At 41.2% G+C, this 72,089-nt stretch overlaps 1 long non-coding RNA gene across 2 annotated transcripts; it reads right to left on the reverse strand.

Annotated features, from left to right (window-relative positions):
- Nucleotides 1-34,710: 34,710 nt before the first annotated feature.
- On the reverse strand, nt 34,711-51,238 carry LOC128929100 (uncharacterized). Of its 2 annotated transcripts, none has more exons than XR_008475044.2 (2): nt 51,026-51,238; nt 34,711-39,038 (listed from the first exon to the last, which is right to left on the reverse strand). It is a non-coding gene; the product is annotated as an uncharacterized LOC128929100 (long non-coding RNA). The 2 variants fall into 2 exon arrangements; XR_008475045.2 differs by having other exon boundaries at nt 50,734-51,238.
- Nucleotides 51,239-72,089: the final 20,851 nt, after the last annotated feature.

Below are 72,089 nucleotides of genomic sequence, written 5' to 3' on the forward strand. Positions count from 1 at the left end.
GATCTTTGTTGCAGGGAAAGTGGTACATGTTTCATGTGCACAGCTCATTTAATCTTCACAGCAACCTTATGAAGTAGTTATTACACCTATTAGCATCACAGAAAAGAACACTGAGCCTCAGAGAGGTCAAGCAATTGGCCCAAGATCACACAGCCTGCAAGGCAGAGATGGGACTCAGACTCTGGTCTGTTTGGCTCCTGTGTGCCTTACTACTATGTTATACCCACCCCTTCAGGTAAGATTGGGAACCAGCTGTGGAAAGACTTTAATAATGGGATGGAGGGACTGCCAAGCTCTCCCTCTGGCAGGATTGATTTTGCAGTGAGACTGTGAGCTTAATGAGAGCAAAACTCAGGCCTTACACTCCTTCATGTGCCCTGCAGACTCCAGAAGTGCTAGGATGTAAGAGGCAGACAAAAGAGTGATGTTACTGCTGTGAACTTTCATTAGGATGTATAGAGTTCTGTTATATGTTTGGAAAAAATCCATCCTCTCAAGAGGCTATATAATGCTCAGAACAGCTTTAGAAATTCTCTTTGGAAATTGCTTTCTGAGCCCCAGGCACATAAATAATGTTTATATATATATCCTCAATCATGGCAAGCCTTAGTCCTTTGAGGGTAGCTTGGAATTCTGTAGGAATCTGAAGGTAATTCAGAGCCAAACTTGGTGAAGGGGGTGAAGTGTCAATTTCAGATTTGTAGTTTTATTCAAAAACATCTTGATAAAGCAGCAAGGCTGATGGTTGTGAGCAGCTCATGAGCCGATTCAGAAGACGTTTTTCTGCTGCAGCCAGCCATGCTTCTGTGACTTCACTCACACTTTCCATCTGAGTGGAATAGCTTACCTTTGCCTCTTTCACACTCAGTCCCCTCCATCCCACACTCTACCCTTTCTCCGAATTCCTGTTCGCTGTTCAGCATCCTCCCTGAGGGTTAGTAAATAGCCTCACAGCTGAAAGTGCTTTGCTTGAAGCATACCTCCCAATGCCAACGCCATGCTGTCACCCTGTGTTTTCACCTGTGCTGCTCCTTGGGGTCTTCAGAGGCGCTTTCTTCTGCCTTGCTGTTTGTCTGTGTTCTCCACTGGACCATGAGCTTACTGAAAACAGCGTCTGAGATGCTATAGGCCCAGGATTTGCAGCCTTTGATGAATTGACCTGGGTAAATGTACTATTTTGCGTACATTTGCAGGAAATGGTGAGGTTTGTCCTGGAGAGGGAATTAGGTCCAGAGACACACAGTGTCCCACCATCCAGGAATTCGATGCCTACAGCAGGTGTCCTCTGGCTCCCTATCCTGCACTTGGCTCACCCGGAGTTTGGTAGCTTGATTTTGAAGGCATATCCAGAATGGCTAGAATTCTCAATTCTCAGAAGGTAGGATTTGGAAAAAACAGAGGGTGGAGCATCAGAAAGGCGAGAAGAGAAAAGACTCAGGGACCACACCCATGCACCTCAGCTGGTAAAACCAACACACTGTCACTAACCTCCATCCCAAACCTTCAAGAAAAAAAAGAAGTAAAGATCTGCAGCTTTCTTGGCTGCTGGGCTGATCAACATGGTGCTGGTGTGGATGCAGCAAAGCATTTGAGCAATGAGGCCATTCACTCACACTTAACCTTTGTTTCACTCTGCTTGTTATGGTCTGAACTGTGTCCCCTCAAAATGTGTATGTTGAACCCCTAACTGCCAATGCGACCCTTAGAGAGGTAATGAAGGTTCAATTAGGGCCCATGGGCGTGGCCCTAATGCAATATGACTGCTATCCTTATTAGAAAAATAGACCCCAGTAATGCAATTGCACAAGGAGTCCAGGCAGAGGGCAGCCTTCTGCAAGCCAGAGAGGGAGGCCCCCAAGAAGCTAACCCTGCTGGCACTGTGATCTTAGACTTCCAGCCTCCACACTGTGAGAGAAGAAATTTCTGGTGTTTTAACTACTTGGCCTGTGGCTTTTTTTTTTGGCAACCCCAGCAGACATTGCTGTTTTCATTTTCTTCTCCATCCTTTTCTTTTTCCCACTGATTTATTCCCACCTGCTCAATCTCTATCTTTTATTATTTATTCCTTTGTAAAAACAACAACAACAAGAGTATAAACTGATTTGGAGACCATGGTTTAGAATTCTACTACATAAATAAAAATCAGCAAACTGGAAATGTGGATTTCTGTAGTTACAAATCTTCTATCTGAAATCTTGTTTCCCAGGCATGAGTTCCATCAGAACTCTTTTTCTATGCCTATAAACATACATATATACTTACAACTGCATGCTGTTTCAGTCTAATGGGTCCGCTCTTCCTGATATAATTCTGGGCTTTTACTCAGTTCTAATGTGACTGGAAACTAAGATGATTAAAAAATGTGAATGAATTCAGCCCTCCTTAACTCAAGTTGAGGGTTTATTTTCCTCTCTGTCTCTTGTGGAGTCCACCCAGGAACTTCAAGCCCCAATGGTCTCCAGAAGGAAATTCTTTGCCATTCTGTAACTTGAGTATTCAGTGATTTCTGGAATAGAACTCACCTGTTACAGAAATGGGAAAAATATGAGGACACATGCAATAAAAATAAGAAAAAAATTAGAATGAAGAGGAGACACAACCTAAGTAAAATTTAATTTTCATTTTGGCTCATAGGTAATTTTATCCTGGAGTGTGCTAGGGATAGTGATGGCATGCTGGTTCACTAGAGTAACTGAGTGAAAACATAATGATGATGAAAATATGATTATAATTTTTAAGAAATTCACCTTGTAGCTTTGTTATCTATAGATAATGTCATGAAAAGTTGTGAGGAATAAATATTACTAATTCAAGTTCATAGATGAGAAAAAGGAAGATCAGAGGAGATAAGGGATTTGACCAATGCTAATCAATGGGTAGGTGAAATGACCAGCATTGAACATCTGACTCCGAGTGTAATACATCTTTCTCTGGTATCTACAGGGACTTTGACTTCTTCTTTTTCATTCTCTATTCCTTGCCTTCTGGGATACCAATTGCATGTTTGTTAGACCTTCTCTATGTGTTTTGCATTTCTCTTATAATCTGTCCATTTCTTTCTTCCATATGCCTTTCAATATATTTATTTTTTCTATTGGCATGTCTTCATGTTCAGGAACCTGATTTCTGCTATGTTCAATCCACTGTTAAACTCATCTAGGGAATTCTTACTTTCAGGTATTGAAGTTCTAGAATGTTCATTTGCTTCTTTTTTATAAATTCCAATCCACTGTCAAAATTATTTATCTTTCCATCTGTTTTTTCAGCCTTTTCTCTATTTTTAAAAAGTATTTATAATAGTTGCCTTCAAATCCTTCTCTGCTAGCTCTAACTGTTGATTATTTTGTGCATCTGCTTTATCATGTGTCTTCCCATTTATTGTGGGTCACATTTTCCTACTTCTTGCATCTCATGACTCAGGGTTGTTTTTCAGATGTTGTTGTTGTTGTGTATAAAAGGCCCATGGCACTAAAGTTGATGTTCTTTTCCCCTAGAAAGATTTTGCCTTTTCCTTAGCTAGGCAGACAGTACAGGGAGCATCACTTGATGCTATGAGGAACTGAACTAGGTCACAACTTGGACTGCAGCTTGGTGTAGTTCACTCTGGTTTTGACCATCTCCCAAGGAACATATGGGGCATGGGTGGCATGGGCCCCTTTTACTAGTGCAAGCTTGTCCAACCTGTGGCCCAAAGGCTGCATGAGGGCCAGGATGGCTTTGAATGCAGCCCAATGCAAATTCATAAACTTTCTTAAAACATTATGAGTTTTTTTGCAAATTTCTTTTTTAGCTCATCAGCTATTATTAGTGTTAGTATATTTTACATGTGGCCCCAAAACAATTCTTCTTCCCTAAAAGCTCACGTCTTTAACCTCCACATCATAGGGATTCAAAATCTGCCAAGTGTTCTGATGGGGGTACCTGTTGGCTGTGATTTCCAGCCTCTCCCTCTAGTGTGACTTTGACTCCTAGGCATTCTGAGACTATGGGATACTTCACTCTTTCTGGCTGGCTCAGCCCCTCAGTGTCCTGTCCCACTCCAGATGCAATAACTGCCCCACAGGGAAGGTCAGCCATGCTTAAGGACTCCTGGATGTTCCATTCTTATGCCATCCTGCAGGGCACTGGGTCTCCTCTCTCGTCTCTTCTGCTCACAGTAAGCCCAGTCCTCAGACAGCCTCAGCAAATGCCCCTTGGAAAGAAAACTGCCAGCACTCTCATTTCACTCTGTGGGAGCTAGTCCCCTCTGGAATTTTCCTTCTTTCAGTCTCCTTTGCCTCTATGATTCTCCATACTGTTATAAAAACATAATTTTTGTGATACATCATTTTCCCCTGTAGCTGCTGCAGTCAGAGGAATGCCTTGCTAAATCTTACTCAGAGGCAAAAGTTGAAAAACTGACTGTTAATTTATTTTTTCATCAGTGAGAGCACACTGAGTCATATTTTTTGCCAATATTTTATTATAAAACTTTGCAAACATACAGCAAAGTTGAAAGAAGTTTACAATCAACAACCCACATACACAGCAGTGTGTCTGTAAACTGGCTCTCTGAAGGGAAAACAAAAAAATCTCATTTGTGTTGTTTGCTGATTTCTGTGGTATAAATGTTTTCATCACTGCTCATTTCTAGTTACCAATGTGACTGGGGAGCCTATGTGAGCCGGCTTAGGCCCACCACTGCACGGAGCCATCACTTAGAGTTTACCACGAACATCTTAGGGTGCATGTTGAATCTTGTGTGTATCGTGCCCTCTATCCGCTGTCAATCATCTTAGTTTTTGATACATTGACAGTGGATAGAAGGCAAGATACACACAAAAAATTGTAACAGAAGCATGATATAAATATAAATTGTGGATAGAAGCATAATTCTTTCTACTTCAACATTAACTAGAGTTCACTATTTGCTTTTTACTACCTTGTTTTTTAATAACTCTTTACTATTTGTTTTGATGTAAAATGAAATCTTAGTCTTAATTGTGCATTCACCACATTTTGACAAATCCATATGCCTGTGTAATCTAGCCCTTTTCAAGATATAGAATACTGTTACTCCAGAAATTTCCTTTAAGCTTGGCCATCTAAAACCTTCAGCTTTTTGGGACATGAATTGTTACTAAACCAGGCCTCCTTCATTATACTTGACCAATCATTCTACCCTAAATGCATGTCTTTATAGTTGTTCAATTTTATACTCACCAGGATGAATGATCAGAAATTTGCTAATACATACCAGAAAGTAGATGCACCATAATAGGCTAAAAGCTTCAGTACCCAAAGTGTACACCCATGTTGAGTCATGCCAAGAAAACATCACACATTAAACACAGACCAAACCCACAGTCCCCAGGAAACAAGGGGACGTACAATCAGCCTCACAACCATCCCTTCTTATTCCTTGCAGCTCCTGCTCCCACACAAAATACATGTGAATCATTCTGATAAAAATCCCATGACATAGTTGTCATCCCAAAGAACAAGCCTTTCCAACCTCCTGCCGTGGCTGATTCTGACCACACCTCACTTGGCAATATATGCGTTTGGCTTCCACCTGCCATAAGTCAAGGAAAAATATCAGGCAATGGTAGAAAACAAAATCTAGAAAAATAAATACTAACCAAGAAAAAGGAGAAAGAAATCATTTGCCTTCAGTTATGGGGAAGGACAGTTTAGGCTCAAGTAGTGAAAAATATTGGACAGTGTTTCAGTCTCAAACACAAAACCATGTTCCAAATGAGGAAGGCAGGTTTGGAGAAGAGCAAATAGAAATCTCTCGCCTGATGGGCCAAACTAGAAAACATTTCAAAAACAATTTCATGTATTTGAGATATTAATCCTGACAGTAATTGGGACATAGGTCTGTCTTTTATTATCTGAGAGCTGCTAAGATTATGATACCTTGCCCATATGTCATAGCTGATGAAGCTTTTGTGCTTCACAACTTAGATTCTACCACTAACATCTCACTCGCCAGACCTGTAAGAATGGGTGATGGCAGATTTCTTTAGTCATTAGAGCTGTGTGATAATTAACTGGTTTATTGCTAGAAGGTTCCATATTTCATGACTTCAATGACCACATGACTCTCTAGTGACCAGAATTTCCAAGATGAGTTTGGGTCATTTTCTTTTGGCAAATAAAAATATGATACCTGGAGATAAAGAATATTCAAGAATTTATTATTATTTAGTTCATTCAACAAATGTACATATTTATATATTTACTTCTGGTTTATTTTTCACACATCGACAGAGTTATGCTTTGTAGAATAATAATTTGTGAATAATACCATTTCCCTGCTGTTGCACATTTATGGCGTTTCCAATTTCTTCAGATGACAGGTATTGCCACAATAAATAACAAGGCATAGAAAGCCTTCTCTGTATGTTGGGTTATTACTTAAGCATAGATTGAGGAGTATAAACTTTTTTAATACCCTTGAGCAACATAATAAAATCCCCTTCCTAAAAGACTGTATCAATTTACAAACCTACTTTTAAAAGTCTCTGAGTGTCCATTTCATTGCACCCTTACCAGCACTGAGTGATGGTAATATATTGAATATGTCAAGGTTTATGCCAACTTTGGAGAATGTTCCAAAACAGGCCCTGATCCATAGGCTTAGCTGGGTGAACTTTAAGGTCCCAGCTAACCTTTTAGGACTATATTTGCAATCAAATTTTAATTTTGACACAGCTAGTTATACCGTGGTTAGTTTAATAACAGAGCAATTATTTTCCATTAAAAATATGCAGAAAATGCCTTAATTAGTTCATATGGCAGATATTGGTAAAATCTTTTGGTTTTCAGGATTTTTTGAAGACTAAAGTGAAAGTGCTTACAATGAATTGATTTAAGATGGAAGTTATTTTTACCATTTAGATATATATGTGTGTGTATGTATATATTGAATATATATATATATATATATATATATATATATATATATAATGTGTGTGTGTGTGTGTGTGTGTGTGTGTGTGTGTGATTAGATAGACTTGCTTGGGCTGCAGTAACAAAATACCATAAACTGGGTGACTTAACCAATAGAAATTGATTTCTCACAATGCTCGAGGCTAGAAGTCCAAGATCAGAATGTCAGCATGGCAGGCTGTTCCTGGCTTACAGATGGCTTCCTTCCCACTGTGTCTGTCAATGAGGTGTTAAATGAGAACATAATAAAAGGAGAGGAAAAGTTGGAGAGACAGAGTGGGGAGGGTTGGAGAGAGAGAGAGAGACATATCTTTTTTTTGAGACAGAGTCTTGCTCTGTCACCAGGCACCATGTTGGAGTGCAGTGATGCAATCTCAGCTCACTGCAACCTCCGCCTTCTGGGTTCAAGCAATTCTCCTGCCTCAGCCTCCCAAGTAGTTGGAACCACAGGCGTGCACCACCACACCCAGCTAATTTTTGTTATTTTAGTAGAGACAGGGTTTCACCATGTTGGCCAGGATGGTCTCAATCTCCTGACCTCATGATCCACCCCCTTCAGCCTCCCAAAGTGCTGGGATTATAGGCATGAGACACCGCACCCAGCAGAGAGAGATGTATCTTATAAAGCCATAGTACTATTGGATTAGGGTTCTACTTTTAGGACTTCATTTAGCCTAAATTACCTCCTAAACACTCTATCTCCAATTAATAGTCACATTGGGAGTTAAGCCTTCATTGTATAATTTTGGGGAAACATTTTAATCCACAGCAATATGTATCTCCAATAAAAATGTGTTGTTGGGATAACAGTTGAACAATACTAAAGCATATCTTTTTGAGTATAAACCATCAAATTGATTGTTTTCAGTCTCAAGTGTTTTTCTATGACTTCTCATCAAGTTTTCCTGTAGGTCATCAGGTAGGATGGGAGGCCAACTTTCTAAGTCAGATGAGGTAAGCAGTTAGTACTGAGGAGTTGAATTTTTTCCCATTTTGATCCCTTCAAATTCAGGATTCAAGCTAAGAGCTTGTTATGGTTATCTAGTGCTGCATAGCAAATCATTCCAAAATTTAGTGGCTGAAAACAACAGCAATCATTTTATTATTTGTCATGGTTTTTGTGGGTCGGGGATTTGAGCAGAACTTGCCTATATGATTTTGGCTTGAGGACTTTAACATGGTGGTAATAGATGAAAGCTGAAACTGGAGCAGAGGAGCAGAAGTGGCTGGAGCAGCAGGAACTGGCTGGGCATCTCTTCCTCTCTAGATATACAGTCTCAGGGCCTCTTCATGGGGTCTTTCTACAGGGCTGATTGTGCTTCCTCACCACATGGTGGCTCAGGGCCATCAGACCACCTTCATGGTGTCTCAACACTCCAGCACAGTGTCCCAGCATTCAAGGTAGAAGCTGCATCATTCTCTAGGGCTTAGCCTCTAAAGTCATGTAGTGTCACTTTCTCAGCATTCTGTTGGTTATAAGTGAGGCACAAGTCCCTCCAGATTCAAAGGAAGAAGAATTATTTAGACTCCATTATTTAATAGCAACACGGCAAGATTCTAGAAGAGCAAATGGGATATGAGTTACTGTCCCATTCATCTTTGAAAAACACAATCTGCTACAAAGCCCCCTCATGGAACATCCAGATCTGAGAAAGGAGTGCTTTCCACTGAAGTCTCTGTGGCTAGTCCCAGTCGAAATGTAAATGGTTCTGGGTACCTCTTTCAATCAAGATGTGTAAAAAAATGTGGAAGCTCATCTTTGGAATAATAATCATAGAAACTAGCTTTATTTGTAAGAGCTGTAATAAGATATGGAATCACTATCCCAGCACATGTGAAGGAAGGAAACAGGCTTGTCCTGGGCTGCTCCAGAGGGTGAGTGGTGCAGGGTTTTTCATGGACTTGGAGAAACTCAGAGGCTTCCTTGGCTGATCACTTTTTTTTTCTCTTTTTCAGCTTGATTGAAAAACAAATGACAAATAAAAGTTGTATATATTCAAAGTATACAATGTGATGCTTTGATACATTGTGAAATTATGACCTCAATCAAGCTAATTAAGATATTCGTCACTTCCTGGAAGTATCTTTGTGTGTGGTGAGAATACTTAACAACCTACTCTCTGAAAATTTCAAGCATACAATCCATTGTTACTAACTACGGTCACCCTGATGGATAAGAGATCTCTTGGCTAGTATAAATAGAGCAAGCATTTTCCATAAAAAATATGGAAAATAAGCAAGTGTTTTCCATAAATAGAGCAAGTATTTTCCATAAAATATTACTAAAAATATGCACGAAAGTGGGCATGCTTACAATGAACTGATTTAAAAGTGGTATCAGTTTTATATGTTCTGCATACAATTTTTACGAGTATCCTGTGGGTTAAAATGTATCTACAGAGCAACCTCTCCTAACAAAAGGAAATTTCAAACCATTAGACTTGGTCAGAAAAATGAATACTAGAGGGGCCACTTACTCCTGTTCATGCGTTAGTTTCCTCATCTGTGAAATGGTGATACTAATAATACTAATAATATTCAACTCATGGGTGACTGTACGAACAAAAGGAGTTAATTTTAGTGTTTAGAGGAATGCCTCACATGTGGCAAGTACCATGTAGATGCTCATTAAATAAAAGTTTGAAAACCATGAAGGAGCCTCTCCAAGAACGTCATGAATGGGCTCATGGTCTGGGTCATCATAATCAGAGGCTGGAAGTGATACATTCTGTTGAAGAGATTTCTCATGGGGTGGCCACTCCTTCAAAAGAAATTCTAAAATTCTAAGACTTGAAGCTGTGGTCCCCCACCTGCTGGGTGCTATCTGATCGTCTAGACTGGAATTTCACAAACTCTTCTGCAAAGGGCTGGGTAGTAAATATTTTTAAATTGTGGGTCATCCAGTCTTTGTCACATCTATTCGAGTCTGCCATTGTAGTGTGAAAGTAGCCATGAATGATCCATACATGAATTAAATGGACTGTTGTGCTGGGCTGGGCCCACAGTCCATAGTTTGTTGCTGCTTCTCTAGATCCTGCGGGGCCTGAGCAAGTGAGCTGGAAATAAGGTGGCTGTTGAGGGGGCTGAAGAGCAACGGAAGTGAGAAGGGAAGGGAGATTGGAGTAGCACCCCTACAATGCCACCTCCTTCCTGGGGTGAACTCACTCAGACATTGAACAGGTTCTCTGCAGAGATGACTGAGACACTTGGAGCCGTGCGCCTGCAGAGACATAGTGGGGACCATGTTAGAAATGGGAGTAACAGGTCATTCATTCTTACTCTGTTTCGTTATTATATCGCAAGGGCTTTGAAAAGAAAGCTGAGGCTTTCATTTTCCTGTGAATCAGCTCCAAGCCCCTGGAACAATGCTGTTGGTTCTGTGGATGCCCAGCAAGCCCTTGCTGACTGTCTTTATTTCTTCACCTGCAATAAGATCCCCCCAGGCCCATTTGGAAACGTAAATGTTCATGAGGGACTAATTCAGTGAGACTCTTCCAGGGGAAGTTTAGTCCCCGTGGGAAGTGATTACACACTGATGGAATTTTTGCACACTGGATGGAAAGATGATCTTTGCCTCTTGGCTGTGTCACAGTAATAAGTGGGAGACTGATTATTTCTAAGAGTGCAGTTCTTCCCAGCACTGATAAGAATGGAATGCAGCGCTACCATGGAGATTCGGGTCACTAATTAGTCCCAGAAGCCTCTATGCCTTGAATCACTGTTATATTAATCATGCATCAAATTAGAATGTTTGCAAAGGCTCAGAGCCAACTGTACTGCAGAACCCGGTGACGGCATGGAGAGATCAAGGACTGTCCCGCCCAGCACACGGCAGGGACCAGCAGACAAAACCATGCAGCCTCCCTGAGCATGCAGTGACCCTGCCTGATCTCTGATACAGCTGTTCGCAGCTCTTGCCAGACAGCTTGTTATCAGCACAGGGTGAACAAAAGAAGGAAAGGAAGAGAATGATGGTTTCTCCTCAGTTCCACAATCTAAGCTCTACTGCATTAATACCCAGCTGAGAAAAGGCACAGAACAATCATTTGGACACTTTATTTCCATGGTAACAAATAGAAGATCCTTCCAGATGTTTGCCAACATCATGGAGATAACATGTCTGGACCATTGTCTGATGTTCAGTTTTTATAGCTGGGGAGACATGGCTTTAGCTTTGGGTAAACTATTCTATCTCTTCCTCCTCTTCCTCTGACTCCTTCTCCTTCTTGTGTTCTCCATGAGTATAAAACCAAAATATACTCGATGCTGGGTTGTAAAATAAACAGATGATAAATAGCAGTCTCTGTGACTGTTGGGTTATAATTCCATCGAGGGCCGGGGTTGAAGTCATAAACCACAAGAAATGAAGCATGACCCACAAATAGCCTTCAGGATGGAATTACAGCCCCATAATTCAGAGTGGACCTTTGAAAAAATAATTCCTAAACTTATTTTAATTTGGGGAAAGAGCCACGACAGTGTTGATGTCTTCTCTAATCAGTTCATCGGTAGACAAATTACTCCTCTTTGTTAATCTGACGGTATTTATTAACATTGGGGTGAGCACCCGATCTGTTTTCTAAGAAATTACTGTTGAAACCAGGTAGCAGTTGCCCAAACAGAACCAAAGAAAAGGAAACTGGGGTCTCGAAGTAAGAAAGTTCTCACCATAGATGAAGGTCCATGAGCATGAGGTGAGGAGAGACATTCATTACTTCGGGGACTGATGAGAAATATTGATTCCTGACCACAGGAGTAGTGGCCGAGTTTGAGTTTTGCGCGGAGTGTGACATAAACTCCATTCTGCATCTTACTACTTCTCTAAATGTTTTGGCTGTTTTCAAAACTGATTCTGCTTGATCTCATAATTCATTAAAGCAAGTTGATCTCATACAACCCAAGAGTTATGGGCTATTTCTTGATGGTTCTTGCATGATGAAAATAAATTCTCACTTATTACAGAGAAAATAAACCAAATCTGCCAATTCTGTAGAAGGTGGCTGTTTAAATGGTAGTTTCTTGTGATCATAAATTAAACCATCAAAATCCCATAAGATTTCTCTGCAGCCTAGACATTAAAGAAAACAACAAATGTGTGAGGGCTGGCAAATGGTTCAAATGGTAATGGCTTAATACATGGTCATTCGGTGCCATAATATGTGCCATAAATATCAGAAATTCGTTATGTACTTGTGTGTTATTAGCTACTTCCTCAACGAGGCTGAAGACATGAGGAGAATAAGGGTCGCATTTGATGTGTTGTGCCTTTCCCCATGGAGAATGCAGAATATTGTTTAAAACAGAACCTACAGCATGAAGAAAATAGAAGCAACAGAAAACAACAGTTTAATATAAACGATTAGGCCAAAATGGACAAATCATATGATCATTTAACAGTCAAGCTTATTGAGGTATAATCTACAGATAGGCTTTGTGTTTAATTTGCTCCTTCTTTCCTACTTTAAGGCGGAAACTTAGATCTTTGACCTGAGATAGTTCTTCTCTTTCAAATACAAATATTTAAAATTGTGAATTTTACTCTAAGTACTGTTTTAGCAGCAACACACACATTTTGATAGGTTAGGTTTTTATTTTTGCTTTGGTTCAAACTATTTTCTAATTTTTCTTGTGGTTGAGTTTGAGGATTTAACAATAGAAGACAGAAAACAAATATTTCTATTATTGATTTCTATTTTAATTTGGATATGATCAATGTACTTTATATGATTTAAAGTCCGTTAAATTTACTGAGCCTTATTTTTTAACCCAGATATGATCTTTCTTTGTGAATGTCGTGTGTGCATTTGAAAAGAATTTGTGCTCTGCTGTTGCTGCATGAGGTATTCTATGACTGTAGTAAAGACAGTGATTGGTGGTTCCATTTATCTTCTATGTTTTTCTGTATGCTTATATATCTGAGAAAAGGATGGTGAAATCCCTAACTATCACTGTGAATTTGTCTCTTTCTCCTTTTGGTTCTGTCATTTTTTGTTTTATTTGTTTTGATGTTGTTAGGTGTTAGGTGCCTGTGCATTTGGAATCGTTGTGCATTCATGATAAACGGAGTCCTTTCTTGTTATAAAATGAATGCCTTTAGCCTACATAATATGTGTTCTGAGGCCTACTTTGTAAGATATTAGTTACAGCCATTCCAGATTTCTTTTGATTAGATTTGCATGGTATTTTTTTCATCATCTGTATATTTATATATAATGTATATTTCTTGTAGACAAATATAGGTATGTCTTGCTTTTTAAAATCCAACATGACAGTCTGCTTTTTAAATTAGAATGTGAAGAATTTTCTCTAATATTTCTTATAATGCAGGTCTGTAGTTTACAGATCCTGTCAGCTTTTATATGTCTAAAAATATTTCCTCTATTTCTAATTCACTCTCTATTTTGCCTTCATTTTTAAAAGATAATTTTCCTGGTAATTCTATGATGGCAGTTCTTTCTCTCAGTGCTTTAAGATATTCATCCATTTTCTTTTGGTTTGCATATTTTCTCATAAGAAGTCTGCTGTCATGCTTGTTTTTATTGCTTTAAGTAATATGTCTTTTATTTCTGGCTGCTTTCAAGATTTTCTTTTTATCTCTGATTTTTAACAATGTGATCATGAAGCAATTTAGCATATATTTATTTGTATTCTGCTTGGATTTAATTGAGCTCGGTTGACATATAATAGTTTTCACTAAATATCAATAAACTTCTAGCTATTATTATTTTTTCATCTATCTTCCCTGTTCCTTTCTGGGACTCTAATTACACATGGTAGACAGCCTTGATATTGTTCCACAGATACTAGATACTGTTTTAGTTTTTGTCCATTGTTTTTATTTCTCTGTACTTAACTTTTTGTATTTTCTATTGCCATGTCTTTGAGTTCACTGATCCATTCTTCTGCATTTTCAAATGGGTAATAAAATTGTCCAGTATTTTTTTGTTTTAGATAATATAATTTTCATCTCTATAAATTCCATTGTGGTATCTCTCTCTCTTCTTTAAAATATATTACTTTCTGCTTCATATAGTGCTCGTGTTCTCCCTCCTTCTTGAGCATATTAAGCATGTTTATGATAGTTATAACAGCTGTTTTGAAATTCTTGTTTTCTAATATCTAAATTTCTGTATCATTTGAATATATCTGCCTTTTCTAGGTATGAGCCATATATTTCTGCATTTTTGCATACCTGGTAAGTTTTTATTTGATGCCACACATTGCGAGGTTTTACATTGTTGTGTGTGGGTTGTGTTATATTCCTTTTGATAGTGTTGAACTTTGTCCTGACACCCAGTCAGAACAGTGATTGCCTCTGGGAAGTGGTGAGATTGATGTTCAACGTAATTGAATGGCTCTATATCTAAATCTGGGAATTGGTTACATGGCTGTGTGCTTGCTACAAAACTCATCCATATATATACACTTACAACATGTGCATTTTACTCTAAGTAAATTACTAAACAAATTATAAAATGTTATATGTGACCATTTAAATTTTGAAATAGTACAATTACGTCAAGAATAACAACTAAAGTCCTATCTCCCTCCTCCTCAACTGCACTACCTCTTCATTCCAGAATCTTATCATTCATAAACCAGTCAAATCATTTTCTATATCACCTTCAAAATCTGTATTTATGGATTCACACATTTAGCCTCATGGTTAAGATCATAGGCTCTAGAAACATGACTGCTTGGGACAGAATCATGGCTCCACTGCTTCGTAGATGCATTTTGCATAGTTTTGAACATCATACAAGTAGATGTAAAAAGTAGGCATTTCTGTATTTTACTTTCTTCCCCTCAATGTCATATTTTTGAAGTTCATTGATGTTAGTTATATCAACAGTTTATTCCTTTTTCTTGTATCCAGTTATATTTATCATTTTATAAATATAACACAATTTTCTTATCTGTTCTCTGACTGATAGACATTTGGGTTGTATCCAGTTTGGGCTATCATGATAAAAGCTGCTGAAAATATTATTGTACAAGTTTTTAGAGGACACATGTTTTTATTTCTCTAGGATAAATATTTAGGAGTGAACTTGCTGGGTCACAGGGTATGTTTAAATCTATTTTTAAAAAATGCTATTTTTTTATTTAACATTGCTTTCAGCAAAGTGTAAGAGTTCCTGTTCTTTTATATCCTAACTAACACTTGGTATGGGTCAGTCTTTTACATTTTAGCCATCTAATAGGTATGTTTTGATATCTTCTGTGATTTTAGCTTTCATTTCCCTGATTACTAATGATGTTCATCTTTTCATGTGCTTATTGATTGTTTGTATATCTTCCTTTGTTGAGTATTTGTTCAAGTCCTTTGCCTATTGTTCTGTCATATAGCACAGTGTAACATAGATAACCCCATAACTTATTGGCTTAAATTATAGTTTTGATTTTTGTTTATAAATCTTCCTTTTGGACAGGATTCAGTTTGAACAGCTGATTTCTGCTCCATATGGCATCAGTTGGAGCAGTTCGACTAGGGCTGTGTGTTCTCCTCCTCACATATAGCTCACTTACATGCCTGGCAAGTTGATGCTGTCAGCAGGAAACTTAGCTAAGCCTGCCAACCAGAAGCCTTTGCTCTTCTTCACTTGAGTCTGTCCATTTGATTGCTTGGACTTCCTCAAGCATGGGGGCTGTGTTCTAAGGATGTGTGTTCTAAGAGAATAGAAGTAAATGCTGTAAATTTCTTACACTGCTAACCCAGTGCCCAAGTCACTGGGTTAGCATAACTTCCATCACACTCTGTTGGTCAAAGTAATGCAGAATTCACTCAGACTCATAGGGAGAGGACATAGACTCTGCTTCTTCATGGGGGGAATAAGACCACAGTTAATCTGCCACAGTTCATCCTCTGATCGGACTGCATGGTTGAAATGAATGATTTGCATCCATCCCATGTAAAAAATAGAATCAGTTTCTCCTAAGACCTATGAAAGTTTTATGCCTTGCTCTCTAGCTTTCATTCTCCATACAAACTTGAAGCTTTTAAGAAAAAGTCAGTTACATATGGATCTCATCTCTTAAGTTTTCTTGATGTTAAGGTAATATCAACTCCATTTCTGTTGCAATCCTCTTTGGTGTCTTCAAATAATTGGCTTTTATATATTGTTCATAGTTTATAATTGCTTTTGGTGAGATTAGTATAATAAAATCTTCTTCACCTACTGTTGAAAACAGTCTCCCTGTATTACATATAAAATATATTTTAAAAAATATTTAAAATGAGGCTGGGCACAGTAGATTATGCCTATAATCCCAGCACTTGAGAGGCTGAGACAGGAAGATCCCTTGAGGCCTGGGGCTCAAGACCAGCCTGGGCAACATAGTGAGATCCTCATTTCTGAAAAAAAGAGAAATACTTAAAAAATTTAGCCAGATGTAGTGGTGTGTGGCTATCACCCCAGTTACTCAGGAAGCAGAGAGATGGGAGGATCACTTAAGCCCAGTAGTTTAGGCTGCAGTGAGATATGACCACACCACTGCCCTCTAGCCCGGGCAACAGAGCAAGGCCCTATCTCTAAAAATGTGTATATTTAAAATGAAGAAAAGTAAAGATAACCCTAAATAATACTACATAAAATGCAAACATCTAGTAAAAACAAAACAAAAAAAATTCACATGGGAAATTATTTTTCGTTTTAACAATCTACTGGTTATTTGACATCAAAGAGCAGCATCGAATGAGACATAAGCAGGTTACTTTGTATGTTTGGGCTCAGTTATTTATCTGAAAGACAAGCAGTTTAGATCAGAGAATGTAAAGAATCCTTTAGATGTTTGAGGCCTATGATTCTAATAAATTTATAATTAAATGTAGTATTTGATTTTTCCATTTTAGTGAATGTAAAGAAAGCTTAAGAATTTACATTTATATGGTCAGTATGAAATCAGAATACATAAAAAGAAATCACCTTAAATCCTAAAATTTTTTAGATGGAGCTTACAGTTTCCTTCTTCTCTAACAGCGTTCACAAGCCCAAGAAATACCTGAAATTTAGTCACAGAGTAAACATGACTTGTTTTCTGAGGGTATCAATTTTACCTTATAATTTTGGGTAAAATCATATTCATAAATCGTATTGTATAAAAATGAATTTGAATAACTTATGGTATAGAATACAAATATCATATAAATATTTAAAGCTTAAAATGGAAAAAAAATATCTCTCTGGAGAGAAACCTTAGGGTAACTATCTCAGATGCTGGAGGAGAAAGACTTTGTCCCTTCTGGTATTCTAATAAAAAAGTTTGAGAAGTGCTTTAAATTCACTGGGCATTGGGCAGTGAGTCTAAAATCCTGCTCTTAAGATCTGCAACCATCATTGGATCTGTGCCATAAATACGTTTTATTTACCCAGACATCTGCACTATTTATTTAACTTTAGTCACTGAATGAACAGTTTTCATTCTGTATGAGGTGCTACCCTCAAAGCCATTCATCTGTTTCTCAGTATGTTTTTGGTTGATGGAGTTTGGATGAAATATATGTTTCTCTGACCCTCCACTTAAGGCAAAACATAGCAGCCTGCCCTTCCTTTCCAGCTGCAGACAGAACTGAGATGAGCACAAACCATTCCTTCCAGTTGACTACCAAGGGGTAAACTGAAGAGTTTTGTATTGTGATTTAGGGGTCTCAAGTGTTCTCCCTTCCACCATAGGCCATGATAGTGACTAAAGCACCAATCCTCTGAGGTAGGACAGAGTGATTTTGACAGGCCAATACTATGAAAGATGAGAGGGAAATCCTCTCTCAAGCCATTTGTCATTTCTAAACACCTTGATTCAAGTAGTTGGCCATAATTTAAAAATATGTCCTTAAATTATTTAACACTCTTCTCATTTAAAGTCAGACTCTAATTCCTCTTCCCCTGAATATAGCCCAGCCAATGACTTGCTTTAAAATAATACACTCAGGCTGAACTGATGCTCTGTGATTTTTTTAAACTAGGCTAAGGAAGACAACTCAATTCTGCCTAGAGAGCTCTCTCTCACTCAGCAGAATGCATACTGGGAGCCATAAGCCAGCATGTAAGGAATTTAGCTACTCAGAAGTTATTATGCTGGAAAGACCATGCAGACAACTTATGGACATAGAAAAAGCTGCTTGAGGGCTCCAGCCCCAGCTGTTTGAGAATTCCAGGCCCATGCCTCAGGTATGTGAGCCGGGAGCTTTCAGATGATTCCAGTCTTCAAGCCATCCTACCTGCTGGCAAGTGGAGCAGAGATGAGCCATCCCTGCTAAGCCCTGCCCAAATGGCAGATTCACGAGCAAAACAAATGCTCTTGTTGTTTTAAGCCACTGAGTTTTGAGGTGGTTTATTGGTTTGTTAGGTAGTAATAGATAAATGGATTCTTTCCTATTGCCTAGCCAGATTCTGAGGAAATGGGACGTAAGTGAATAATGTTTGTTTTCAAACACATTCCCTATTTTAAAGTTGAGTTGTTTGTAGATTAAAAAGAGAAAGGCAAGAAGAGTCCAGAATCACAGTGCACTAAAAGAGAGAATGAGTTCACAGAGATGGAAAATGAATTACTTTCACAGATATCTGCAATAAATGTGCATGTGCGCAGAACCTTGGAAGTTTTAAATTGGAAGGGATCTTAGGAATCATAAAACTGAACCTTCTTTTCAAAAGTAAAGTTCAAGGAATTAAGTCATTTGGGCAGGATTCCAGAGCCAGAATAGAGCCCAAGCTTCCAAACCTGGCTATTGACTGCAGTATCTCTTTTCTGGAGGCATGTATAATAAACTTCACCAATTTAACCAAATAATAAGGGCAAGATCAAATAAACAAAAAGGCAATAGCAATAACAGCAACAATACTGCATAACCTACCTGGCTATTTCTAAAAGTAGTTATCTGTGCTATGCCTGTCCCTGTCAATTGTCTCCTGTGGAATAAGTGTGCCTACCCCTGGGTCCTTAACATTAAAGGGTTTGGGAAACTGTTAGAAAATTTGCAGTTCTAGTTCTCCAGGCAAGGAAGTTAATGCATCTCAGACATCCTCATGTTATTTCACAACTCACAGCAGTACATTTGCGGAGTGCTTAACATGTGATAGCAGCTGTGCTAAATACTTTACATATGTTATTTCATTTTAAGCTGCTTTGAGTTTTTTAATAAATCAAGTTTATTGTCATATAATTTTTATATACTAAAAAGCACCCATATGAAAGATAGTTTAATGAGTTTAGACAAATGTACAGACCTGTGTGACACCTAACATAATCAAGATATAGAAAATTTTCATTCCCTCACCCCCAAAAAGTTTATTTATGCTTCTTTTCAGATAATAATCCTCCTACTGTGCCAAGGCAACCCAATGTCCAATGTCCGGTGAGTTCCAAACCCATTCCTGGAAGCATTATCAGGAAAAGTAGCACACGTAGTAGGAAATAAATGGGGAATTTTTACAGCTCTGCTAACCTGAGTGTGCAGTACCAGTTAGGGCGAGTTACAAGCTAGTCAAAATCTTAACTGGAAGTTTCTGGAAATGAGAGTCATGTAAGGGTTAGATAAGCTCTCTGTACCTTTCTGACTGGATGGGAAACTCTGTTTACAGAAGACCTACATAAAGTAAAAGCTAGGACAGACTTGAAAAGTGCCTGAACTTTGAATGCATCCTCTCTCCTGTCTGCCCCACCCATCACACACAGATCTATTAGCAGAAGGGGGAAATCTTACAAGCTCAACATATTTGAGCACAATCTTTTTTTCAAATTGTACCTTAAGTTCTGGGGTACATGTGCAGAACATGCAGATTTGTTACATAGGCATACATGTGCCATGGTGGTTGGCTGTATCCATCGTCCCATCATCTACATTAGGTATTTCTCCTAATGCTATCCCTCCCCCAGCCTCTCACCCCCGCCGACAGTCCCCAGTTTATGATGTTCCCCTCCCTGTGTCCATGTGTTCTCACTGTTCAGCTCCCACTTATGAGTGAGAACATGTGGTGTTTGGTTTTCTGTTCCTGTGTTAGTTTGGTGAGAATGATGGTTTCCAGATTCATCCATGTCCCTGCAAAGGACATGAACTCATTCTTTTTTATGGCTGCATAGTATTCCATGGTGTATATGAGCCACATTTTCTTTGTCCTGTTTATCACTGATGGGCATTTGAGTTGGTTCCAAGTCTTTGCTATTGTGAACAGTGCTGCAATAAATACACATAGGCATGTGTCTTTATAGTAGAACAATTTATAATTCTTTGGATATATACCCCACTAATGGGATTGCTGGGTCAAATGCTGTTTCTAGTTCTAGACCCTTGAGGAATTGCCACACTGCTTTCCACAATCGTTGAACTAATTTACACACTCCTACCAACAGTGTAAAAGCATTTGTATTTTTCCACATCCTCTCCAGCATCTGTTGTCTCCTGACTTCTAAATGATCACCATTCTAACTAGCATGAGATGGTATCTCAATGTGGTTTTAATATGCATTTCTCTAATGACCAGTGATGATGAGCTTTTCTTTTCACATGCTTGTTTGCTGCACAAATGTCTCCTTTTGAGAAGTGTCTGTTCATATCCTTTGCGCACTTTTTGATGGGGTTGTTTGTTTTTTTTCCCTGTAAATTTGTTTATGTTCTTTGTAGATTCTGGATTTTAGCCCTTTGTCAGATGGGTAGACTGCAAAATTTTTCTCCCATTCTGTAGGCTGCCTGTTCACTCTGATGATAGTTTCTTTTGCTGGAGCACAGCCTCTTTTTAATCATTGACATACCAGCAGATACAGAACAACATCAGAAGCTAGGCAAAAATGAATGAATGAATAGAGAATTATTTTAAACTGAGCAGAAACATCAATGGCTGCACATCTCAGGGAGACAGATTCTGTAAACTAGGTTGGAGTAAATTATTTAGAGGAACAACTGTCCCATGGGAAAAATGTAACCCAGAGTTGTTACAATATTAATCTAAAATAGCCAGTTTTGTTTTCTTTTTAAGACAAAGTCCAGCTGTATCACCCAGGCTGGAGTGCAGTGGTGCGATCTCAGTTCACTGCAACCTTCACCTCCCAGGCTCAAGCCATTCTCCCACCTCAGCCTCCCAAGTAGCTGGTACTACAGGCACACCTGGCTAATTTTTGTATTTTTTTTTGTAGAGGTAGATTTTCACCATGTTTCCTAGGCTGGTCTTGAACTTGTGAGCTCAAGTGATCTATCCACCTTGGCCTCTGAAAGTGCTGGGATTACAGGCATGAGCCACCACACATAGCCAAATGTTTAGTTTTCAATGAAACAACATGAGATAGTTAAAGAAACAGGAAAATGTGATCCATACTCAGGAAAAAAACAGTCCATGGAAACTGACTTTGAGTGCACTCAAATATATTTAGCACACAAAGACTTCAAAACAGCTCTTGTGTTTTAAAAACTAAACAAAGTTGTGATGATAATGACACTTTAATAGGAATGTTCAATAGAGACACATAAACAATAAAAAGGAACTGGTGGAACTTCTAGAATTTAAAAGCCTGGTAACTGAAATAAAAAATTAAATGGGCACATTTGAGGTGGGAAAAGAAATAATTGGTGAACTTGAAATAGAGTAATAGAAATTAACCTCTCTGAAGAAAAGGATAAAACGTAGATAGAAGAAAAATGAGCAGAGCCTCAGAGACCCATGTGACAACATCCAGCATACCAAATAACGTGTAATGAAAGTCCCAGAAAGAGAAGATAGAGATACATGGCAGGAAAAATACTTGAAGATAAATGGCTAAACATTCTACAAATTTAATGAAAAACGTTAATTATACACCTACAAAGCTCAACAAACTCTAAATAGAATAAACATAAAAATCCCCACTTATACACATCAGAGTAAAATTACTGAAAAACTATCACAAATAGAAAATATTAAAAGCAGCAAAGAAAATCAGTTCATCCTACACTGGGGAATAACAAGGCAATTGATGACTGATTTCTTCTCTGAAACAATGGAGGCCAGAAGGCAGTGGAGTGGCACATTTAAAGTGATGAAAAAACAACTGTCAACCACAAATTCTATATGCAAAACAATTCTTCGAAACAGGTGAAGCAAAGAAATTCCCAGATAAACAAAGAATGAAAGAAATTATTGCTGACAGATATAGCTTCCAAGAAATTCTACAGAAAATAAAAGGAAATGACACCATAAAGCAAATACACAGGGAGAAACTAAGAGCACTAGAAATGGTAGCTACCATATATAAAATTGTATAAACATATATTTTCTTTTAATTAAAAAAAACATATCAGATTGTGTGAAGCAATAATTAAAACCCTGTTGTTGAGTTTCTAATGTTATATAGATATTATACATATGACAATAATAGTACATATGGGAGGATGAAAATAAGCTATATAAGAGCATCAGTGTTGTTGCTGAAGTTAAATATTAAAATGAATTACATTGATAAATTAAATGTACACCTTAATCCCTATAGCAAACACAAAGAAAAAGAATCCACAGAACACTTAAGGTGATACACCAAAAATAGTTGTTTAACCTAAAGGCAGCAACAGAGGAACAACAACAAAAAGACATGAACTATAAAACAAACAGCAAAATGACAGAACTAAGTCCAATCCTATCAATAACACATTAAATACTCCATTAGATGGACTAAGCATTGTAATGAAAATATAAAATTGGCAGATGGGATACAAAAGAAAGATTTAGCTATGTGCTGACCACAACAGACAAACTTTAAATTCAAAGATAAAACTAAATTGAAAGTAAAAGAAATGAAAAAAATATATTGTACAAACAGTAATCATAAGAAAGCTGGAGTGGATATATTAATATCAAACAAAGCTGGGTGCAGTGGCTCATGCCTTTGATCCCAGCATTTTGGGAGACCGAGGCAGGCAGACCACGAGGTCAAGAGATCGAGACCACCCTGGCCAACATGGTGAAACCCCGTCTCTACTAAAAATGCAAAAATTAGCTGGGCATGGTGGCACGCACCTGTAGTCTCAGCTACTTGGGAGGCTGAAGCAGGAGAATTGCTTGAACATGGGAGGCGGAGGTTGCAGTGAGCCGAAATTGTGCCACTGCATTCCAGTCTGGCACCTGGCAACAAAGTGAGACTCTGTCTCAAAAAACAAACAAACAAAATAGAATTTCAGAACATAAATATTACCAGGGATACAGAGGGACATTTCATAAGCATAAAAAAGTCAATACATCAGGAAGATATAATGATGTTCTTAGCACCATGCTCTACCCAACTGAGCTGATCAGCCATCACATGACTTTAAATATATTTGTGCTTAACAACAGGATTCTAAAATACGTAAAGTAAAAGCAAAGGTCATTGAAAGGCAATATAGATGATTTAATAATTATAGTTCAAGATTTTAAGACCCTTGATATTGGTAGAGCAAGTAGACCGAAAATTACTTAAGAAAGATTTTTTTAAAAACTGTTAACATGGTGGTTTAACTGACATGTATAGAACAGTTCCCCCTGCAGCAGCAAAAAATATTCTTTCAAGTGCATTTGGAAGTTTCTTCAGGATAGATCATACGATAAGCTTTAAGGCACGTTTTTGGCTGGGTCCAGTGGCTCATGTCTGTTATCTCAGCACTGTGGGGGGTTGAGGTGGGTGGCTCACCTGAGGTTAGGAGTTCAAGACTAGCCTGGCCAACATGGTGAAACCCTGCCTCTACTAAAAATACAAAAATCAGCCAGGTATAGTGGCAAGCCCCTGTGATCCCATCATTGCTTGAACCCAGGAGGTGCAGGTTGCAGTGAGCCAAGATCATGCCATTGCATGCACTCCAGCCTGGGTGAGAGAATAAGACTTCATCTCAAAAAAAAAAAAAAAAAAAAGCAAGTTTTCATAAACATAAAAGGAATGAACTCATTCAAAGTAGGTCCTTCAATCTAATTTAATAGAATTAAATTAGAAATTAAGAGCAGAAACCTGAAAAATGCTTCTCAATATCTGGAAATAGATCCTAAGTAACTCAGGATCAAAGAAGAAACTGCATGCAAAATTAAAGAATATTTTTTACTGAATGAAAGTGAAAAGACAACATATAAAAATTTATGGGATGCAGCTAAACAGTGCTCAGACAAAAAGTTATAGCTTTAAGCATGTATATTAAAAGTTGTATTCACAATTTAGGAAGGTAATTGTTACAAATTAGAAAAAGTTTTATTGTATGTATGTTAGATATAGTGAATCCCAAGTTTTTCTTCAAAGAATCAGTGTGTCAGGATGTTTGGCTCTCTTATTCTGTAATTCTCCATTTTAATGCTTAACTTCCTTGTAGTTTCAGTAAAAACATTTTCCACTAGTTCTAATCAGTAGTTCACATCTGTTCCCCAAGTCCCCGGCTTCATCCTGACTACCTGCTCCAGTCACCTGCTCCAGTCACCTCCTTTTACCTCTGGCTACCTGCTTGGACCTGCACATAACCATTCTTCCTGCGAAACTACCCACCCCACCACTCCGGCTTATACCCCTGCTCCCTTTAAAATAGCCAATCGGGATTAGTCTAAACTGTGTGACCTAACCCTAGTCAATAAGGGAAAGACACAGCAGTAGGGGTGAGCTCCGTCAGGAATAAGTACCCCTTTCCCTCCCTTGTCCAAGTGTGCACTCCCCATTGTTCCATCTGTGAGCCACACTCTTCTATAGAAGTAAATTGCCTTGCTGAGGAAATTTATATTTGAGTGTTACTTCTTTAGTGGCACCAAAAATTTTACTTATAACATGCACAAATTTTAGATTTTGTTGGTTTAGTATTGAAACCTCTTTGTCAAAGGTTTTTTTAAGTCTTTAAATACATAGTAACACACACACACATACATATATATATGCATGCATGTGAGTGCATATAATATATTGTTAAATGCTTTATACAGAAAAGATCTTGTAGATAATCGCCACCATATATTGAGGTTCTGATGTAGTTTGATTACATGTCCCTACCAAATCTCATGTTGAATTTCAATCCCCAGTGTTAGAGGTAGGGCCTGGTGGGAGATGTTTGGATTATAAGAGTGGATCCTTCATGAATGACTTGGGCCATCCCCTTGGTGATAAGTGAGCTCTCACTCTGAGTTCACACAAGATGTGGTCATTTAAAAGTGTGTATCACCTCCCCCTGACTCTCTCTTTCTTGCTCCTGTTCTGCCATGTGAAATGCCTGCTCCCCCTCACCTTCCACCGTGATTGGGAGCTTCTTGAGGCCTGCCCAGAAGCAGATGCTGGTGCTGTGCTTCCAATACAGCCTACAAACATCTTTTTCTTATAAATTATCCAGTCTTAGGTATTTATAGCAATGCAAGAATTGCCTAAACACAGGTTCTATCCACTTGTGGGGCACTGGGCTAAGCATTTTATATACGTAATTTCACTTAATGTTCATAATGCTATGAAGTATTATTAAGAAAAAATAAGGTTTAGAAAGTCTATACATTGTCTATATTAAAATGTCAAATACACAGCAGAGCTGGATTCAACCCAGGTCCCTTGGAGGGCAAAGCCAGTGCTCTTCTAATCACCTCCCTTCCAGATCTCAGTAATTTTGTCTTAATTCTCAAACCTTTACATATTTGTTCTTCTTCAGCCATGAAGACTGAGATAAGAAATTGCCATTTCTTATATCTCTGACTTTTACTCCTTCTGATGAGATTTTTGTGTGTCCTTTCTAGGTATCTAAATCAGTATGCCTGAATTTGATGTGAACTCCTAGCAGTCAGCTACCGTCTAAAATAGAGGTTCACATTAGTTTGAAAAACAGCGGAGATACTCTGATTCGGTAAGGAAGACTGAGTGTAAAGACTAGTAACTAGCAATATTGATGAGGCACAAAAATGTGGAACTGAGAAACGTCCTGATAATGTCATTGGGAAGATACAATGATTTTTGGAGTGCCTGGAAATCACAAGCTTATGTATGGGATAGCTTCCACATGGCTAGTATAGATATTTTAAAAAGATAAAACTTATCTTTGGTGAGAATGACTTTAAATCAAATAGCTGGAACCATGGATTTGATTTTCTTTTTGATAAGAGGAAATAGAGATGGCAACAAAACTTGCTTCATAATGTCTCCCCAGGCTAGTCTTCTTTGGCTAGAAAAATGGATTTTGAAAAGATTTTGTATGTCTTCTCCTCAGTTCTCTTATCTTACAGATAAAATGGAAGCCCAGGGATAGAGTATTTTATTTACCCCTTAATTTTCTGTAGCAAGCAATGTAGCTGCTCCTAAGAGGCGCCCCAGGAAGTGTGGAGGATAACTTGCCAAAGCACCCAGTTGAGACCTAGAATGAAAAACTAAGTCTCGGATTTTTTGGGCTCGTGTTAGACTTTCACCTTAAGAGACATGTTATAAAAATAAAATTATTTCCAGGACCCAGAAAAGCCTTTAGCCAATGTGAATGCAGGAAGAGAGAATTACTTCATTACACTGAATAGAGACTCTGGGGACTTTTCCACCTGAGTCTTCATGTGGGGTTTAAATTCCCTAGAGACAAAGCACAGGAGAAGCTGCCGCCAATATGCGGCCCTTACTGAGACAGAGAGGGTCTCCTTTCTCTTTCTTCTCTTGTGCCGGATGACCTAAAACAAAGATCTCTGAATAGCTCTTCTCTCCGGCCACTGGGGCCCCTGATTTTTCTCTGCCATTTCTTTTGAAAATAGCCACTTTCTAAGGGTGACTGTTCCTGAAATAGACACCCAGGAGGAGGCATGGAGCTGGGCGGTATCACATCCCCAGTTGCTATCTCTCCTTCTTTTAGTTGCTCCAGTGTTCTTTCTTCCCACTGGCTCAGCTTGCTATTCCTGGCTACACCCAAGACTGGACTACTTTGCATTTCTACGGCTTATCTCCACCAGAGTGTATTCAGTTCCTCCCCTTTCTCACCTTTGAGTATCTGTCTCTGCATTCCCTGATCTTCTTTCTTTGACATACTTGACCTCCAGAGGTCTCTCAGGTTATGTAAGGGTTGAGCCAAAATGCATGGATGGCTGTTGGGTGAAATTGCAGATGGTACGGGGTGAAAGGAAGGAATATGGAGGCAGGAACGGGGTGCTTCCTCACAGAAAGTTCACTTATCAGACCCAGCCTGAGGGCCCTGGGCAGCGGCCCTGTGCTCTCACTATCTCTGGACTGCAGGGTGGGAGTTGGTCTGCACACAGGATACCCTGCCTGTGCCCACTGAAGTTCTTTTGGCTCTTGTGTCTGGGTTACTCTTAGCTGAAGAGAGAGCAACAGTGACAAGTGGGAGCTCCACAAACCTTGCTGAATTGTGTTGTTTGCTTTTCAAAGTGGAAGACAGGGATAGTTTTTATCAGTGTACCATGATTAGCCAGTTTTCCGAGCCTTCTGGAAACAGCTGTGATTAGTTGTTAATAGAAATAACGAGGAACACTTCATTTTTATCTAAATGAAAATAAAGGGCAGAAGTGGTGAGGAACAGGAAGGGCGAGATAAAAGAAATGGGTTAATAAGAGCAAGGCAATGAAGACAGTTCTGGACAGGAAAAGGAAGGAGTTGTTAGAAGGGACAATTAGACCAATGCCCAGTTGACTAAAATTCTTGAGATCAGGCGTATCAGCAGCAGAGAACACAAAACAAAGCTGCGTCCTAAGAGGACAAAAAGCCATCACTGTGCTCTTCATCAGCAGTCTCAAATGGACAGAAAACGTCCCTGAATGCCAGTTGTCTGTATGTATAATAGCAATGTTGGCAAATTCTGAAATATCTTTCGCTAAGTGCCTCCAAAGGTATATGATGGGGCACAAATGCAAGGACAGCTTTTTCCATGCAAAAAAATAAAGTCACCAAAAATATGCCAGACACGTGAGTGGTCAGCACAAAGCCACAAGACCATCCAGGATGATCTAAGTTGAGGGGTTTGACTGTGGAGAGTCCAATAGCACAAATCCTCAGGTTCTGGCTGGCCTTAATGGTAGGCACCCATAACCCCTTTCCTGGGATTTTGGAGGAACTCCAACTTGTGAAGTTACTGGGCTAGAGGGTGAGGGGAGGATGGGCAAAGATGAGCAAGGATGAAGCCATCAGGTCTCCCCACAGCACCCCCACTGCACACCTTTGGTTACCCCTTAGGCCTTCCCACAGCAAATATGCTCATCCCCTTGCTGCAGCCTAATCTGACTGACTAGAGGTAAGAATAGAGTAAGTCAAAACACGTGACCTTCTGAGCAGGTTTTGGGAAGCATATTCCCTTTCTTCTCCAACTGCTCCAACAGGAAAAGGGCAGCTTGCTCACTGAAGGCTTTTGTGACCTGAACCATTAGTGGAAAAAAAAAATACAAATGCTGTGGTGGGAGAGGCACAGGCTTGAATCCCATCTGCCCCAGTTACTGATGGAACAAACATGAAGCCCCACACTTTCTCGGTCCTGGGTTTCCTCATTTATAAAATGGATTAATCAGTAATCCCATCTATCTCATAGATGAGATGATCAATGAAAAATCCATACAACCAAGTACAGGAATGCTGGAGGTCATGTCTCCCTCACCTCTTGTGAGTTACGGATGGTCTCGGGCCCAGGCAAGGTTTGCGTCTGGTTCTTTCTCCTGTCTGTCCAGCACCACAGCAATTAACTCCCACCCTTTGCTGTGGGACCACCTGGCTGTGCAGGAATGAACCCCACTGAAGAGTCTTGACAGGGTTTCTATTTTTATTCCTCCCTAGATCCTTCTTCTCCAGGGCAACCACACACACAATGCCATTTTGCAATTTATTTTCATTTTGCGGAGGAGCGCCTTCTCTCCTCTTCCTGGCTTGGCTTCTATGGTTTGACCCTATTAGTGTTGGATGGCCCAGGGCTGTTTTGGCCTCAGAGCTGGCATGGCCTTGTTATGCCAGCTGGGGAAGGACAACACACCTGTGAGTGTGCTAGGTTGGATCTGGGAGGTGACTGGGCAAGGATCCTAATTACTTGAGGGTGACACAGGCCTGCCAGCATGACTTCATCCATTTACTTGTGCCAGGCTCTCCGAGCTCTGCAGAGACGTGCTGGGTGTTTATGCAGCTGCCCAGCCCTGTGGGAACGGTCTCTCCTACCTGCGATCACCCCTCCTGGCCTCCAGGTGGACACGTGTACCCAGACGGTGGCCACTCTCCCATATCTGGCTTATAGAACATTCACACGACTGTCTTTCCTTCGTAATGTTTGGAATAGGTGTTGTTTTAAACAAAAAAACCTGAAAAACAGATGGACTGTGGTTTCCAGACTTCACGTCTCCAAGAACAAGATAGAAACCAGGCGTCAGCCCATCTGACTCTTTGGGACCTGAGTCTACACTTCCCAAATTGGCAGAGTCCTCACCAGAGACGGAAGTGCCGAGGCAGCCAACTGGGGGAGAGCCACAGCTTCCCACCAGAAGCATGCCTTCCGCCGCTGCCATTGTCACTTCGGCAGGAGGACTTGGGGCGGAGGCTGACTAAACCTCATGTGCTGTCTCCTGCACAGAAGATGCTGACCCGCCGTCTGGAATCTACTCAAGGGCTTGTTTTTCCAGGGGTGGTGACAGGAAGTGCTGAGTCAGCAATGGTCTGTATTCCCGTCTCCCCTGGAGCCCACACACTGCTTTAGAAGTGGGGCTTCAGTTGTCTGGGACTTGGGAACACACTTTTTTCGGTCAAAATGGTCCTGCTAAGGGCCGAACCTACATCCGACGCCCCATCACCTCCCTCAGAGGAAAAGGATAAAGTGTTCCCAGTGGGGCCGGCCAGCTAAATGTGACACAGAGTAACATGTCAACACAGAACTGGGGAGAGATCCCAAGAGACCAAGCTCTGCTTCCTCATCACATCCAAACAAAAGATCTGGGTAGAAAGTAAGTCTTGTGACCACAAGAAAAAATATTTGGAGAAAACATAATGAATATTAGTCATGGACATTTTCATCATAAGGAGAACTGCTCATAGTAGCACAGGGTTGTCAGGGGACCAGCTCGTCTGGAATCACTTTGAGGAGCACTCTTCATGTGGGTGCATGAAGTCTGCAGGAGAGCGTGTTCTCGGGCATGGGCCCCTGACCGGGGTCCCCAAAGTGTGTTCTGTGAACTGCTTGTGTTGGAAATCATTTTTATGAGGAAAGGGTTCCATGGTCAAATAAGATTGAAAAATACTTCATTCTCCACTTGCAATTCACACTGTACATCAAAGACTCAGAACATATGCTTAAGAAAAATTTTAACTTAAGGTGTTTTAACGTTTTTAAACTCAGTTTAATCCTGTGCTTCCTAAACATATGATAATGGAATGCGAATTTTGCAGAATATCTGTGGAACAGATTTTGGGGAAAGATGCTTCTTAATAGGAGATGTTGCAGGATACATCCAAGTTACAGTATCTTCTCTTCAAGCTGGGAAGGTAATATTCCTCAGGAATCATGAGCTCTGCTCATTGGAATGGGTGAGTGATTTGCACACTCAGGGCTGGGTTTGCTGGCCATTCTTGCATATGAGAAATTTGATGTTCCCACAGCTGTAAGAAGAATTGTTACAGAGAAGGGAAATATTGCCTTTAAAAATTAACTTTCTCATATTGATGGTAGAACGTTTTGGGCTACAAAATAATTTAATAGTGTTCTGAGACTACAAGGTTGATCCCATTCACCAGTTTTCCATCAGGATCTGTTATGCTGGAATGGCCACCTGGAAAGTCTGGGTGAAGACATGAGTTTAAACATCTGAGAGTCAAGGACCTTTTCCTCGATTGTTCCCCACAGTAACACAGCCTGGGCATCCACGAGGCACTTGGTTCTACGTTTACTGAATGGAATCCAGAGGGCTTAATTTTACATGCAGTCTTGGAATGTAATGCGTAGTCCTTAGTCCAGGTCATTGCTGACTTATTTTTCACATTCAGGGTTTTCTGTGTACAAAAATTTATGACTTGAGGTTTGGAAAAGCTTAGTCAAAGCCCCAACCCCTCTGTAGGGTCCCCTCAGGCGCCTCAGCCCTGGACTCACTTGCAAAGATTTCCTACTCAACTCTTCACACGGTTTTCTTGCAGACACTGTTCTGGCCAGAACAGGTTTCAGCATTCTTGCTTCACCTGTTATTATTCTTTCGATAACCCATCCTGTGACCACTTTCTACCCAATTGTTCCGTGTTTTTTCTCTGGGCCAAATTTTGCTGTGTCACAGTTACCTGTAGCCCAGGATGGATCTCCAGACTAGCTGCAAAACTTTGATAAAACATTCTGTCTCCTGGTAATTACACTTGTAAATGGTTTGGAGTTTAGTCTTAGAATTCAGGAAGTCTGTTCCAGGGCAAGAAATGTAGACTAACCCTTCTTTTTCCTCCCCCAACCCACTAACCTATTTAATGTCCGCTATAGATTTGCTTTCAAAGGAGAACCAGGTGAAAGGGGAATGCAGAAGACCACATTGAGTTTTGCGGATGTTTTCATTTTTCAGTCTTGATAAATTTACCAAGTAAGAGAACATTCCCCTAGAGCCATCTCTGTTGAAACTTCTGGGACACTTCTGGGGTTTGACAGCGAATCAATGATGCCTGAGGTCAAAGAAGTTCTAGCTTCAAAGGAAAAATGGTCTGTGTTGGTGCATTCGCTGGCCAGTGTTGCCTCTCTGGTTACTTCTGATTGATTCTTAGGTACAGAGAGAGACAGAAGATACCCATCAGTTATCCCTCCAAGTCACCCCCACACACGTTTGCAATTAAGGTGCAATCGCCAGCTGTCTCTGGGGAATGAGTGCTTGACTGTGGCTTTTTCATTACAGCCCCTTCCTTGAGGGTAGGTACCATGGGATGGCACAGTTACATGTGATTTGAAGTAACTCAGTAAAAGTCATTTGACTCAATCTGCATTTACATGATGTTAAAAGAGAAGTGATAACTCCATTAACTATTTTGTCTACACAGTGTCAATTATTTGGCTGGTTTTCTTCCCCCTAAAAAATTTCTAGCTGGTCCATGCAGCAGAGACGCAATCATAAAGTGCAGGGATTAGTCTGTACTTTATGTGAGAACTGTCCCTGGATTCATTTCTTGGATGAAACTTTTACAAAATGACGTTTGTCCAGCGTGCAGAAACGTCTCTAGGCATTTCTTTCTAAGGGCTAAGCTGGGATGGGCTTAGGTGGTGCTTAAAAGCAATCACCCAAAAGGAACTTTGCAGAAACCACAAAATAATTTGCAAGGCGCATAGAAAAACGGTTGTTTCAAATGTGCCCTCAGCACTCATATGCATTTGCACAGCTTGGGGAGTTTTGCCTCTTCCATGATGAACTCCATATGTCTCTGTTTGGCTTTCTTTTTTGCAGGGACCACTTTGTTCACTGTACCCATCCTCTCTTCCTTTGTTTGCCCTGCCTTCCACTGCAGATCAGTCATGTGCTCTGACTGTCTGGATGGCACCTGGAGAAACAAACAAACCTGCCCAGAAATAACACAGTGGTGGCGAAGCAAGGGTGAGTGAGCCTCATGCTGGGCCAGGAGGACCCAGGGGGATTTCTCAATTTCTGAAAGCCCATGATGGATGTATGGCTCTAAAGCTCCTAATTTAGAAACAAACAGGAAATGTAACCCTGAGGTTCACACCTTCTTGTTAAAATCTTCTGTTCTGCTGCTACTTCCAATTTCAACATTTGCCACGGGGGAGGAGAGTGTGAGCAAGATTTTAAAATAATTTTGTAATTGACCACCTGGCTTTCATAACAATATCTGGCCCTGGATTTTATGTTAGACTGTAGGCAACACTTTTAACCTGGGAGGTATCTACTTGGAAGGCAATTAAAATAGGTGTTAGCTGGAGCCACCTGGAAATGAGTTCTGACTCATTTTTTGGTGGCAGTCATTGCAGTAAAGAAATACTTTGCAACACGATTTCATTGAATCTGAGAGCCCACTGGGTTTGATGCTGAAGAAGTGTTTTGGATATACACATATTATAATAGCAACTACCTTAAAAAATTTAATGCTTATTACATTCCAAACATATAGTCTGATATCATTTTTAAAAACCCAACTCATGTGGAAGTTACTATTATCACCTTTATTTAGGTGCAAGGAACCTAAGACGTCCAGCAATGTGGTAACCAGTCCCAGGTTATGCTGCTACAAAGTTGCAGAGGAGCCTCTTGATCCCAGGCAGAATCTGACCCAAATCCCAGCCCCTGACTGACTCCTGGGACACACAGAAGGCAGGGTGGAAAACTGGGTCATCCCAGGCTCTTTGCCCTGAATTTGGGATGCGGGATGGTGGGAGAGGAGAGGGGAGCCCAGCGCTGTGTTAATGGGCTTGGGCCCCAGTTCTATTTGTTAAATACTGGGTGAACTTCAGGGATTCTGAAAAAAGTTAGCCAGCTTGCTTTAAGCAGACAGTAAGGGAAGGGTCCCCAGAGAACTTCTGACCTATGTTTTGTGCAGATAAGGGAACTTTCACAGGGGGCTTACCTAAACATGCTGGCAGCAGACTAAGGGCCCACATGTGCACTGGGGGAATGGGGTGGAACCACCAGGAAGTCATGCCTTATACAAGTAGGAAATCCAGCCCATCATCTTGTGTGTAAAAGCCCTTGTATTCAACTGTGAAGGGGGCTACTGGAATCTATTTTCAGGACCTCTCTCTTTGCTGAGCTTTCTTTTCACTTAATAAAGTCTACTCAACTCACTCTTCGAGTGTCTGAATATCTAATTTTTCCTTGTCATGAGACAACGAACCTGGATCTAGCTAAGTTAAAGAGAAAAAAATATCTTGCATCAGTTCTGATGGGGCTCAGAAGGGTTGTTGTGATTGGGAAAAAAAAAGTTTGCAAAGTGCTCATAAAATAATGGCTATTACATGGATTTTTAAAATTCATTTATGGAATTGCAGGTGCTAGAAATATTCAAGCCATTTTATGATGGTTATCTCTACCATTTTTCTGCCCTTTCACTGTTCTCCAAATCATTTCTGATCAAGATAGAAATTAGCTTTTATGTTATTTAGGGCTCAGTTTAAGTTTTTTTCCAGTGAGGGTAATGTTCTTTACATGTGAACATAGTAACTTCTACTAGGACAATGCCCTTCTGAATATTTGTGGGGGTAATACTGAGTATCCATAGGGCAATCATGATTATGATTATAATTTCCACTTATTAGTATGTGCTAAGCTCTTTTACATGCTTTTTCAATTAACTCAATAATAATCCTGTATGTATTATTTTCCCTATTTAATAGATTAGCAATGTCACCCACTTTTCTCCAAACAGCTGATGTCCAGTTTTTCTTGGTCACAGGTTACTGATGCATATGCCAAATCTGTGGATATCATGACGTAGCCCCACTTTTCTACTGTAGATAGCAGAGTATTTTCTGTCAGCATCCCTCAGCACAGTATCTGCCACCCACAGAAGTTTTCGGACATCTGAATTCTCATTATGGGCTGACAGTCTTGGTCTCTGGTTGTCCTTAGCTCCCTCTGCTCTATGTTCTCCATAAAGCAGTTCCTGAAATATCCCACATATTTCCTGCCTACTGGGACTGCTTGTCCAGGAACTCTCAAAAGGATGTCCACACATAGGCGGCAGGAAAAACCATCAGATACCATGGTACATGTCCTCACTCAATTTCACTCGAAGGTCAGGCTTATAAAAGTTAAATAATTTTGACCAGTAACTTGAAATTCAAGACATTATTATAGCAAAAGCATGCTATAGAGTAGAATCAAACATTTGCATACATTTAGAAAACAAAATAGTCTTGAAGTAGGATGTATGCCCAGACACCAAGGATACCCATGTGCTCACATGCTCACTGCGAAGTTCTTGACCGTGATGTTTATTAACACATGCTTCCAGAAGTTGTACAGGGTTTAGAGTGAAGAATAAAGAGTATCTCTGAGCCCTGCCTAATAGGAGCTGCCAATGTCATAAATGGCTTATCCCCTATAGGGAAGGTGTAAACCAAGGCTATTCTATGGACATCTGTATTAACTTGCTCTGCTTCCATAACAAAATACCACAGGCTTGGTGGCCTGAACAACAGAAATTGATTTCCTCAGAGTTCTGGAGGCCAGAGGTTAAAGATGAGACTGTTGGCAGGGCTGCTTTCCTCTCAGGCCCTCTGGCCACCTCCCTCAGTTCACATGCGGTCTTCCCTTTGTGCCTGTATCCTCATGTCTCTTTGCATGTCCAAGTTTCCTCTTCTTATGAGGACACCAGCCAGAATGGATCAGAGTCCAAACCCACAGCCACATTTTAACTTCATTTCCTCTTTATAGGCCCTGTCTCCAATTATAGTCACATCTGGGGTGCTGGGGGTTAGGAATACTATATATGAATTCTGGGGAACACGATTCAGCCCTAACAGCATCTAAGACAGCTTCACCAATGAGGTAATTCCTCAAGAGTGCTCTTAAGGAAGAGCAGAGCCTGCTGGTCACACAGCAGGGTGAGGGTGAGGGTGAGGAGGGGGTTGCAGTGGAGAAGGTGCCATTCCTGACAGCAGGAGCAGTGCCTACATCAGATGCAAGACCATCATATGTGGGAGGAAGTTCAGAACTCCGTGTGCGCCTGAAGCCCATTGGGAGGGAGAGGTGGAAAGTGGCAGGAGGTGAAGCAAGGAGCCGTGGCCAAGATCACACCTGGCAGGGCACTGAGTACCGAGCTGGGAGCCGAGAGTGTGTCCTGTGGACAGAGGCAGGAGAGGCCTTCAAGAAGACAGTGCTGCGGTCAGACCTGCTGCTGGAAAGGTGATCCTGGAGACTTGGTGAAGCAGGTGTTGGAGAGAGCAAGGGTGGGGACAGGAAGACCCGTTAGAGAATTGACAGGAACCCGAAAAGGGATGAGACTCAGTAGTTCAACTGAAAACATTGTCCTTCAGATCTAGAGTAGTTTCCTTCCATGGTGAACGATCCCCACTTCCTTCATGCACAAAGAGAATCATGCTAGCGAATATTTCCTGCAAACTTAGTGTGTGCCAGGCCATGATCTAAACCCTTTACGTATATGAACTCGTCTATTCTTCTCTGTGATTATTGCCCCATTTACATATAAGAAAATCAAGGCACATGAGATTAAAGGGCCTCTCTAAGGTCATAAAACAAATGAAGGGAAAGCCAGGGCATAACTCAGGTAGTCTGGCTCTAGAGTTCAGACAAAATCACTATGCTACACTGTCCCTATTGAGCAAGCGATAACCATCTTCCACATACCTGCTCAGCCACAGAGGCTGTGGCAATCTTTCCACATTGCCCATCTCCAGGAAACACAGCCTATTCCCAAGGAACCCTGAGGTTTTGCAATGGATGTCATTAGATAGTCTGAGCAAACCTCGATGCAGTCCTCCTCCCACTCCCATTCAACTTTTCCTGGAATAAGCTCATCATCAATTGCTGTGCACTGGATGAGCTCTAGAGTGTGCTGAGCTCTAGAGGTGAGCAGTAAATAAGCTGTTCCTTTTCTGTCTTAAGGAGCTCACAGTCTAGGTGAGGAGTGCATAGAGAGGTCAGTGACCCGTGCAGAGGGATGAGAAGCGATTCTGAAATCCTCTGTAATAGAAAGCTGTATTCAGGGGAATGATGTTTGGGGGGTAAGAAAGGAAAGCCCTTTCTTTTTTGAAGGGATTTCCATCACAAGCTCTCAGGACAGCATTATAGGGAGATCACAGCCAAAGTGAGGGTGCAATTTTCATAGAACTCATTGCTGGGAAGATGTGGCCAGTGATGAGTTCCATGAGGACTGAACTCTCACACGAATGAGGCACATGGAAATGTCTAAGGAATATGCCCACACAACAGGGGAGAGAGGACTTCATTCATTCATTCATTCCACAGCATTATTGATGGCCTACTGTGTGCTGAGCAGTATACTAAGCAATGCATGAATATCAAATTGAACCATGCTCCAGCAATTCACTCCCATACCCCTGCAGTGGAGACGCCTGTTGTCACCAAGTATCAGAGAATAATTCTTCATCTGTTTCTGATCCTTAGTGTCTTCTTGGAAGACAGAGGCTTTTTAACAGAATTGGGTTTCATTTTTCTCCCCACTTTGCCAGTGAGCCTTCTTATATCATGAGAAAGAAACTCTCAAGCTGTCCACAGGGAATAAGGGTGGCACTAACATGCTGCCTTGTTACTGTTTGAACAGCATTGAGAGGCAAGCAAATCGATGACGTCCTCCTCTGAAACAGAATCGCCTTTAGATACCTTAATAGTTCATTGTTACAATGTTTTACTCAGAATGTCCCGTCATTACCATCATCACCCAAAGCCCTAATTGAGGACTTAATTTCTGGGAATCTTGTACTCATCATTGGCTGGAGAAAGCATTCCTCTTCTACGTGTCTGGGGGAGACAAAACAGACAGATAGACACCAAACAGAAATAGACACAATGAAATAGCAAATGCTGGGCAAACACAACTAGATAGGAATAAATATTGGCTTTGTGTACACTTTGTGTAGTGTGTTGTATCACATTTTACAGAAATAACTTTGTTCCCATAGACAGAGAGCCATCATTATATCTTAGGCTCATTGATTCTGCAGAGATTGGAAATTCCCAAGGAAGTGTGTTGTGACCTGGGATGGACCCCTGCAGAAAGGATAGAAGGTGAGAAGGCTTCTGGTCCTCTGTTGAGGACTTATGAGAAAGTGGGGAGAAAGGAGGGAGGGCTGTCAGTCTCTTTTCCCCTAGAAAGATGGCCCCTTCTGAGTCAGGGGGCTGCCGCTGTCACTTTGCAAAGTCCCTTCAGTCCCCTGTCTTTCAAATCAGCATTTTTATGTGTACCTTTTGCAACAGAGACAGCCAACTGACCTCACTTCCCACTGCTCTGCCTTGGTGGGAAGGGATGGTTAGGAACAACTGATTCACACATCCCCGGAGGGAAGGAGGTACAGAGAAAAGCTTGCCCCAGCCAACTATTCAGATGTCCACAAAGCAAAACATGCAGATATTTGGAAATAGCTAAATAATCAGTGGACTTGATCCAGTTTTAATTCTCATGCAACAAGTGCCTTTTGCGCCGAGCACATCGTGCTTATATTTAGTGTCAGGACGCCTCGGCCACAGCTAAGTCTTGGCTCTGCGTGTCTGCACGTGCGTGCATGTGCACGTGTGTGGGAGTGTATGTGTGAGTATGTATGTGTGTATATGAGGGAGTGTGAGTGGATGTGTGTTTCTGGGTTTGTGTGTGTGCATATTATATGAGTATATATGTGAGCATGTGTTTGTATAAATATGTGAGTATATATATGTATGTGAATTTGTCAATATGGTGTAGGTTTGTGTGAGTGTGTGTGCCAGTGCATGTGGGAAGGTATGTGTGTATATGAGTTTATGTGTGAGTGTATGCCAGTGAGTGTCTGTGAATATGGGGGTTTGTGAACGTGAGTGTAGGCATGTGTGAGAGCTTGTGTGTATGTGTGCATGCATGCTCAAACATGTGCCTGCGTCTGAAGGCTCTTGCAGAACAGGAACCTGGATTCCAGCTGGTGACATGGGCAGCATTTCCTGAAATTGCTTCTGACTCATAAGCACTCTAAGACCAGCAAAAATCATACAAAACAATGAAAATATGCAGAAACTTGGGTTTGCTTTCTTTTGGTTAGTTTACATAAGGGAGTTGTTATTGGAGAAGGAATTTATCCAAAGGTTCCCTGAACACAGCAGAGGCCCAGCCTCTGTCCTGACTTGGTGTGACCTTTGCCCCCTTCCTTGCTGGGCTGTATGGGGCCATGTATGTCAGCTGCAGTCGTAACCAATTTTGCTCAGAGTTCCAGGTTGCAGAACTATCTGCCTGACCTCATTGTGGTTTTCATGCCATGGCATGAGTGTCTAATGGAAACCACACTGGGCTGGAAGTCAGGAGTGTTCCTGTGCTCTTGGACAGGTCAACTAAGCTGTCCAAGCCTTAGTGTACTCCTGGGTCAACTTGGGATCAGCAGCATGGGCCTGCCTGCTTCAGGACTGATGAAGAAAGAGGAGAGGAGGGCAGGAGGACACTGAAAGAAGCACTAGCCTTAGTATTTGGTGGTTAGCTTTTGATCCTAACCAGTAAAGTCAAGGGGCTCTACAGGTCACTCCTGTGGTCTCTGATGTCCAGTCCAAATTTCCTTTAGTTTCCATGGCTTCTTGCCCTGTAGCCACCTGCAAAGGAGAGAGAAAGAGAGCATCATCTCATTTATTGACTGACCCCATTCAACAATTTAAAAATAAACCTCAATGCTCCACTGTCCCTAAGTAAAATCTAATTTTTCCAAACCCCAAAACTTCTATCTTTGCACATTTGCTCTTGCTCCAGCCTTCTGCCCTTCTGCAGGGGACTAGCTTGTCCCACACACATCTGAGGCTGGCTTCTACCACCTGGCCTTGAGAAGCAAGGTGTAGCATCTCCCTCCAGGACCCAAGGACAGCAGCACGTGGTCCTGACCCCAGGTGGATGCCCCTCCCGACTCCACCCCACAGTCTCAGTTTTCTCACTAGAAGGGAGAGGGAGGTCCGGATCCAAGTCAGATCTGGGCAGAGAGGAATTCCACTGTGAATGCCAAATCACACTTTCTTTATCCAAAGGGTGCACAATGTAGGCATAGATAATCTCTTTAGAAGTTTAGATCAAATAAATAAGAGTCATGGATAAAGGTTGTTCTCTTGCATCTGTGATGAGAGCCACAGAATTCCATTGTCACTTCAGTGATTCTTTCTTTGTATTTTGACCATGGCCCTTCTGTCTTGGAAACCCTTTCGTCTATCAATAAATATGCACGAAGCACCTCTTTGTGTCAGCTGGTAAGTTGGGCACTGCAGGATACAGGGCTGTCCTTATGGGGTTTCAGTGCAACACGAAGAAAAGATGTGACACCAGAACTACAATAAAATACAATGCGTTGCAAAAGAAGGTGCACAGGTGGCTTTGAATACAGAACACAGGGATCTAAGCTTTTCTAGAGGTCAGGAAACCACCCATGGAGAGATAACTTTCAGCTGAAATTTGGAAGGCTTGAGAGGTCAGCTCCAAGGTGCATTCTCAGGAGAGTGCTTGACACAGGAAATTCTCCCTAAATATTTCTTGAAGGAATAACAGAGAAGTCAACAAAAGGGGACGGTTTTGTGGAGAATATTCCAGGCCAAGGAAATTTCACACCTGACATTTATGTGGCCTGCTCAATGCAGCAAAAGAAGTCATGGCTGCAGTAGAGAGTTCAAAGGAAGATCTCCTAGGAGACAAAGATGGAGAGGGAGGCAGAGACCAGATGCAGAGGCCCTCAAACTTTATTTTAAAGTTTGGACTTATTCTGGGGTCATGAGGAGCAATGATAAGCTTTGAGGCACTGTGGTGCTCAGAGAGGTGCTATACACATTAAATGGGGCCTTCTCCAGCTGTGATGTGCAATTGAATCACTTGGGCATCTTGTTAAAACGCAGACTCTTGAATCAGTAGGTGGGGCCTGGGAATCTGCACCAGTTCTGAGGAGACCAATGCCTCTGGTTCCAGGGACCACACTTTGAGCAGCAACAGCACAAAATCTTGCATAAATGCTGACTTTCTGGTCCCATAACTATCCATAGCTCCTCCTCATTATGAATCTGTTAAGTTCTGTTGTTTATTTTGATGCTTAGGACAATTAATCCTCAGAACTGGAGTAAGTCTTAAATTCAAGGTATCTAATCTAAGGAAACGGAGCCTCTCACTGGGTAAGCCACCGCCTATGGTGCCCGCATTTATTACTGGTAGCTGTGGGTATGGACCCCAGGTTTCCCTGAATATCAGCTCCGGATTCTTTTTATTGTGCAAACGTCCCTCCCTTTTCCACATGACCTTTCCTCCACTGTGTCCCATCAGGATATGGGTGGAGGCGGCTGTGCCTAGAAACAGGCGATTGGCTCATACTGCGAGGATTCTGGACACCATCCGAGTCCTGGAGGATTCACTGCAGTGCTCTGTGGCCTTGGAGTGAGGCCAGGCCAGAAAGTTTCCCAAGCTCAAATTAGCCACAGCCTGAGATCCACTCATGGTAACTATATTATGGTCTCTCTCTTTTCTGGGTTGTAATGAGTTCTAGTAGTTTGGCCATTGGACAATGTCTTCCGTGTACCCAGACTGATTGGCCAATGTTAGCCACCAAGATTGGCCCTAGGAAAATCTGCAGTCACAGGAAGCCACCTGATGATAGGGGACATAGAAAATTCTTCCCCCTAAAAATATCCCTGTCTTGCTTGTCATGTGGCCCACAGTTCCGCCACTGATTATTCACTCTTTGAGTTAGCACTGCCTCATCTTCTCTCTCTTTTTAACAAAACTCGAAGACAGTAAACTATTAAGTCATCAACATCCATCAGTTCTTTCGCAGACTGGGGAGGGTGTCTTGGCTAAAGAAGGTCCCCCAGGTGGGGATGAGGAACAGAGAAAAGCAGGAAAAGGAGAGGCAGGAGACACCACAGACAGAACCCACTCCCTTCACCACCTTGCCTGGGGCCAGCTCTGATTTCGACCTCCAGATGCTTCCTACTTTTTCTGGCTCCTAATCAAAGTTGGTGGTGATATAAGGAACTGGAGTAACAGCAGATTCCAGATTCTGGGTGGAGTTTACAGTACTGATATGAGTAATACCTGATGCTTGCATGCTTCTCTTTGTCCCACAGTCAGTAGGAATTGCCTAAAAATCATGTGTGCCTCTTCTAGGGTGGGACAGGAATGAGCTTGAAGTCAAGGACACAAAGCAGAGGATTTTTGAACAGGACAGAAATGAACGACACACTTTGGTAAGGAGATGTCCACCACGGGCCTTTGAAATGGGCTTTCAAAGCAGCATCTCATGTAGTCTTAATTGGTCTTAACAACTAGTCTATCAGGAAGGAAGTTTAATATTCTCCTTAACGCATAAAGGTCACTGAGAAACTCACCAAAAATGCACATTTCTGAGCTCTACACCAGAGATTCTCATGCAGTGGATTTGGGGTGTGGCCTTGGAATCTGAATGTTTAACTGTATGTAGGGAGTGGGTGAGCCACCTTTTCAGAAGCATTGATTCCTTCATAATAGAGTTTTGGTCTATTACAGGGCGGACACTGAAGCCCATTCCCATCAGTGTCCTTCTCAGTGCTTAGCCCAGTGCTTTGCACATATTTTGTTCTTGACAAATGTTGGCAAAAGTTTACTGGTCGGAAAAATATTCATAGAAGTAGCATCTGAACAGTCTCTCTCTAAATGAGAAAAGGGCTGAGGTGGAACGTATTCCAGAAGGAAGAAATATCAAAAGCAAAGGGATGGACATGCGATTTTTCAGATGGGAGAGTCGTATTCTTTGATGGAGCATGGAGTATGTATTAGGACGAATAAAGAGGTATCACAAAAACACATTAAGATCATACTGTGCAAGACCTTGAATTTAGGGATTTGTGCAGTTCAGAAGCAATGGGACATGTTGAATATCCATGTCTCTGTGTGTTGAGGGTACAAGGTAGGCTGGGATTAATTTGCAAACTATGAAACCATCTTCTTGATGCCAGAGCAAAGCCATTTAGGAGGCTTTTGTGTAGGCTCCAAGCAACTCCAAAGCCTTGGCAATTCTAGGCTGTAATCTGCAGCCAATCCCCAGGGAAATCTCTAATCCCCACTCCCAATTCTCCTTTACCATCTGAACGGTACTGGGCCCTAAATCTTTATCTCTAGCCTATCTCCTTTAGTTTATGGTTCCAACCTGCCCAAGCCCTCCACCCCACCCGGATGTACCATAAGCACCTTAACACCTACATGCTCCATTGTAGAACAGTATTTTTTCCCCACCCTCTTCTATTCCTACCCTGGTTTGTGGTATCTGCCTACTCACCTAAATCAGAAACTGTCAGTCATTTTTCACTCATTTTTCACCCTTGTTCGTGCATCTGAACAAACCGCCTCAGAATTCCATTTCTCAGATTTGCCCCTTTTGTACCTCTAGGACGTTTGTGATAGAAATTATAATATTTGCTTTTCTTTTTTATATTTCCATGTACATGATTTATCCCAATTTAGCCAGCTACAGTATCTATATCCAAACTTGTGCTGGGAAGGAAGTTTTATTATTATAATAGAAGAATGGAGAAAAGGGGATCAATATTCACACTTTAACTACCAAAATAGGATTGCTGAGTTCCCAATAAGATTAGTCTCCAAAGAAATTTTCCCCTAAATTTGTTAAAACACCAATAAAATATCAGGAGCCAGGCCTGTTGGGGCTAAATATTGAATTTTTTAAAGCTTTATTGAAGTATAACTGACAAAATTGTGTATCTTTAAGGTATACAACTTCATGTTTACACACACACACACACACACACACACACACTGAAATGATCACAACAATCAAACTAACACATTCCTTACCTCACAGTTACCATTTTTTCCTTTTTCTTTTCTTGTCATTTTTTTTTTTTTTATGATGAAAGCACTTAAGATGTACCCTCTTGGTAAATCCCAAGTACAGAATGCAGTATTATTAACTACAGTCACCATGCTGTGCACTGGGTCTCCAGAACTTCTTCATCTTCTGTAACTGAACTTTGTACCCCTTGACCACCCTTCCTTCCAGCCCTGGCAACCACTCTGCTATTCTCTGCTTCTATGAGTTTGACTTCTTTAGATTTCACATGCATATGAAATCACGCAGTGTTTGTCTTTCTGTGCCTGGCTTATTTCACTTAGCACGATGTCCTCCAGGGTCTTTCATGTTGTTGCCAATGTCAGGATCTCCTTCTTTTTCATGCTGAGTAAGAGCCCACCACTGGGTGTACATCCAGAGGAAATGAGGATCTTGAGAGAGGGCTGCAGTCTCATGTTCGTTGCCTTATTCGCAATGGTCAAGATACCGAGACAACCTAAATCTCTGCCAATGAATGAATGAAAAATGAAAGTTTGGTCTATAGAAGGATATTGAATTTACTGTAAGTCAACTCTAGAGAGATTTCAGGATCCATATCCTAACAGAAGTCCCCAAATCCCAAGAGAGGAGAGAAGGCCCAACTCTGTGGTCAGTGAGGCACAGGCCTGTGACCCACGAGTCCTGCCTTCTTCCCATGGGGCTGAAGTCCAGAGGGTAGTGATGCTAGAGCTGCCCAGGGAGGCAGCAAAGCACAGAGGGTGGGGCTGTTCAGGCCTCATCAAAGCTAAGAAGTCAGCTGCATGGATGGCCCTGTGTTAGCAGGGGATGGTATGGTGGCATTGCTCCTGAGCTGCCCTCACTCCTGTGGGACATGGGTGATCTGGGACCCTCTGCACACCATGGGGGCACAGGGTCAGCAGGGTGGAAAGATGGATCATGTGAGTGAGCTCAGGGGAGCCAGCAGCGAGGGATCAGCCGTGGCCACAGGGGTCAAAACAGGTTGGTCGAATGGAGAACTCTCCTGGGCCTGTCTGAGCGGAATGGGTGATGGGCCAAGCAGACAGTCACCATGAAAGGCAGCTGGGTGCCCTGGGACTGGAGAGCCCAGAGCCCGGAATCAGGCCTGCTGGCAGTGACCCAGAAGTACCGCGAGGCCACAAGACTTCAGGTACCTCCCCAACTCTCACACTCCTACACACCTTCTCAGGAGGGGCAAAGCCTCAAAGAGAAAACCTGGAGAGCTGCACCTTGGCCTGAAAGACCCAGTTACCCCAGGGAGCCTGTTGGAACCAGAGGAGACCAAAGTGCCCTTCGTTACAACAGAGTATTATTTAGCAATAATAGGAATAAAGAGTTGATACATGCTACAGCCTGAAAAACTCTGAAAACAGGAAATCAAAGAAGCCAGTCACAGATACAGAAAACATACTGTGTGAGTCCATTTATATGAAATGTCCAGAATTGGCAAGTTTATAGAGACAGGAGCTAGACCAATGGTTGCCTTGGTGTGGGAGAGGGGAAGGTGGAGGGAGTGACTGCTATGGGTATGAGTTTCTTGTTTCAGGGATGAAAATGTTCTAAGATTGATTGTGGTGACGATTGCACAACTCTGAATGTACGAGAAAACCATTGAGTTGTACGCCTTGTTCAGTAGGTCAGTTGTATGATATGTGAATTATATCTCAACAAAACTGTTATTTTTAAAAGTATACCATGAATTGACAGTTTATATGTTTTCCCCATCCCCACAGCTCAGATGGGAGAGAACTTGTGAGGAAGATGAGATCAAGAACACCTGAACATGCGGTGTTTAATTTCCAATGCTGCCACAATCGCTCCATCCTGCCTTCGGTTGGATAATAAAGACGACTGGGAGAAAGATCCTTTGAAATCATTTTGTTTGCAGTAAGACTGTTACTGAGGATATCATCACTTCATACGTGTCCTCTCTGTGAGGTCTCTCAAGAGAAATTTGCTTTGGCTTTAGATTCAGCAATAGCTGTTCTTTCGAGCAACTGGTTTTCTTTTATCTTCTAAACATTGTGATGTGTATGAAGGATTCTTCCCTGTTGGTGTTGACTGCTAGAGAGCTGAGAGCCAAATCTGTGATTCCTTCCTTGTCATTATGCACTCATACACAAATGCATACAAACACACACGCACGTGCATACACACACATGCACAAACACACATACATACATACATAAACACACACACATCTTAATGTGCTAATCTCACTCTTGGCTCCATTTATGTCCCTACCCTGTTTTCTCTTTGTCTTCTCTGTCTAATTTTTTAAAAATCTTGCTCTATGCCATGCCTATTTACATAAAAATCCTTTCTTGGAACACGCAGCCCATTAATCCAACCTCCAGAGCATCTCTTGAATGTGTGCCCTCCCCATTTTGCTAGAGCTTTCCTACATCTTGCTTGGATTGTTGTTGACAGGCTCCCAGGTGTGCTCCCAGACCCTGGTCTTATGTCTCCATACATTCATCCTCCACATCTCTGCTAAGAAGATCTTTTGAAACTTGTCTCTGTTTGCATACCTTAGTGTCACTCCCTTGCTTTTAAAATGCATCACCAGTTTCTTGGATGAGCACGAGGGCTTCTTCCTCACCCAGGCTGGCCTCCCTCACCTCTTCCAGTCCCTAGCCGCACCAAGCCCCTTGCTGCTCCCTGCTGCCTTCTCCTAGCTCTGGGATGTAGCTCCTCTCTGTAGGGATGCCTGCATCCTCCTTGCTCTGGCTGATGCCCCACCTTTGTGGACTTGCTCCCACTCTGTGATCCCAGCATCCCATGACATGGCTTCCACTTCACTGCCATTCCAGGGCCTGTCACTGCTGTAGCTGATGGCTCATTAGGGCAGGAGTGCTGCTCTATTCATTTGTGTGTCACTGATCCTTAACAGTGTGTTTGCTTTGTAGTAATGACTTGAATTATTTTGAGTACATTCAAGTTGGTGGCTTACAAATGATACGTGTTTTCTTCCTCTTTCCTAAATTATGAATAATCTCCACCAGTGTTGAAATCAAACAAAAGAAGAGATAAAAGATCAGCCTTGTTGCTGATAACATTAGAGACTGCAGGATAGATGAGTGGCTTTACTCCAAGATCACATGTTGGCATTTATCAGAGACAGTTTGGATTTAGAGAACACATCTATTTACACAGAATCACTTCCTCACACTCCTCAAGGACAGAGATTTGCCTCCAGACTCAGCCTGCAAGGTGGGCCTCAGGCCTGACCCGATGTGTTCAATCCATGCAAGCTGGAGCTGGGTGGAACACAGGTGCTCGGTGGGCACACAAAGAGAGAGAGAACCATGAATGCAGTTCTATTCCCAATTCAGCCATCAGGCCAGTCCTCCACAAGCTTGGGGGAGAGAGCTGAGTGGAAGTTACTCTTCTGAATGCATTCAGAGGCGGAAGTTTCTATTTTATGGATGAAGATGGTAAAACTGAGGGAAGGAGTGTGTTAGGGTCTTAGAGGACAGAGAAAGCATTTCTTGCTGATGTGAGCAGAAATGCATTATGGGATATACTGAGCATTACTGTTAATCCTGTTGGGTGGAAAACGGCGTAATGGTTACGTTAAAAACAGTCCTTATCAGTTAGAAAGGCACACTGAGATATTTTTGGGTGAAATAATATGAGGTCTTGAGCTTGAAGTATTTCAGCACGCACACACAAAAACCCAGAAACAAACAAACAAACAAAAAACCAAACCAAACAAAGAAACAAAACAAGAAAAGAAACAAATCAAGAAACCAAAAAGGCGAGGAGAGGGGCAAATACAGGTAAAACAATTGGCAAAACGTTAATTGTGGAATGGGGTGATAATAGGAGTTCATTATTCCATTCCTTTACATTTTCTACAATGCAGTTTTTGGGCAGCTTAAGGAATCTCTGAGTTGTCAACAAAGCCAGGTTGGGAGGTAAGGCAGCAGGAATGACACCCCAAATCAGCTATAGAATTGAAGACATGATGGCTTCCCAGTGCTCACAGCAACCAAGCTGGCCAGAGTGAATGATGGGTGCCAGAGTGAATGATGGGTGCCAGAGTAAATGACAGATGTCACTCTAGATCTGCTACCAACTCTGTGTCCATAAACCAGACGTTATGGTCACCCCTGTCCTCCTATAGCCAGAATGGACTTCTCTCCTTTGGATGACCAGCTTCTGGAACAAAGCCTGGAGCAGGCACTTCTGACTGGCTGAGCCCTGGTTATGATGCCCTAGTTCCCTGCCCTGAGCTAGGGACAGAGCACCTGGCAGGCAGGAGGTGGGCTGTGCCTCAAACAGTGAGAGATTCCTCCAAGTTGGGAAGCAATTCAGATCATATTTTAACAGAAGGATAAATATCCACTGCAAGGAGACAACGGTTCTCCCAATACTTTGAATATGATAAAAAATTTTATTACGTTTTCACTGTAACAACTACAGCTATTAGCATTTGCAGAGTTCTTTGCAGTTTACAAATGTTTTCACATACATTCTCACCTAATTCTAAGAATATTATGTCTAGAGTTGACAGGATGGTCTAACATTTATCCCTCACAACAACTTGATGAGTCAGAACTATCCCCATATGATAGACATGAAAATTGTGGAAAAGAGAGGCAAAGTGACTCACCAAAATTCCCAGAGGTTTTAAGAGATGCCCTCAAAAGACAAACCCGGACCAGCCTGTGTCATGTCCCCTGTGACACCACCGAACTCTTAGTAAAGACTTCCAGTGAAATTGTTAGCATTTATTCTTCTCTATCTCGATCTGATCAAGAACCAAAAATTCATAGAGTTATGTCTCCCTTTGATAATATTTCTAGATAGCTTTTCTCATTCTTTTGAGGATTGTCCCAGGCAGACAGAAGGGCCGAAAATCTATGAGTGGTTAGAGTTCTGGACAGAGCTGCAAATGTGTATCTTATACTCTTAGGCAATAAAGATTACCCGATTCAAGTTAATTGTGGCTGAGGTGGTGGCTCCAGTAGAAGGCCGGTGAGTTAATTGTAAAATAATGTGAAGTATGGATTAGGTTTCCAGGCAATTAAGCCTGGAAAGTAAGTTGGTGCTACAGGACACTGCTGAGTCCCAAACAGTAAAGAAAATCAACGGAGATGATTGCCTGGGACTCACTACAGCCTCCCCAGAAAGTGTTTCTGCAAGGGCACCTGGAAAAGGGATGGAGATCTGCAAAGTGTCAGGGAGGAGTTGCCGCTCTGGATGTAAATAACTGGCCTCAGCACATTCCAAGGGAGAAAGTGGAAAAAAAGAACAGTGTGACGCTATGTCAAAAGAAGGCATCAGCCCAGCAAGCTCTCCCCTGCTGCTTAATACAGGAAATATCTCCCAAACATCTCCGCTAATCCTCCACCAATACAATGAGAAATGAGCGCCTCTGGCAGCCAAGCGGTTATTAAGCTGGGACAAAAAAATATTCCGCCCATAGCAACAGAGCCAAAGATAACAGCAGGGAATAGCGAAGCTGCAGAGAAATGGCAGATACAAAACATTCAATCTTGGGAGTCCCCCAAAGCAACTGATGGGTGAATAAAAGAAAGTTTTGCCCAGGAAGCTCATCAGAGGTGGATTGTAAATGTCAGGACTCAGTATACCCGTGGCCATGCTGAACTCAGCTGCATAAACTAGAGTCATAGGTTGTAGAAATGACAGACCTGAAATTGGGCAGCACCTTGAGGCTTTTCGTGCTGGCCGCTGGCCTGTTGATGAAACGTACATAGGAGGCAGAATACCAACTGCATTCCACATTTGCAACACAGAGATTCTTAACTCTGTTCCTGGGGAAAGACTTCAGGGATAGAGGGAGATTTGCTTTCTAGTCAATATTTCTCCAAAACACTTGCTTTCTTTTTAAAGTGCCTACCCTCCTGATGTTTTTCCTAGTTCTTTGTCCCTGGGAGGGAACCCTTCCCAGGTATATGATCTCTCACCACTACCTTGTAGCTACTGATTGTCTTCATCCAATAGGAGCAGTTTAATCTGCCATTTAATAAAGAGGTGGGTTCCTGCCTCAGGCATTTGCAGGCAGCAGCAGCAGCAGCAGCAGCTGGTGAGAGGTGGAGCCAGGGCTCAGAATCAGGGAAAATGAACTTGAAAATTAACTTTCTATAACCTTTTACTATTTAAAAAATACTTATGTGTTCTTTGAACAAACTTGTTAGAGAGTAATAGAATTTTACTGTTTAAAGGACTTTAGAGATAATCCAACAGGTTTATTCTACAAAAGGGAAATTGAGGCTGAAAGTATAAAATTATTCTTCACGATGGGCCTAGACCCATTTTCCTGCCTCTCGGTCAGTGCTTCTCCATTCACTGTATTATCCTGCCTAGACCCCGCCTTGGTCTGGGAAATACGTACACCAGATGGTTTTTATGTTAGGATTCTTTTAGGAAGAAAGTAAAAAATATTCCTTCTCTTGGCAAACTCTCCCAATTTTATAGCTTAATTGGCCCATAGCAAAATTATCCAGGTTCCTTTAATTTCATCCTTGCAAAGTTTAAAATTTTTATTAAATTTCATTTTAAAAAATTAAGCCACTGTAGTTCTCTATGGAAGTGAAATGTCGGCTGTTCGCGCTAATTCCGAATCCGCCGCTTCGGTTCCCATGCGAGCACTCTCCCCGATCCCCCCTCTCTTTTCATCCTCCTCTGAGAGGAACTGTTCATAGGACGACAAAACTGTAGGCTGGAAAATACAACGCCCTATTCATTGTTGGTTGGTTAATATACCGCAGATGACCCCTCAAACCACCTAACTCCCCGCATGCTCTCCAAATGGAGATGGACTAGACCTGCTTTGGCCCGACGTGAAGATCCCACCATGTCTTCCCTGCACATGCTGAAGAACCTAGGCCGTGGACCACGAGCAAATTACATATTCTTCTTCACCTCATTTTCCTCATCTATAAAATAGTGATTAAATAGTACCTCCTGCAAGGGTCATGAGGGGTAAGTGAATATTTAATGAGACAATCCATTTAAAGGGTCTCAGAAGACTTGCACATAGTAAATGGTAGCTATCATTACTGTGACTAGTGAATTCACAAAAAAAAAGAAAAAAGAAAAAAGAAAAAATGGGAAGATTAAATTCTTGCAAACGGCATAGTCCATTCTTACCTTTAAGGACACTGACTTATCTCCAGATTTCAAATTGTTAGAGATACATCTATAAACTTTTAATCAGTTGCTTTTCCTCAAACTCCAATTTCAATCTTGTGTGCATGGAAAAGGCCAGCAAGTATGTTGAGAGTATTTCTCTCCTTTACCTGAACCTAGGAGCTCTCTGAATTCTCCACTCATCCAGACAATGTGTAGAAACAGCTCTTCACTCTTAAGTCTAAATTTAGCCAAGACTTCTTCCATTAACATTTTCAAGAGGAACACACACACACACACACACACACACACGAACCTAGAAATAACTGAGCAAAAGTAGTTCAAGTTTCTTAGATTATACTCACCAATTATTCATTGTCGCAGCTTAGAAAGTACCCTGTTTTTACCTTGCGTCCTCGACTTGACCTGCTTAAATGGCAGTAAAAGTCTTATAACCCATGGCAGGCTTGGGCTGGCCCAGCTGCCGAATGTGGTAGGAATTCTCCCCCTCTTGGCGGACTCTCCTGCAGCCCTTTTATTAGCTAGGGGCTGTCATCCGCCGTCTCAGACCTGGCCTCCCAAGACTCCCCTGTCCTGGTCCCTCAGGTGAGTGGGACACTTTCTGTCTTCGGGCTTTAGGGTAGCCTCTCCCTTTACCTCTCTCCTGGAGATTTCCATGGTTCCAGTTGTACCTTTGCTGTTGATTCTTTCTTCTCTGCCTGCTTTACTGCTGTGCAGTTTTATTTGGCAGAAGCATGTACGTCAGCTGAAGTTAATGCTGGTTCTACCCTTCTCTACAGTTCATAGTCTTCATCCATCATCTTAACATTGCATTTGGGTCTGGCATTTGTGACAGCTGCTTCTTTCTCTAGGGTCGCCTGTCTTACATCACCTCCTTTCAAACCTTGAGTTTCCATTAGCACCACCCATTAGGTTCTTGTTTCCTGTGATCTAATTTGTTGTGAGCTAATCTGCTGGGAGCTGATTTGCTTAACAAAAATGATTGATACCTCCTTTGTCCAATAACTGTTCAAGCCTCTCCTGCTTCTGTTTTTAGCACTACCCCCTTCCTCAAATTCCCTTTAACTCATTCCTCTAGAGGCTTTAAGGATCTTCCTCAAATCAGTTTAGCAGAATCAAACATATTATGCCTATACTATATTTTCCACATATAGTAGATGGAAAAAGACACCATTTGCAAGTAAAGAATCACATTCCTTGTGGTTAGGAAGCACTTGGTTAGACAAGAGAGGTGATTTGTTTACTTCTCCTATGGATGCTGAAGCAATGCATAGGAAATGTCACTGCCTCAGGCAATCCCAACCAATTATTGCTTCCAGTTGTAACCAGTTTCCTGAAAGAGCAATAGGCAAGGTTTCCAGTGTGGTTCAGGGCATGTGTATGTAGAAAATCATAATTGTATTATGGCCAAAGAGATCCAGATATGTTCGCTTCTGGGGCTCTGCCTTTTCCAGACCCCACATAGTTATCCTGAGAACTGAGGGAATTACTATCTCAGCACATCCTCAACTCATTCTTCTCAGGCCCAGGGCTAGGAAAGCACTGCTCGAGGTTTCCAGTTGGAGTAACTTGATTTTCTGTTTATACCACTGCCCTTCAAACCTTCTCTATCCAATACCCTTTCTCCACGTCTGAAAGAAGTCCTGACAGCTCTCTTTGCTTTCCTAGGTATTTTGCGCGTGACCTTATTTTCTATTTAGCCTAAAGTAAAATGCAATCTCTCATCCACTTTAAAGCTTCTCCCCTTCCCAACAGTTCAATTTCAACCTCAGAAACTTATTGCGGGAAAGAGGATGGGCTCTTTCTCTCCTTGACCCTGCCCCCACCTCCCTGCTGTGGCCTCCTGGTTGGAGGCCAGGTAGTGAGTGCCAAGGGCTTACTTGGCCATTGCCTTCAATATTTGGGGTTGGTGATGTCTGTGTAGCAGACATCCCAGTGCTGGCTCTTTCTCGCCTGGGGCAGCAGTGCACCCCATTCAGCCTTTCTGCCAGGGTTGCCTCATTTAACCCAAGCTTTGCTATCTTCTGTGCCTACCCCTCAGCCAAAGGGAAATCTTAGTCATACTGCCTCATTGGTGGTGGAAATGCAAGCGGGTCCCTCAGCTTTCTCACCTCTTGCCTTTCCATTGCAGGTGGCTGGCCTTTCAACTTCTGCACACGAAGACAGGCCCCAGTCTTTGAATCCAGAAACACAGGACAAGCTCTTCAAAGGTCACTCCAGGCCCCTGATAGCCCTGGGGCTGTGTGTTTCCTGTGCTCAACGCCCTGCAGCTGACTCAAGCCAATCTCATACATGTGTCAGGATCAAGAGGAAATATTGGGATTATATGAAGTCAGGTCTGTCGCAAGGCTCAGTACTTTTGTCTATTTAATTTTTAAGAATTAAAACCAAGTTCTTAATTTATTTAAACTATCAGCAATACTTATTGGCAGCTGCAATTAACATTCACGGGAGCCTATTATTGAAGACACGGTTCTGTTGTTTCTGACATCACTGCCCAAGTCTGTTCGGAATCTGGAGCAGCTCTCCTGGAGATGTCTCAGCCATCCTGGAGTCCAGAGACTCTCCTCATGCAAAACTTTTCCCAGAGTCCAGGCTCGGCCTTTTACTACGGTTTGTGCCCTGGATTCTGCAGCCTGTCTTATAACACATCATCAGAGTCCCTCAAGATTCTCAAATGATTACATTTCAAATGAGAGAATTTTAATGCCTTCCAGGAAAATGTAGATGTTTTTCTTAGACATACTCAGCAAATCCCATGCAATATATTGAATGATCTGTATGAAAATGTTTGGGCGGACATTTCCTCAGAGGGCAGGCTGCCACATTCCTTTCCCATGAGCACAGCTTTCTAGGTGGCACAGAGAGGTAATGCCCAGCCTTCTGTCTCCTGAGGACAGGTTTTATCCCATGGACACCCACAGCTGCTAGGAGCATGCAGAATGGGCACCCAAAATCATTGAGGCAAAACTGGTGCCAGCGGCCAGGGCATTGGAGGAGTGACACTTTTACCTTCTCCCCGGATCTCCTGCACTGAGAACATTTCGAAAATGTTACAAAGCCAACTGCCCACTATATACAGAGGTGGAAAAAAACAAACTCAGAAAATAAGAACAACAAAAGCCTGTAAAATCACAAACAAAAAAATCCAGCCACTGCCCATTACCCAAATCTGGGGGCAAATTCCTTCACCAGATTTTGTACTCTGAGTGATGTAAGAGCAGAATGTTCTACCAAAGGCTATTAAAAGCATTGAGAATATCATAGAGATGGAATCATACAGTATATAACCTTTGGAGACCAACTTCTTTCACTCAGAATGTCTTTGAGATTCATTTGGGTTGTTGTGTATATCAATTTGGCTTGTTCTTTCTTATATCTGGGTAATATTTCGTGGTATCAATGTGTCATAGTTTGTTTTTTCATTTACATATTGAAGGGCATTAGGGTTAATTGCAGTGTTTGGCAATTCTGAATACAGCTGCTATAAACAGGTACCCAGGAGTGGAATTGCTGCTGAATCACGTGATAAGTATATGTTTAATCTTATAAGACATTGCCAAACTATTTTCCAGAGTGTATGAACCATTTTGCATTCTCATCAGCACTGTCGTTCCACATTCTTGTCAGCACTTGGTATTCTCATACTTTTTCTTAGCAACTCTAATAGTTGTGTAGTGATTTCTCATTGTCCTTTTAATTGCATTTCCATAATGGCTAATGATATTGAACTTCTTTTCAAATGCTTATTTGCCAACTTTATATTCTCTGGAAAACGTCTATTCAAATACTTTGCCATTTTTGATTAGATTGTTGGTTTCCTTATTGTTGAAGCTTTTGACATATTCTGGATGCAAGCCTTTCTTGCATAAGTGATTTGTAAATATTTTGTCCCAGTGTGTAACTTGTTTTTTTAGTTTCTTAAGCTTGTTTTATGCAGAGCAAAGTTTGTGTGTGTGCATGTGTGTGCCTGTGCATGCACACGTGCATGCATGTGTGTGTGTTTTCCAAGATAACCAGTTTTAGGTTCACATGCATAAAAGGTAATTTCAGACACGAGACTGAGGTGCAAGATGAATCTCCTCAAAAAGTGAAGCTAACTGGGTCTACCCTTCAGCAGTCCAGGGATGCAGAATGTGTCCAGTCTCTCCCCTCCCAGACAGGAGGAAAATATGCACATCAGTGCACACCAATCAGAGAAGCCCCAGGAAGCCATGCAGGTGGGAAGTGAGGGGGCTAGCTCCTCATCAGCTGGGGAAAGGGAAGAATGGACCTCGTAGAAGTCTTAATAGTGTGGAAGTAGCAAGACTGCAGTCCTCCCCTAATACGGTGGTCCTCAGGCAAGAGGAACTTTGACACTCAGGTGGTAAAGGATGCAGTCGTTCTCATAGTGGTATTGCCCTTTACCATCAAATGTTAGCAAACAGAGTAGATTGATCTGTTACTTCATATGTGTAGCTCCCATGTTGACCTCAGTGATCCAGGGCCATCATGGCCAGAGTGCTCATGAGAGGGCAGCCCCTATGGCTTCAATGACAAGGGACATCGTGAGGCCTGGGATCACAGCATGCCCCATGTCCAGGACCTTCATGGAGGATCTCCACTGCCTCCACTTATGCCACCACCAGTACTTTCCTCAATGATCCCACTAGAATTTCTTCATCTATATAGGGGTCCTACTCCACAGAGACTTCCTCTTGCTCCTCAGAGTGGAGGAGGTGGAAGAGGTTCATTTTCTTTTTGGCCACCACAGCCTTTTTGGTATGATCCGCAGGACTTGGTTCTTGACTTCCCCCTCAATATTAGGCCACACTGCATGGGATCACCTGGGCTATCTCAGAAGGGGCATCCTTCCCTGGAGGAATTGGGGGACCCAGAAGATGTGGATCAACTGCCCATCAGTGTTCCCAGGGCCTCCATGGAAACCAGGCATAGGTTGCCAGTGCAAGGGGAAAAATGTCTTTGGACCTCCCAGGGCCTCCTGGTGGGAAATGACTGACTATTTCAATGAGGATCTCAGAGGTTAGGTGGCAAGAGCAACCAATTCATCTTATCTGAAGGGTCTGGTTGTTTTAGCAGTTCTTTTGAGGGCTGAGTGGGTTACCCAGGATGAAAATGATGCTCTCCTGGACATTGATGCCTCCTTCCTCAAGGCTCAGTAAGCCCTTCCAAGTACCTATGCTTCCCAGAAGATTGGCCCAAACAGGAGGCAACTTAGAACTGTGCCCCATCAAGCCACCTGAACCCTCAGACTCTAGGATCTTAACATATGGGTCTCATTAATGAAACACTCCTCATCTAGGAGGATGGGCTTATAGGGTTTGGGTTCATAGGGATCAGGATCAGTTCATGAGGAGTCACCTTGTCCAAAAAGACCCTCTGAAAACTTTCTTTCCCCCACCTCATCCTACATGTTTCACTCCTGACTGTTGCTTCCTGAAGTGACAGGAGGTGAGAGCGGTCCCAGGGACTGGGGACACATTCAGGGCCCCTTTACCTTCATGTTGTAGTAACTCAGACACTGGCCCATTTCAAATGCAGGTTGGTCTGAGAGTATGTCCCAGTTAGCCCCCTAGGCAAAGTCCTTGATCTTATTCACATTTCTTTGGTTCCATCCTCTTCAAAATATACGTATTCTCTCAGTTTGTTCCTGCCACGTCACAGTTGTCTTCTTGTAGTCTTTATAAATCCATTGGCTAGGATCTTCAGGATTCGCATCCAGAGCCTCTGACACCAAAGAAGCTGTCCTCATGAGCTCTGAGTACAATAGGGGTTACTGGGGTCCATCCTGCAGCCTCAGAAGGAGGTGCTGGTCCTGGGGAAGAAATTTGGTTGTGCTTGGTTTTGTGCATGCTTTTCCTTTGAAAGGGCTTAACTTGGCAACTGGGAGTGACAGCACCTTCCTAATTTCCAGTTTGCAGGTTTGTTCTTCTGCTTAATCTGCTGTAGAGGCTCTCTGTTACATTTTTTGTTTCATTCATTGTATTACTGAGTTTCAGAATTTCTGTTTAGTTCTTTTCTATTATTTCTATCTCTTTGTTGAAGTTTTCATTTTGTTCATGTATTTTTTTTCTGATTTTGTTGAATTGTCTATCTGTGTTCTCTTTTAGCTTGCTGATTTTCTTTGAAACAATTATCTTAAATTTTTTAATGTGTAGATGTCTATTTCTTTGGAGTTTGTTATTGGAAACTTATTGTATTCTTTTCATGGTATCATGTTTTCTTGATTCCTGTGTTTCTTGTAGACTTGCATCTGTTTGTGCATTTGAGGGAGCAGTCACCTGTCCTAGACTTCATGAACTGACTTTGGTGGGAAAAGAATTTCATCTATGGATAGGCGTGAAGGCACCAGCTGTGTGAGGCATGACAGCTCTGGTTCAGCGGGCAGTTGTAGGGTCACTTCCTGCTCTGGGGGGTGTGATAGAATAGACTCTGGTCAACTTTATCAGCTAAGGTCAATGCCAGGTATTTATAGCGGTGGTGAGGGTTGCTGGGGTACTCAGTCATGAAGGGTGCTGTGGTCCTCCTATTCTCTTTCCCCCGCTGGGGGAAGTCACGGCTGAGGCGATATCTCTTGGTTCCAAGGTCAGGGCATGTGTGCGGTGGTGCTGGGGTTTGCGGGTAGATTCAGCCCTGGGGACATGGGGTAGAGGGCAGTGACAACTCACTCCCTGGAGGGGAGCAGTAGTGTGGACTCTGAACAAATCCATCAGGTGGGTTCACTGCCAGCAAAGAATGCAGAGATCCTTGGTGGCAAAAGTGTATCCATAGTGGTGGTGAGGGCTTCTGGGGTCCTCGATGGGGAAGGCTGTTGGGTTCGTTTTGCTCTTCGTTTCCCTCATGGGGAAGGTCATGACTGAATAAATCTCTTTTGGTCTTGAGCTGTGCTGAACTGGGGGATGAGATGACATAAGTAAAATGGTTCCTGTGCTTTTTTATTTGGCCATGCTCAGATTTTTATTTATTTTTTTTAACGGAGTCTTACACTATCACCTGGCTTGGATTGCTGTAGCACAATCTTGGCTCACTACAACCTTCACCTCCCAGGTGCAAGTGATTCTCCTGCCTCAGCCTCCCGAGTAGCTGAGATTATAGGCGCCCACCACCACAGCAGCTAATTTTTATATTTTTAGTAGAGACGGGACTTCACCATGTTGGCCAGACTGGTCTCAAACTCCTGACCTTGTGATTCACCTACTGTGGTCTCCCAAAGTGCTGGGATTACAGGTGTGAGCCACTGCACCCAGCCCATGCTTAGTCTTTTGTGCTCCACTGGTTTGCTGTGGCTTTTTGTTATATTCCAGAGCTCTCTTAGAGATGTTTTAGTGAGTAGGTAGTTGCTTAATCATTGTTTTCATGCGGGCATGAGAGTTGGGACCTTCTAGTCTGCCATGTTTCTGACATCATTTTTAGATGTCCTCTTTTGACCCATGAATTACTTGGAAGTGCATTTTTACATTTCCAAGTATTTGGAGGTTTTACTGTTGTTCTTGTATCATTGGTTTCTAGTTAGTTCCATAATGATCTGAAAATATTCTTTGTATTATTTCAGTTATTTCAAATTTGTTGTTTTAAGTTTATAATCCAGAATAATGCCTGTCCTGATGAATGTTTTATGGGCACTTGAAAAATGAATATTCTGCTGTTGCTGGGTAAGTGTTCTATAAATATCAATTAGATTCAGTAGGTTGAATATGTTTTTCTATTCTTATCTGCTCAATTTATCTATCACTGAAAGAAAAGTGCTTATTTTCCTTAAAAGAAGGAACTCACTTCTGCTTCTGCCACCTGCCTGGGATCATTAGCAGTCTTGTACTACTTCAATCCAGTACCTCAGTTGAGACGGTTTTAAGCTAAGGTCTAATTCTTCAGAAGTCTGTATACTTCTATTTAATCACACTTCTAGTGTGTGGTGCACAGTTATCCACTCCTTGTCAACCTCCAGTCTCTTTCTTCCTAATAAGATAGTCAATAGATATTTTGAATGTTTAGATTCAGGAATAGGAAATATTCATAAGGCAAGAGTGCCCACTAGGTAGATCTCACTTTGATTGATCTCTCTTCTCCCCTATATAGTGACCGGTAATTCTTCAGCACAATTTTTAGCTCCCTAGTACCTTCAAGCATGTGCTTTTACTCGTTTTGGCTTTCACTTTTCTAGTTGGTCTCAACTAAAGGATTAATCTGTATTATTAAGTCAGCGATTACTAGAAGTAAAAACTTTGATTTTAGAATTAAAATCAGGAAGATCCCATCTCTCCCCTAAAAAAGAATAATCTCTTATGGAATACAGAAAAAAGAAACAAAATGAATACTGTTATGATAAAGTTATGAAGAGGATACTATGTGAGCACATATAAAAGAGGTTTATCCAGTTTAGGGTATAAAGTCTACATAGAAAATGTACGGGGTTAGCCTTGAAGAACAAATGAGATTATCTTGGTGAATATATAGAAGAATGTCTGTGAAATGAAGTAGCATGGGCAAGAGGAAGTGTGATAAGTTTAGGAAACAGAGGTTGTTTATCCATTTTATTAACTGAGTTCATTAATTGATTCAGTCAGCCAGTTACAATTGAACATCTAGTATGTCAGGTAATATGAAAATGAACAAAAATAGACATAGAATGACCAAGATGTAGTTCTAGGTCATTTACCCTCCTTCCTAGAACAACTAATAAACTGGACAAAATATATAAACCAATATTTTTTCAGACATTGGAAATATGGCAGCATAGGATAATCATCTCTGAGACAGGGGCAAAGAGGTGAGCTCTGTGTTTTCCCCAAATTACTTTTGGAAGAGTTTCTGGACTGTAATGAAGGGGAAAAGGAAGACCCTATCAAGCCCAGTAATCACCCTGATTTAAGAAGAAGAAATTGAGAGTCTGAGGAAACCACTCTGGCTAGAGTTCGAGGGATAGAGTACTAAAGAGAAGATAGCTGCTGAGAGATGAGAGAGAGAAAGAGCTCTTCAGAGATATTCAGAAGCTTCCCTCGAGTATTCAACTGAGAGCTGCTCAGCACCTGCATGTGACAAATCTATTGGATGCTGGGGAAAGAACCACCTGAAAGGAGCAGGGAAACAAAACCTAGGGCTTACATCGAGCTGGGAATAGACTGTGTTCCCATCAACAGAGCAGAAAACTTCATATTCCAATTCAAAGGCATAAGAGCATTCAGAACAGTATTGCCTCAGGAGTGTGAAAGAATTGACACTAGTCTAAAGGGTTGTCTGGTCCTCCCTAACAAAGCTTGATTTACAAAGAACTCAAACAGATTTACAGGAAAAAAACAAACAAGCCCATTCAAAAATGGGCAAAGGATATGAACAGACACTTTACAAAAGAAGACATATATGAGGCCAACAATCATATGAAAAAGTGTTCATCATCACTGGTCATTAGAGAGATGCAAATGAAAACCACATTGAGATACCATCTCACTCCAGTTAGAATGGCAAGCATTAAAAAATCTGGAGACAACAGATGCTGGAGAGAATGTGGAGAAAAAGGAACACTTTTACACTGTTGGTGGGAGTGTAAATTAGTTCAACCATTGTGGAAGACAGTGTGGCGATTCCTCAAGGCCTTAGAAATAGAAATTCCATTTGACCCAGCAATCCCATTACTGGGTATATATCCAAAGGACTGTAAATCATTCTACTATAAGGACACATGCGAATGAATGTTCATTGCAGCACTGTTTACAATAGCAAAGACCTGGAACCAACCCAAATGCCCATCGATGATAGACTGGATTGGGAAAATGTGGCACATATACACCATGGAATATTATGCAGCAATCAGAAATGATGAGTTCGTGTCGTTTGTAGGGACATGGATGAATCTGGAGAACATCATTCTCAGCAAACTGACACAAGAACAGAAAATGAAATACCGCATATTCTCACTCATAGGAGGGTGATGAAAAATGAGAACACATGGACACAGGGAGGGGAGCACTAAACACTGGGGTCTATTGGGGGGAAAAGGGGAGGCCCAGCAGGGGGGGAGCTGGAGAGGGATAGCCTGGGGAGAAATGACAAATGTGGGTGAAGGGGAGAAAGGAAGCAAAACACACTGCCACGTGTGTACCTACGCAACTGTCTTGCACGTTCTGCACATTTACCCCAAAACCTAAAATGCAAAAAAATTTAAAAAAAAAAGAAATTTTAAGAGGAAATAACTGTCTCCAAGTAACTTAACTATGTTGCAAAATAATGCTTCTACTTAAAAAAGTAGAAAATAAAGAGCAAATTTAACTTAAAGTATAAGCAATGAAATAATAAAGATCAGAGTAGAAATAAATGAAATATAAAAGAGAAAAACAATAAGAAATTCAGTAAGATAAAGCATTTCCTTTTTTGAATAAATTAGTAAAAGAGAGAAGACACAGATTAACAGTATCAGGAATGAGAGGGAGTGACACTACCACAGCTCTTTTAGATATTGAAAGTGTAAAAGGAACTTTTATAAACCACCTGATGGAAACAATTGGAAAACTTAGATAAAATGGATAAATTACTTCAAAAACACAAATACAAAAGCCCACTCAAAAATAAATAGATAATGTAAATAACACCATATATTGATGAAATTTAACTTGCAGTTAAAAACCTTTCCAAAAGCAAGGCACATATGTTTCTTGTGTTGATTTCTATCATACATTAAAGGAAGAAATAATAATTTTGCAAAAACCCATCCAGAAAATTGAAGAGAAAAACTTTCCAACTCAGTGTATAAGTCCAAAATCTTTAAAAGAAAAAGATAAGCCAATATACTTGGAGAATATAAATTCAAAATATCCTAAAATAGTTTTACCAAATCAAATTTTAAAATGTATTAAAATATTAATATGCTATTACCAAATATTGTTTATATCAGGGTTGCAAGATTGGGTTAACATTACAACATCAAACAATATAATTTACTTTATGAATAAGCAGAAAAAAAGATATATGATCATCTCAATATATGCAAAAAATTACATGAAATATCTAACATCTACTCCTGGTAAAAATTTCCAGCAAATTAAGAATGGAAGGGAACTTCCTCAACCCAAAAACAAATACTTACAAAAAGCCTACAATAAATGTAATTCTTACTGTTGAAAGTCTGTATGCTTCCCCGTAAGATAGGCAATAAAGAACATCTAATTGGCTGGGCGCGGTGGCTCATGCCTGTAATCCCAGCACTTTGGGAGGCCAAGGCGGGTGGATCACAAGGTCAAGAGATCGAGACCATCCTGGTCAACATGGTGAAACCCCATCTCTACTAAAAATACAAAAAATTAGCTGGGCATGGTGGCACATGCCTGTAATCCCAGCTACTCGGGAGGCTGAGGCAGGAGAATTGCCTGAACCCAGGAGGTGGAGGTTGCAGTGAGCCAAGATCGCGCCATTGCACTCCAGCCTGAGTAACAAGAGCAAAACTCCATCTCAAAAAAAAAAAAAAAAAGAACATCTAATCACACTATACAGTACTTTACTGAAAGTTCTAGCCAATGTAATAAGACAAAAAAAAAAAAAAGAAGAAAGAATTAAAAGGCATTTAGATCAGAAAGGCAGAAGTTGAACTGCCTTAATTCACAGATGACATATATGTAGGAAATCTTAGATTTACACAGAAAGTAAATAAGCTACAAAATGCTGCTAAGATGAATAAATGAGTTAAGCAAGATTGTGAAATCCAAGATCAATATATAAGATTAATTATACATCCATATGCCAGCAATAGGCATTGACATTAAATATTGAATTGCGATATTGGGCCTTTCCTGGTCTCCAGCCTGATATATGTATATTGTTTTCTTTTATTCCCATATTATGTAATGTAAGATATATTGACTTTATATTAGAATGTTTCAGTATTACTAACTTTACATTCTAGTATTTAAATATTGTTAACTTTATATTAAATTTTATATTATTAAATATTATAATACAATATATAATAATATTAATATTAGATATATTATTAATATTAAATATGATAATGTCAGTAAAGTTACATCATTATTTAGGTTATAGAATATTGAGAAGAATAAACATCACCCAAAAATCTTGCATCTTCTTCTGGGGAAAAGGTGAATATATTTTCATTTGTATGCAGAATACTTTTATCATGTTAGGTGATACAAGTATTCTTGTAAGTGTGAGCATCCATTTTTGACATATTATTGAATACTTGACATGGTATTGACATGTTATTGACATCAGGCCTTCAGCTGATGTCAGTGTTATTGTGTAAACCCGAAATTTATATGCTGAAAGCCTAATCCCTAATATGATGGCGTTAGGAAGTGAGGCCTTTGAGAAGTAACTGGGTTTAGATAATGTCATGAGGGTGGATCCCCTATGATGGGATTAGTGCCTTTATAGAAAAGGGAGAGATACCAGAGCTGTCTCTCTCTGCCATGTGAGGATACAGCAAGAAGGAAGCTGGCTGTCTCTGTCTACAAGCTGGAAAGAAGGTCCTTACTAGGGTGGGACAGTGCTGGCCTTCTGATCTCAGACTTTCTAGCCTCCAGAGCTGTGGGTAATAAGTGTCTATTGCTTAGCCCACCCAGCCTACGGTATTTTGTTATAGCAGTCCGAACTTACCAAGACACTTGACTAGAACAAAAGACTGACTTCCCATAAGCAAGAAGGAATTCTGTCAGCAGACAGCCTTGGGACTAGAACCAGACATTGGCTCTTGCCTGGGTCTCTAGCCTACCAGCTCACCCTGCAGATTTTAGACTTGTCAGCCTCCAAACTGCATGAATCAATTTCTTGAAGTAAATCTCTCTCTCTCCGCATCCTATTGGTTTTGGTTCTCTGGAGAGCTCTCGCTAATGCAGTCACTTTGGAAAACAGTTTGGTGGTTTCTTTAATAAAAATTAAACATCTACTCTTCACATGACCTAGCCATTCCATTTACCTCAGGGAAATAAAGCAGGTGTCCACACAAGGACTGTCCATAGATGCTTTATTTCTAATAGCCACAAACTGGAAACACCCAAGATATTTATTAATGGGTAAATTGATAAACTGTAGCATGTTCATATAATGGAGCAGTACTCAGCAATAAGGAGGAAGAGCCATTTGTAAATACAACAGCATGGTGAATCTCAAGTAATCATACTGACTGAAAGAAGCCAGTAAAAAGAGTGCTCCAGGCATGATTTATTTTATACACAATTCTAGAAAATGCAAACTTCTCTGTAGTGTCAGAAGCAGATCAGTGGTTGCCTGGATATGGGAGGAGGCTCAGAGGTTACGAAAGCGCACGAGAAAACTTGGAAGTGATGAATGTGCTTATTATCTTGACTGTGGCAATGCTTTCAAATATGTCAAAGCTCATCCATTTGTACAGTTTATTACATGTCAATTATACTGATGTATAAGATACATCTGTGCAGTTTATTATTTATTTATTTATTTATTTATTTTTTGAGACGGAGTTTCGCTTTTGTTACCCAGGCTGCTGGAGTGCAATGGCACGATCTCAGCTCACCGCAAGCTCCGCCTCCTGGGTTCAGCCAATTCTCCTGCCTCAGCCTCCTGAGTAGCTGGGATTACAGGCACGCACCACCATGCCCAGCTAATTTTTTGTATTTTTAGTAGAGACGGGGTTTCACCATGTTGACCAGGATGGTCTTGATCTCTTGACCTTGTGATCCACCCGCCTCGGCCTCCCAAAGTGCTGGGATTACAGGCTTGAACCGCAGTTTATTACATGTCAATTACACTCAGAAAAGCTGTAAATGACCCCAAACAACAATGAAAACAAATCAGACACAGGCCATACCTTCATGGTGGTCACTGTTTAGTGGAATCATTGCTAACATTTACAGAGAGCTTCTTATGTGCCAGGCAGAACACTGTACAGGTAATTTCTTTTAACACATGGTATTATTAATTCCTTATTGTAGAGAAGGAAAGTGAAGTTATCGAGTTAAGGCAACTTGCCTTAACTCTACAATGAGGAAATAGAGGTTAGTATAGGGGAGAGCAAAGTATGAGGAGAGACAGGAGGATAAATGAGCCTTAGGACAGAAGCAGAGGACTGCATGCCAAGCTCAGGGGCCAAACGATCATCTTACAAGTCCAAGGCTTTGTCAAGGGCTGCCATCCATCAGTCAGATAAGATAGAGTCAGCAAAAGTGGATCAAAAGAAAGGAAGGTTAAAAGGACAGAGATAAGAAAGGGATGAAAGAAAGGAAAGAAGGAAAAGGAGAAAGGGAAAACCCAGTCTTATCTTCAGGGACTTTAAATAAGAATTTATGGCCAAAAAAACGTAATTCTGGCTGCAGAGGAGAAGTGGGTAGAGATAGAACAGTCTCAAGGCCCCAGGCCTGGACAGATGAGGCAGAGTGGGAAGGGTGGTTTGCTGAGTCTCATACTCATTATACACTTCCTACTTTGCCATTCATCCTCTTCGGTTTCCATGTCTGAAGGATAGTGGGGAACGTTCATTCTGATTATGTACTGAGTCAGAAATGCCCTGTAATGCTGAGAGATAATGGGCAGAGTGGGAGGGGGATGGGGAAATCAGTCAATGTTCCATGGAGTTTCCCTGGAAATGCTGAATGATACCTTGGGAAGAAAACTTAGTGGCCCTGTGGTCATGACAAAATGACACACAGATGAGGGATGCTCACCCACAGTGAGTAATTCCACAGACCTCAAGTGGAATGACTCACACAGGGGCCAGAGAAAATATCTCCATTATAGTATTTTATGATGGTTACACATTACAGATGTATTTAACTCACTGTAAACATAAGTTATGGCTCCCAAAAGGAATTCTTTACTTTTTAAAAAAATGAATATACTTTTCTTTTTTTCTGAAGAGGCCAAAAGGTACAATCTGAGTAATCGACTTAACACAGGATGTTATGCCCTGAATGTGTTCCCCAAAATTCCTCGGTTGAAGCCCTGATCACCAGTGTGATGGTATGTGGAGAGGGGCCTTTGAGAGGTAATAGGTCATGAGGAAGAGGCCCTTGAGATGGGATTAGTGCCCTTTAAAAAATACCAGACGACTTACTCTCTCCACCATGTGGGGCACAGGGAGAGGGCAAATTTGTGCAATCTTGGACTTCCAGTATCCAGGACTGTGGGAAGTAAATGTTGGTTGTTCAAGCCACCCAGTTGGTGGTATTTTGTTATGGCAGCCTGAGCTGGCTAAGAAACAGAACTACTGCAGTTAATTCTGGGAAGAATCCAAATGGAATAATCTCCAAACATCACAGCCCAACCAAGCTACAGAGAAGACAAAGTGACAAAGAGGAGATAAGTGTTCGAGTTGTGACTCTCCCACTAACATAACATGTGACTTTAGGCAATGCTTCCCTTTTCTGGCTCTTATTGTATTTAGCTATAATACGAGTGGTTGGACTTAAATGCCTGAGCCCCCTAGTTCCTTCAGACTTCTCTTCTTTTTATTGTTGGTGGAGTTGTTATGAACTAAACTTCTACCTAGCCTAAATGGGTGAATTTAATTTGTTCAAAGAGAGTGAACAATTAAACATTTAAAAAATTTTTATTTTTCTAATTGATCCCTAATTATACATGTTTATGGAGTACATAGTGATGCTTTGATACATATAATGTATAGTGTGACCAGATCAGGGTAATAAGCACATCCATCATCTCAAACATTTATCATTTCTTTGTGCTGGAAACATCTAATATCCTTCTAGATATTTAAAACTATATATTATTGTTAACTATAATCATCCTACAGTGGGATAGAACACTGTAACATTTCTCCTATCTAGCTGTAAATTTGTATCCTGTAACAAATATCTTCCCATTCTTCTTGTTCCCCTACTTTTCCCAGCTTCTACTATACTCTGTCTACTTTTGACAAGAAAGTAAGTTCTTTCTTGAAAGTATGTTCTTTCTAAGAAACGTTATGAGATTAACATTTTTGTGGCTTCATCGTATGAGTGAGAACACGTGGTGCTTAATTTTGTTTCTGACTTATTGCACTTAACATAATGTCCTCTAATTCCATTCTTGTTACTGTGAATGACAGGATTTCCTTCTTTTTTTATAGCTGAATAGTATTCCATTGCATATTTCACATATTCTTATCCATTAATCTGTTTTTGGATACCTAGATTGGTTCCACATCTTGGCTATTGTGAACATTGCTGCAATAAACATGGGGGTGCAGATGTCTCTTCAGAATACTGGTTTCATAGATTCCCCATAATGGAATTGCTGGATTATCTGGTAGTTCTATTTGTAGTTTTTTGAGGAACCTCCATATTGTTCTCCATAGTGGCTGTTCTAGTTTGCAATCCCATCAACAATGTATAAGAGTTCCCTTTTCTCCACATTCTCACCAGCATTTGTTATTTTTTGCCTTTTTGATAATAGCCATCCTAACCGGGGTGAGATGTTACCTCATTGTGGTTAGGGTTTGCATTTCCCTGATGATTAGTGATGTTGAACATTTTTTCATGTATTTATTGGCCATCTGTATGTCTTCTTTTGAGAAATGTTTGTTCAGATCATTTGTCCATTCATAATCACATTGTTTTTTGCTGTTGAGATGTTTGAGTTCCTTGTACATTCTGGATATTAATTCCCTGCTGGATAAATGGTTTGTAAATATCTTCTCCCATTCTGTAGGCTGCTTTCTCACTTTGTTAGTTGTTTCCTTTGCTTTGCAGAAGCTTTATAGTTTGATATAAATACATTTCTTTTGTCTTTTTTTTCTGGTTTTTTGCCTGTGCTTTTGATATCTTATTTGTGAAACTTTTTCTTAGACCAATGTTTTGAAGTATTTCTCTCATGTTTTCCTCTAGAAGTTTTTTAGTTTTGGATCTTACACTCAGGTCTTTAATCCATTTTGAGTAGATTTTGTAAAGAGTGATGGGTGGGAGTCTAGTTTCATTCTTCTGCGTATGGACATCCAGTTTTCACAGCACCATTTATTCAAGAGATTCTCCTTTTCCCAGTGAGTGTTCTTGGTACCTTTGTCAAAAATCAGTTGACTGTAGGATATGTGGATTATTATCTAGGTTTTCTATTCTGTTCTGTTGGTCTCTATGTCTGCTTTTATGCCAGTTCCATGCTGTTTTGGATTCTCTATTTCTGAGCAGTTCTAATTTATCTGCAAGTTATGCAGTTTCTTAATTTCAATAACACATTTTCCTAAACTTGGGGCTGACTGCAAGAAGTTCCTGGGGCTTTGGCACAATCATGAGTGGTTAATATGTTAAGTGCTTGAGGGCAGCTTTGGTTGCCAGCTAGTTTCAAGTTTTTAAAGAACTGAAACATTAGGGCTTGTTCAGCAGCACCTGTATCTCTTCTGTCATTTAGAGCTGCTTGTGGTGAGCTTGTGCCAGCAACAGGTGTTCAGGCTCAACTGTCATCACGGGTAGGTGGGCAAGACCAATTAAGCAGTGTAAAATCATTAGTGTGTGTAATTATCCCAGCTTCCCTTTGAAAGGCTGACCATGGGAGAGATAGGTGGACAGTAGAGGGGTCTGGCTGTCTGGGTGGGTGGGGGAAGGTGGGAGTGTTTCATGGAATTTCACAGTCCCCTTGGCAAACATAACTTGAGCCATTAGACTGATCTCATCCATCTTGATGTTATTTCCCTCAGCAAGCAATAACCTCAGCTTTCCACGGCCTGTGGTTTCGTGAGTTGGGAATGAATTCCCTCACTCTGAGTGAAGGTGTCCAACTGGAAACAGAAAAAGAAAAAGTATTTAGCCCATAAAGGCATGTTGTCATCAGGGAGTGGTGATAATTTGGAGGAGTCCCATGGATAAAAGTCACTTTGGACACCAGTATAAGCTGGAGGGGCGATGAATCAGTCTGTCAGGCATTCTTATAACCAACACTTACTAAGCATCTGCTGTGTACCAGCCCCTATACTGTTTTATATACTGGAGATGAACAGCTGTGGTTCCTGTTTTCCAGGAATTTATATATGGACAAGAAGGATGAAAGCAGAAACTATTAGACTTAATAACATGGCATTGCAGGTATTCATTCGCCTTGGCTTATTTAAAGAAAATAGCAATTTCATGAAGTTCAGCCACATGCTATGTCTTAACTATAACATGCTTTGGGCATACAGAGGAAACAGTGACCAATTTAAATGATAAAAGAGTTGTGAAAAAGGGTTTTCTGACATGACATTTAACTTTGGCCTTGAAGAGATAATAAGATTTTGTAAATATTTTAAGAAGTGAGTTGAAAAGGAAGGAAATTGCGTGTATTTTATAAATAGTTATTGCATCTCCCCTGTGCAGCATGGTATAATATGCTTGAGATACAGTGTTCAGCCCATATAGCTGATAGTCTCTGCCTTCTTTGCATTCCAAAGACGGAGGCGGATCCTACAGAATAAATATCCAATTCATCATTTAACTACAATTCTGAGAGGTGCTACAAATAAGCAAAGTCTGCTATGAGACAAAATAAATGGGGGCCTGACTTGGTCTGTGTGGCCAGGATAAGCCTTAGTTGGATTCTCCAGGATAAGAAGGAATTAACCAGAATAAGATACTAGTTGTAGATGCATTCCAAACGGAGAAATTAGCATTTGCAAAGGCCCCACAGCAGGCCAAGGAGGCAGCATTTTGCCTCTTTGGGATTTTAAGATTCTGAAGAGTATGCTTCTCGCTGATATGATCACATTTCCAGGGCTCTGGCTCTCCCCAGCTATACATTAGGAGACCTGGGTTCTAGATGCAGCCAAATCACTAAGTCAGTGATAAGCAAAGATATTTAAGCTAGGAGACACTAATCATAAAATGACTTAAGCAGATCATTTCCACAGCATACAGTGTTGTATATCTAAAATGGTTTTATAAACAGATGCCTAAGGAAGGATAGCTCCAAGTGCTTAGGTTTCATTTTATGAAACTCCTATGTTCAGATAAAAAAGATAAAAATTTTAAATGGAATTTTTTTTGTTTGTTTGTTTCCTAGCTTGACTCAGCAAAGGGAAACATTTTCAGAAACACTTATGGTCATAAACTTTGCTTTGGTCTGATGATGTCAGTAGTGCTCCTGTGTTCTGGTCCATTATTCCTTCCTTTCACCTGCAATCTAATGATCATCTTAGTTTATTCTTAGGCCTCTCAGATGTTGACCACTGCCCCCCTCCAAAAGACCTCCAGAAAAACTTGCTCATCAGAAAAAACTGAGTTTGTTAGACTTACTGCAGTATGGAAGAACACGTCTTGACAGAGTGTTGGCGGTATCTTAAAAAGGGGATGTTACAGGGTTTTAGAGCTTGGAAACGTCCTAAAAGGTAGAGAACCAGTTGAGATTGGGTGGAGTTGATGACATGTTAGTGTTGGGTTAATGAGACCAGTGAGGAGAGGTCTTATTGAATAAGCTATTAGTCTTGTTAAGTAAACTATTTTATTGGTTCACCATCTCATCTTTCAGGAACAAATATTTTCTAGAGCAAGTCACTAAGATTTTTTTTTCCTCAGACACAGTCTTGTTTATTGATAAGACAGCAACTATATTTAGTCCCAGAACCGTTTAGCACAGGTGTGAGAAAACATGTTGGTTTCATTTATCACAAGTCAGTCAGCTTAAGGGGACACAGGTCTGTGTGGAAGAAAAATTATTTAATAAAATGAAAACTGAATAAAAATGAAAGAAAAGTACAGCAATTTTATTGTGTTTTTCCAATTGTTCTAAGATTTTCTGCCTCCTTTTCAGATTCTTGCTGATTCTTCTTAGTCCTTACACCCAGGAAGCCCTAGGGGAAATCGGGAGCTCTTACCTGAGTGCGTACCAGAGTCACCCACAGTTGTGGGGCACAGGCACTTTCCAAGTGTCTCCCCTTCCGGATACTAGTAGATCAGCTCCACAGGGCTCAGCATGCTGGTGGAGGAGTTCCCAATGGGCTCCAGATGGAGAAACGGTGCCCAGAGCCTGCCAGCTCAGGTCAAAACAGAGACAGGGCTGGGCGCACTGTCTCATGCCTGGAATCCCAGTACTTTGGGCAGCCACGGCTGAAGACCACTTGTTGTCCAGGATTACCTGGCAACATAGCAAGACCCTGTCTCCACAAAATAAAAACAAAAACCTGATTGAGACTTGGTCTGGGTTGCTGGATAGGTGAAGAAAAGAGTTGGGAGGGAAATGAGAGGCTGACAGCTGGTATAGCCCAAAAGTCTCTGTGCCTCTTTCACGGACTCTTTCTTTGCCTCCTGTAAACCAAAAATAAAATTCTAAGCCCCCCCCCCCCACCCCCAACCATCTGAATGGACATCTTCTTTAGCCAGGGCACTCTAAAATTTAATCTGAAAGACTGGTGGAGGCTGTGATGGGAAGTGATGGTTGGGTATGCCTCATTATACCACTCCAGCATTAAAGCAGACCTTCAGTCTGATAAGAAACATTTACAATCTATTCTCTCTGAAGCCTGCTACCTGGAGGCTTCATCCGCCTGACAACACTTTGGTCTCTACAACCTCCTGTCATAACCTAGACATTCCTTTCTATTGATTCCAGCATTTTAGATAAACTCAACCAATTGCCAATCAGAAAAATTTTAAATCTACCTATAACGTGGAAGCCCCTGCCCCCACCTTCAAGCTTGTCCCACCTTTCTGGACCAAACCAGTGTAAATCTTAAATGTATTTGATTGATGTCTCATGGCTCTGGAAAATGTATAAAACCAAGCTGCACCCCACTCACCTTGGGCATATGTTTTCAGGATCTTCTGAGAGCTGTGTCACGGGCCATAGTCACTTATGTTTGGCTTAGAATAAATCTCTTCAAATATTTTACAGAGTTTGACACTTTTCATCCACACATCTAGCCACTTGCAGCCTTCACTGAAGGACTGGATGCCATAACCTTAAAAATGAGGTGGTCACCCTCCACGGATAATGGAAACGATTATCCAACCTGATCATCTGCAGGTTCCAAGACCAATGTACTCCATGGTCAGGCTCTGACTGTAAGATCTTCAGCTAAAAACAAAAGTCCATGGATTGACTGGGTCACTCATTTATTTAACAAATATTTTGCACACCCTAAGTGGCCAGCTGTGTACGAGGCTCTGGAACACACAGTGAGTAGCACAAGCCTGGTCTAGAGGCTGTGCATAAGGACGATGTGGCTTGAGAAGTTTGTTAAAAAGAAACATGGAGGTCAGCACTCATGGGAACAGTATTTGACATAGGCATGGGCTGATGGGGCCAGGGGTGGGAAGGAGCCAAATCAGACTATTTCTTTCAGAAAAAGTTGAACTTCATTTTTGAAACCTAACAAGTTCACTTGCATCCCCGTAACAACTGTCTTACTTCTGAATCCAAATTCTTACCTAAGGCATCCAAATTCTTAGTTGGGCGTGGTGGTACACGCCTATAGTCCCAGCTACTCCTGCTACAGAAGCAGGAGAATTGCTTGAACCTGGGAGGTGGAGGTTGCAGTGAGCCAAGATCGCACCATTGCACTTCCACCTGGGCAACATAGTAAGACTGTGTTGCCAAAAAAAAAGAGAAAGAAAGAAAAAAGAAAGCTGCCACTAAACAACCCAAGATGAATATCCTTCTGTGTGATGCCCAGTATGGAATCCTTTCTGCTTTGCACAGTTCCAACACTCGGCAAGTTTACATCAACATATTTTAACTCAATTTTAACTCCTTTAGCCTGGGCTTGTCACCAGATGAAGTCCAATACCTTGGTTTTTCTAAGTAAGGACACTCTCCTTAT

Source organism: Callithrix jacchus, chromosome 10, assembly GCF_049354715.1.
Source record: "Callithrix jacchus isolate 240 chromosome 10, calJac240_pri, whole genome shotgun sequence".
Lineage (NCBI taxonomy): Eukaryota > Metazoa > Chordata > Mammalia > Primates > Cebidae > Callithrix > Callithrix jacchus.